Genomic DNA, 70556 nt, shown 5'->3' with positions numbered 1-70556 from the left:
AACAGGGTTCTTAAGTCTCCCAATATAGCAGTTAATTTATTATCTCAGTCTCAGACACAACATTAGAAGGTAATTTGGGATTATGCTTTGTGAAGGAGACAAGTACATCTTGTCCTTCCCCACCTGTATCTCCCTATAGCAGAAAATCAGTAAGGCAAAATGAGGCTTACTGGCTTCCAGTCTGCTTTGCCTTGTAAAGCTCTGCTCCTGAGAGCTGCTTGCCAAAATCTGCTTTGAAAGGGGATAAGTTCTCCCCTTAATTCTGTGCTGGTTAAACCATGACACTGGACTCTTCTCATTAACCTTAATGGGAGTCTGTCCCTTATCTGTATTAGTGCAGGTCAAAGTGCCTGGTAATGCATATGCATGGACTGAAACCCCGGGGCTCAATTGGTAACCCAAGCCCTAGCTCAGTGCCCTCGTCCTTTACTGCAGGTGTTCATGCTGAAGATACCAGCATCTGTGACAGCCCCTTTTGGCAGGTATCAAGAGGAAAATCAGGAGCTCACCCAGAGGATCAATGGCTGTTGATGTAACACTGAACACGGCGCTGCTCCCATGTATCCGCTTGAGGTGATGGTGACATGGCTCATAAGCAGCTTGACAGGGAGGCAGCAGTGTGTGACCCCAGCATTAACCATCAGCTTGCCTGATAGCAAACATCCTTTTAAAGCAGAGGAAGGCAAAGGGCAGCTGCAAGCGACTGCAGGAGACAGGCAGTTGGGATCTTGATATCCGCATGTCTCAGTCTTGAACGTTTCCCAGCTGCCAGAGCAGATCTGTGACCCAGGGAAGAAGGGGACCGGTGTGTTCTTGCTCTTGCTAAGCTCAGTGTACAGCTGCATTGCTCTTGTCAGCAGCACAGGTATTGCTCTGGGCTAATTGAAGTTCATCTCAGCTTTTTGCCCCTTGAACGGGGAGCAGAAAGGTCATTTCCCAGCTCTCTCATCAGCTTGTGACTTGCGTATGGCAGCAGCCATCCACAGAACTGCTTTGTGCAGCAGTCCCGTGCCAGGTTGCCTCTAGGCACGAAGCCAGTGTAAATGGTGAAGGAGACAGAAGGCAGAGGCTTCTCTGTTTACTTTACCCTGGTCAGAAACTTGGCACCCGAGGGCTCCTTGGCTCTGCATCTCATGTGCATGCAGGGAAGATGCGGCAGGGTCCGGTACCAGCGCTTCACCCCGCTTTGTGTTTCTCCTGTCTGGAAGTGCCTGAGAGGGAGGTTAAACTGTCCATAGCATTTCTCACCCAGTGTGTTGCAGAGAAGGTGAAGGTGGCCATCCTCTTTGGGTGCAAAGGGAAGCCAAGGGTGCTGAGAGCTGGGCCACATGGAGCTGTAAAAGGCAGGGGCAGATGTGTAATGGGGGGTCACTGATTTCCTGCTTCACTGGGAGAACAGGTGATAGTGATAATAGCATATAGTATCTTTATAGTAATGAGAGGATTGTGTGTGTATATATGAAAGAATACTTTCATAATATATGCAGATCCACAGTGAAAATGAATAGTGAAATTGTCTTAAAAATAAATTTCAAACTATACATTTTAAATTAATACCACTTCATATACAGTCTTGGCTATTGTCAGAAGGGGCATCCCATGTTAGGTCTTCTCCCCCATATATTTCCATGCCTTTCAGCGTCTTCACTATTATAGCTTTTAATATAATCCTTACAAGTGTTTATTTTCAGGGTAGTAACTATTGATGTAAATATGATGGGCACATGACAGAGGAGACTGGAAAGAAGTTAATCTAGGAGGAAGAGAGTCAATGTGTAAAGGTTTAATGAACGCACAGAGACTCATTTTGGGATTGTGCCTTTCACAGTGAGTGGGATCAGACTGTATGGGTGATGTAGAGCACTTTGGTAGGACCCCAGGCCCTGCACAGCGGGATAATGATGCTCAGTCCCTGCTCAGAGGGAAGTATTTAGATGGTAAACGTTGATTTCTATCTTGTAGACCTCACTGTCTGCTCTTAAGCTTTCTGGAGTGTATCTAGTACATGGACATCAGGGTTTTTGTGTGTTTGCAGAGCTAATGGTTGTTCATAATTAAGCTCTAATTAAAATATGGCTTGTAAATCCCATTAAGAATATTATTAATTAAATGAGCAGCTGCCTGGGGTTGCAGACAGCAATGCAATGAGTTACAGCAGAGATTCAACTGCAATGTAGGAGAAAGAACATGCAGTGTGTGTGTGAAATCCAGGATTTAGGAGATATCATTCAGAGTTAATTTACATCTGTATCTGCCTTTGTCTATAGAGCAGAGTATTTGACGGCAATTGATGGTTTAGCACTGGTGGGTTTCTTATTCCCCCCCTCTTCTGGGAGGAGGAGCTGCTGTTCTAGGGGTTTGAGAATAGCAAGTAGTTCAGGAAGGTCAGACTGTGACAACATGATGTCATTTGTCCTCTTGTTGTGAGGGACAAAGGCTGATGCCATCGTTTAGCTGGTGCATCGCCATCTCTGCATTGCTGAGATGGGCTGGGAGAAGTGCGCTAAGATGAGGAGTGTCTGAGGAAGAGCGAGATAAGATATGGCTTAATGAAAAGCTGAATCCATGCGAAGATACTGCAGTGACTTGAGGAGATTCCATTTAGAATTGAAGTGACCTCAATCTGCTTTCAAGGTTAGGACGTGGTGGGAAAGAGAGAACCAGTGAGCCCAAGGAAAAGGGTCCATGGGAAAGGATGAAAACTGAATTGTACTGTCCAGCAGTTCAGAGAACTGGGACAACATTTGCAATGTGCCTTGATTTACAGCTCGACCTACGTAATGCCCTTACCAGCTCTGTCAGAGGGTGAGGATAGGCGGGTATTTCCCAACTCATAGGCAAGGAAAAGCACATATAATTCAGAGAGTGGCTTGTTTCCAGTCACACACGCTGTTTGTGGTAGAGTAACGCAAGTTCCTGCATCCAGGCTCTGTTGTTTCAGGACCCAGGCTGAATGATGAGTCTGTGTGTTCTCTGCTTGGATGCACTGCTCATGGCACACAGGTACCCATTTAGTGGGGAAAGAAGATCCTGCTATCTAACAAGATGCCAGGAGGCAGTTACAGTGTGGAGGGAGCAATTCCTGACCAGTCATATGCTACAAGTTGTCTTTATGTAGTAATTGGCTTTTAAACTGTGGCTCGGTTGAAAGAGCTTGGCAGCAAAATCGCTTCCAGTGAAGCGGGTCTTTAAACTGGGAATGCTGGGTCACGTTTCCCTTTGTCAGCTGAGTGCCCACAGTGCAGAAAACACAGCAAATCCTATTGGGAAATCATCCTCATGTTTTTGTCTGTGCGATTCTGCCCCTGTCGCTGTGGGATCAAGTACCACGAGTGCTCTGGATGAAGCCGCGCGAGTGTGGTTCCGTTTAAGCCATCCATCACTTTTACCCTTGACCCAAAGTTCCTTGCTGCTGCTTTTCCCCCTTCCTCTGTTAGCTTTTCTTAATTGCTTGTCTTGGCAGCAGCACATTGCAGCCGTCCCGGTGTCAGTCCCAATCCCGCTGGGAATGGTTCAACAACGGTTTCTGCTGAGTCAGCCTTTCTGCAGACAAAGCAGATCCCGAGGCTCACAGCAGAGGAGCGATGCCTCCAGGTCACATTGTCACCTTGTTGGGTTTTGCTGCGTATGGGAAGGACGAGATTGCCTTGAAATCTTGTCTCTCCCTGGGTGCCTTGAGAACAAAATGATCTTGGATGGTGTTAAAGGGCTGCTTGGGTACCTGGCACCTGCTTTGTGTCTTGAGTTATAACACTTACGTGAAATAATCCCAGATTTCACCCTCAATCCTCAGTTATATGACAAGAAGAAACACTTCTGTCATATTTGTGGCCTATCCCTCTTTAATCCTGTCCAAAAGGTGAAACTGTGTTTAAGAGGGAGTTGGAGGGTGAATCACGTAACCCCTGAGCAGCACAAACCTCTTCAGCTCCGACACGTTACGTGGTAAATGGCAGGAAGATTAATTCTGTGGAATGAGGCAGCTGCCGTTGTCAGTGGTTTCCAGCACCTCCTGTGGAAGGGATCTCATCCATCACGGTAGTTTGAGACATTAATAAAGAGGTTTAAGGTAGGGGACGTTTCATCTCAGCCTGGAGCAGTCTGGGGGGTATGCTTGCCCCTGCTGCAGCAGGGATCTCATTAAAGGCAAACCTGATTGAGATTATAATATAGAACACAGCTCATTTGTGACTTGTAAGATAGCAGCAATTATTCCTTCTCCTCATTTCACTGAAGAACTGAGGATTAGCTCCGTTCTCTGTCCCCTTCAGCATCGCCTGCTTTGCCTAAGCTAAACTTGGTGTGCAGGATTTATTTAGACATCACTTTTCCTTCCACTGAGATTTGCAGCAAGGTGTTGCGGAGCGCAAGTGCTGCTTGGAGAATGGCCGTTTATTCTGAATAGTGAACGTGCCTGGAATTAAAGTGAGGAAGATCTGGAATGCTGCTTAGAGTTCCAACCCCTGTGTGTTGGCTGGGAATTGGCTTTTCCCTTGTCACTGTCGCGCTGCTGCCTTGAATTCGTTCCTGCCCCAGGAGACACAGGACTTGCCCACTGCACATGGCAAATCCAGGCTGGATAAGGTGATGGAGATAGTGGCTCCCACCGAACACTGTGTCGGACAAAGCTCTGTGCATTAGGTTCTGGGGAGGGAAGCTGTGGGATTCAGTGCCTTATGAAATGGAATGTGTTTTCCCAGTGTGACCCATCATGCTATGTGTGATAACGGAACGCTTTAGGAAGTTAAGGAATTCTCTGCAGTGAAGTGGTCCCTCGCTGTCCCCATGCACAGCTCCGCACAGGTTTCTAATTTACTGGGTTTAGTCTTTTCTCTCTGCATGACCTGATCTTTGGAGTATTTTTGGCTACAGCCTCCTTCGAGGACTGAGCCTCGATCTACACTGACCTTCTGTTTCTACAGCATCTGTTTGGAGCCTTTTCCTTCCTGCTGTGACTGATGTGTTATTTCTGTCCAAGTGGAAACATCTGCCAAGAGAGAGGTGTGAGGCTGCCTGTGAAACCTCTATTTTCAGGTGTCCCTGATAATAAGTGTCTAAGTGCTTTTTGCTGGAGCAGCCCACTTATCGCAGGCTTGTTCAGCTGCTCAAACTCTTTCTGACAATATCATCAGTGAAAAGGTGGAAGGAAGTTATAGCAAATTATGCAGTAAGGTTATGCCAGCTGGGAAGTAGATTCTGTAGTCAAGTGAGTCCTGTTATGCTAAATAAAGTTGGCGTGTGCAGCCCTGCGTTTGAATAACACCAGGAATTGTATTTGGTCGGCAGCATTCAGGAAGGATGCCGGCTGCATCCGTGTGAGCTGCTGCTGATCTCTGAGAGCATCTTCCAGTGAAGGGGGCCTACAAGAAACCTGGAGAGGGGCTTGGGACAAGGGCCTGTAGGGACAGGCCAAGGGGAATGGCTTTAACCTGCCCGAGGGGAGACTGAGATGAGCTCTGAGGCAGAAGCTTCCCTGTGAGGGTGCTGAGGCGCTGGCACGGGGTGCCCAGAGAAGCTGTGGCTGCCCCATCCCTGGCAGTGCTCAAGGGCAGGTTGGACACAGGGGCTTGGAGCACCCTGCTCCAGTGGAAGGCTGTTTGGAATGGTGGCTTGCTTAATGTTCAGTCTTACTTAGGCACCATCCACATGAGTGCTTCCTGCGTGCTGATGCCTTAAGGGCTCTCTGCAGTTCAGCCTCATTTCCCTGGCTATGGGAATGATGCACTCCACTGATTCATGGCACCAGCATGATGGACTGAGGTCTCCCGAGGCTCCCGTGTGAGGCAGTGCTGCCTCCTGGCCAGTGGTCCCATCAGCGTGACAAGCGGACTTGTGCAGAGCAAGAAGCTGTCCTGGGGATCTTGCAGCTTGTGTTTTCTTCCAGGCTGGGGTTAGATCGGGTGCTTTCAAAGAGCTGTTACCTTGTCTGTACCCGTGGCTTCGCAACTGAACAGAAGGCGCAGGGTTTAAAGCTGCACAGGGAAAACTGAGCATCTAAACGTAACATCTTAGAGCTGAGAGTCAGCCCGTGCCTAGGGCAGTTGGGAGGGGGTCACATTTCTCCTGAGCTCTCTCCTGTCTTTCCCCCTGTGCACACATTAGCAGTTATGCAGACGCGGGCCATTTGAAGCTGCAAGAAGTCAGCTTTTGGAGTCACCAAAGGGGTGTAGAAAATGAGCTTCACAATGTGGGGAGGAGTTCCTATTGCCTGAACGGCCTTAACCCCAGCCAGAGGGTTTCACATCAGCAGCATCCCTGCAGCCTTTACAATTGTCCCCCTGTATGGCCTGAAATTAGATGCTCCCAACATGAATACAGCCTAAACCAATGTGTCTTTGTTTTGAACGTCCTTTTGAGACCCCTTCTGAAGAGGGTTTTGGAATGTATTCCTTGTTTTCAGGAGTCTGGGCCCCTACCTTCTAGCGTGTTGAATCCAAATTCCCTGTGTGTGCCCTTGCAGATTACGTTATGCAGTCTGGGGTTGATGGACTTCTTAATAAAGCGAGTATGGGAGGCAGATTTGATAAAAGACATGCCACATCTAATGATGTCTAATGAAAATAAAAGCTTTTGGGGTTTGGTGTCCTGCCCATTAGCGTAAGTGTGATTATATTTATTGTCCGTCGGGCAGCTCCGACACGAGCTCAGTCACAAAATGGAATCTTAGTGATGCAGTAAAAATGGAAACGGGATCCATGCGCTGGCTGGGGGGGTGTGAAAGTCACATTAGATCCATAGGGATGCTGCCACTGATTTCAGCAGGGATCGCACTGGGTTGTAAATATTACTAGAGAAGAAACAAGGGTAACCCTGCAGTATTGCTGGTTCTAAACAGGGATAACCCTGCAGTATTGCTGGTTCTAAACAAGGATAACCCTGCAGTATTGCTGGTTCTAAACAAGGGTAACCCTGCAGTATTGCTGGTTCTAAACAAGGATAACCCTGCAGTATTGCTGGTTCTAAACAGGGATAACCCTGCAGTATTGCTGGTTCTAAACAGGGATAACCCTGCAGTATTGCTGGTTCTAAACAGGGATAACCCTGCAGTATTGCTGGTTCTAAACAGGGATAACCCTGCAGTATTGCTGGTTCTAAACAGGGATAACCCTGCAGTATTGCTGGTTCTAAACAAGGATAACCCTGCAGTGTTGCTGGTTCTAAACAAGGGTAACCCTGCAGTGTTGCTGGTTCTAAACAAGGGTAACCCTGCAGTATTGCTGGTCCTAAACAAGGGTAACCCTGCAGTATTGCTGGTCCTAAACAAGGATAACCCTGCAGTATTGCTGGTTCTAAACAAGGGTAACCCTGCAGTATTGCTGGTTCTAAACAAGGATAACCCTGCAGTATTGCTGGTTCTAAACAAGGATAACCCTGCAGTATTGCTGGTTCTAAACAAGGATAACCCTGCAGTGTTGCTGGTTCTAAACAGGGATAACCCTGCAGTATTGCTGGTTCTAAACAAGGATAACCCTGCAGTATTGCTGGTTCTAAACAAGGATAACCCTGCAGTGTTGCTGGTTCTAAACAAGGGTAACCCTGCAGTATTGCTGGTTCTAAACAGGGATAACCCTGCAGTATTGCTGGTTCTAAACAGGGATAACCCTGCAGTATTGCTGGTTCTAAACAAGGGTAACCCTGCAGTATTGCTGGTTCTAAACAAGGATAACCCTGCAGTATTGCTGGTCCTGGTTGAAGTCGTGTGTTTGCTGTGTAACCAGAGCCTTACGTTTTCCCTTGTGGTCATTCCCTTTTCTGGTGGCTAGTTCTGGATATACTGGTGTAAGACAAGCAAATAAAGGCAGAGAAGTGCACGCAATGGTGCTACAGAGAATGAGAAGGACTTCTTGTAGGTTCGAAGCATGTGCTTAAACCAAGGCCAGGTTGGACACAGGGGCTTGGAGCAACCTGGTCTAGTGGAAGGTGTCCCTGCCCGTGGCAGGGGATTGGAGCTGGATCATTTTGGGGAGGAGGGAACAGGTCTGATGTGCTCTTTGTCCTTCCTCCTCCTTTTCTTCTTTGTGTAACTGAAGTAATGAAAGCACTATAGACACTATAGACACTATAGACACTATAGACACTATAGACACTATAGACACTATAGACACTATAGACACTATAGACACTATAGACACTATAGACACTATAGACACTATAGACACTATAGACACTATAGACACTATAGACACTATAGACACTATAGACACTATAGACACTATAGACACTATAGACACTATAGACACTATAGACACTATAGACACTATAGACACTATAGACACTATAGACACACACCATGGAAAGGGAAATGGAGGAGCCTGGGAGATGGGGAATTGAACTGCTCTGCTTTTTCCCTTCAAACTAGAGAAAGTCTGCAGCAGTTTGAAAACACCTCAACAATCATGTTATAAAAGGGCGTTTGTTCCACTGCTAAAATGGAGTATTTCAAAACTACCACAAGATGAAGTAAGTTTTGTCCAGCTGAGCATAGGGAGCCAAAGCATCTGCATGGGGAAAATGAGACAAGAAAAATGGTCAGGAGGTTCTCTTTGAAGTGTAGCAATTACTCAGCTCCTCGGGTTCAGAAGTGATGAGAGCTTCTGGTTTGCAGAGGAATCAAATACAGAGTCATTTAAAATAAACCCTGTGGAAGGCTTTTTGTAAATGTCATTTACCAACCCAGGTCCCACTGGTCAGATTTCAAAGAGCTGGCTGGAAGAAATAGTAGCTGGCCATAAAGGAGGAATTAACAGCTTGAATAATACATGGGATAGAAAGAAATGAGGTTGACCCAAAACTGTAGCACTATAAACACATCCTGAACTGAAGATTTCCATGTTAAATTAAGTGTTTTCTAAATTATCATCATCTATATGTAGAGGTGGCATTAAATACCCAGTGGGCTGTACCTTCCACATGGTTTATATTGGATACAGCAGCTAGAGATGAGTATGTTATAGTTACCACATGCAGCAGCCTTTACCTTCATGTGCCAAAATATTCTAGGAGTGAGCACAGCGTGGTCTACACATACTCATACATAAATCTGAATGCGTATTTCACATGAATACACAAAGCACCTTTGAATCTTTCACGCCCTGGGGATACACAGCACTTTTGCAGAACAGAGTAATGCTTATAAATAAGAAGAGCAGTGCTTCTTGCTTTATTCCATGAGCAGAGGTAGCAGCGAGCACCTCTCGGTGCGTTCTTGCCCTTGGTGAGCTGAGCTGGTGTCTGGCTCGGGTACCACTGGCTGCGGGAGGGATGAGAGTCCCTGGTGGTACCCGGGAGGGCAAGGAGATGCTTTTATGGCTTCGTGGCAGGAAGATGAGTCAAACCAACGTCTTGGATTAGACCTGCTCCAAAACTGGGTGGATTTGCAATGCCAAGCCTGGCTGGAGGGGACGGGACGGGATGGGACGGGATGTGCCCTTAGTGCCAGCCCCAGCTCGCTGGAAAATGAGCAATGGCAGCGCTGCCGCCTGGGCTGGTTTCTGCTGAGCCTGGCGGTGGCAGGACTGCACCACCCACAGCTCACAGCAGGGTCAGGCACCAGCAGCTCTCACTTTATGGAGTCGGGGTGGTCCAGATCCCCAGCTTTTGCGAAGCCTCCCACTCCCTGCCTTCTACTGCAGCTCCCGAGATGCACTTTGCATAAATACAGTTTGCTGAGCCCGTCAGAATCCCTCCGAATGAACAGTGCCGTGCAGCTTGGAGACAGTTCCCTCTACCCAGGGTGATGTGCCTTGCCTAGCAAGGCATGATGCACAAGCTCAGCAGGCCAAATATTAGCACCTCTCTGCATTCTGAGTAACGCTTGCTAACAGGTTTATTTCTGGTGTAGAGAAGCAACTGCTGGCCCATGAATTATTTAAGCTAATATTGAAGCTTCTGTGCTACTCCCACATGCTGTGGGGTGCTCTGCAGATGCTCAGGAGATGCATATGGGTTTTTTTCTCCCCTTTCCTTTAGGCATAATATATTTATTTCACAAACATATATATCTGTATATTAAACAGACATATATTTCACACACATCTGTGCTGCTTGGCACGTTTTAAATAAGTAATGAGATGCCACCATTCTTCTGATTGCAGCATTCCTAATGATGGCAGTGATGAAGTAAATGTCTCTAACCCCATGTCAGGATGGCTTTTAAGGCAAGGAAATGGTGCCATGACTAAGGAATAGGTGTGAAATCAGTAAGGTGATCCTTCCAGGGAAACAAAACCTGTGCTGCTGGCATGAATTGGAGCTCTCCTTTCGGATGGAGGTTTTGTGTTTCCACTCTGGGTAAATGTACAGATTTGGGTCGGGTTTTATCAGGGGGAGAGGGAAGTCTGCCTGCTGTTTATAATGTCTAGACAGCCGCTGAGTTATCTCCATCAGCGCACAATGAGAGCTCCTTCTCCTTCCCCTACTCTATGGGCTTCGTGGCTTGCACTGCTCAGCCCCATGGTTGGGAAGGAGACTCCTTGGGGTGCTCATCCAGGCCAAGCCATGGCTGCAGCGACCACCAGGAAGGTTGCTCCTGGTAACTCGCCTGGGTGCTGGACAAAGAGGGAGCAGCTCCGTGGGGCTGAGGTTCCCTGCCCTCCTTGGCAGACCCTTCCTGCAGTGCCTCATGAATATTTCAGGTTGAGTTTTCCCATCCCGCTCCGTGCCTGCAGCCCATTCCAGCATGAAAAATTCCCAGCGAGTTACAGGGCCCGGCTCCCACTGCTGCTTCTGCCTCTTCTTCTCCCCTTGTTTGGGTGCTGGGTACTTGGACCTGGGCAGGGTCTGCTTTCAGCACAGGGCTTGTCATGTAGAGATCAATCCCAGCAGAGCGGTGTGCCAGTAACAGTGTGCCACACTGGTGGTGGCATCCAAGGTTTTTAGTACTGGCTTTAGTGTTGTTACTGCGAGTCATTCTTGCTGTTATAGCCTGAAAAAAGCCCACACAGGCCCCTTTGTGTGGGCTACCATCAGTGCACAAGAGTGGGGACCCAGAGAGGTACCTGCAGCGTGGAGGCTGGATAACTGGTCCCAATGGGCTCAGCCCCAAACTGTGGTTGAGCATCCCCTCTGCAGTGGAGGTGACTGAGAGCCTGTGGGTTTTGGGGAGATGGGGAGAGGCAAAAGGAGCCGGTGTCCTTGTTTTGAGCATACAAAGCTGAAGCACAAGGAACTTAAGGCTGGAATTGAGTTTCCATTGAGTGAGCTCAATGTACTGGGGGTGTGGAAGATGCTAAACTCTCCTGAAAAGCCAGCCCTTGGTTGCTGTGTGTTATGGGACCTGACCACTGCTGTGGGAGTCCTGTCCCTCGACTAGGAGACTAGGCTGCGTTTTCTTTGTTTTCTCCTCTGTTCAGCTCATCTCATGGGTTTTCTCCTGTTACGAAGCCTCCTCACAGGCTGGGGCTGGGGAGCAGGGATTTGTGGATGAGCTTATTTATAAAACATGCCTAGAAATTCACTGCAGCACTTTGACGGGATGCAGCCACTGATGGGACTCGGGGCCGTGTCTCTCAGTGATAGCTGCAGTAAGTAACATGGAAAATACATTACTCCGGTGCACTTCAGGACATGGAGAAGTAGCTTTAGTGTATGGCAGAGAGCTGCTCATCTCTTTGTCCATGCATGAACAGATGATGGGAGATCTGTATCTGCAGCACAGAGTGCGCCTGAGGTCTGTCCTTACCTGTACTGAGGCTCGCTGGGGAAGCCATCCAGCCTTTCACAATGGATTTTGACTTCAGAAGGGGGATGTCTCCCCTTCCAAAGTCCTGCCTCAGTCGTGCTATTCTTTGCATTCATCCTGTTGCCTGGTGCTGCGCGCTCACATCTGCTTTGTCGGGCTTGTGATGCTCTGGTCCTGGGTGCAGTGGCTTAGACCAATCCCATGGGCATTGCCTTCCCTTTTCTGATAGCTCTTGCAGACACATTATCAATATTTCAGCCTCTTCTTTTCCCCTGGACCTTCCGAAGGCCGGAGCCCGCATTAGGTGGGGTTATTTGTGGCTCTAATGTCACTAGCAGCCTCTTAATGTCTGTGCCACCTCTCTGAAGACTGCTTTAAGTGATGAGAGACCCAGGGTAGATGCTGGCACCCTGCACACCGCCCCTGTCCCTTTCCCAGGGCTCCAGCAATGCGGTGCTCCATAGGTTATAAATGAACTGGTGGCTAAAGCCTGGCACTTCTCAGTGCAAACCAGGGAGGAGCTGATGGCTGGGTTCGCGTTTCCTGATGCTATCAGAGGGTGGCAAAGGAAGAGCCATTTGTCTCCTGACACTGGAGAGCCATTAGGCCCAGTCGGGCGATAGACAGACGTGTCTAAACCCCTAGTGCCTGTCAGCTAGGAAATCTGCAGCATTGCCATGAGATTTCACTGATTTGCATAGAAGTGGATTCAGCCTGCAGCCTTTTATTCACTTATTTAAGACAGTGGTGATTTGTGTAGTAGGAGGAGGCTGTAGAGATCCTAGAATCATACAATAGTTAGGGTTGGAATTCAGGATCGTCTAGGTCCAGGCATAAGGAAGCAAAGAGGGAAGAAAACTCTTAATATCAAGTTACAAGTGATAAATACTCCTTTTGCTAAGGGCTGGTGGGACAGGAGTTTGTTTTGTGCTCACTAAAACCTGGATCAAGGAGGGCTGCTTCTTGCTGCAGGGCTTCAAGCGTGCCCTGCCTGCTGGTGTCACGTTTGAAGGGTTGGGTTTAGCCTCTTTATTAGTTGTCTGGTGCCTTTGTGTCTGAGAAGCTGAGTGTGCTCTCATGTCCCCACTCTTCCTGGCTGATGGCATCCTTGTTAATGTCTCCTGAATCTATAGCCCAAGGTCAGAGGATGCAGTAAATGCAGAATTGATTCGTTTGAGGCGATGGCAGGCATCCCATAGCAAGCAAGAGGAATTTCTTTCCCATACCCCATTGCCCTCTAATGGCCAGTGTTGAATTTGCACAGCGAAGTGGACGATTCAGAGCGCCAGATAGGGAACGACTGGGGAAACTGGTGTGTACTGGTGGTGCCTTACTTCCAATAACCCCCCTGAAACTGTTAACAGCAAAGACTGGTTTGGGGTGCAAAGGGCAAAAGGTTTGCTCCTTCTTGGTAGCACCATCCCTTGGAGATGGAGGGAGGGAAAAGAGGGGTGAAAGAGGGTGGTAAATTCAGAGGTTGGAAAGAAACAGGAAAAAAAGGCATTTTTGGGTTCCTGTGAGTAAGGGGAGATGGAGCAGTGCTCACTCATCCTAAAACAAGCACCCCACAAGCAGTGGTAAACTGCTTTGCTTCTGGGTTGGGAGCTACAGAAGGGTCCGTGTCGCTCCTGCATAGCAGATCCAAATTCGGTCCCTTCTGATTCTTACTATGGGATGCTGAGAGGGGGTTCGCTGCTCTGCTGCACCATGTGCCTGGCAAACCCTGCTGAGCAAGGAAACCTGAACCAGGAATAAGGGAGTAGCTGGCCCCACATCAGACGGTTGCCGTTGTGTGAGACTACAGAGGGAGGTGCATGTGGTGATGTACTCACCCTCTGGGGCTGTGCGCTGCCGGCTCCCGGCAACTGGAGCGCTCAGCCGGGTTCCAGTGTTCCTGGGTTCACGTTTCTCTTGCAGTAGAGGCTTTTTAACAGTAGATGTCACGTTTGCACAAGGGAACAAGAGATTGTCACCCCTCCTGTGGCCTGGCAGCCGCAGGACCTGCTCCAGAGCATGCTGTCGCCTGCCCTAGGGATGCTGGAGCCAAGAGAAGCTGTAAATCATAAACTATAGGTGCGTGTTCCTGTGTATTTCTCCGAGGTTGGTACCGCAGGTCACTGCTCAGAGCAGCACTCGCACTCTGCTTGGGTGCTGGGGTGCAGGTTTTACCTGCTGGAAGTGTTCAGGAGCTGGATGATCTTAAGGTTCTTTCCAGCCCAAACCATTCCATGGTTCTGTGACCCTTATAAATGTAACTCAGGTTTCCTGGCTTAACGTGCCAGGGATTGTGGATACCTGTGAATAACCCTTTCGGTCCGAATTTGGTGTTGTAGGGATGGCAACATTCTGAATGATCCCACTTTACACTGTTCTCATGTGTTCCATGTGCAAAATGATGATCTTGGAAAAACCAAGCCACCTACCTCCAGTGTAGATACAGTACTTTTAATACAGAAATCTTTGTAAATACATTCATTACAGTCCATAAAAAACAAGTCCTGAATCTTCACACCCATACAGATAGACTAAAATCCATTTCTGACTCAAATAAAGAAGCGTTTCTCTAATGGGGAAGAAAGCTATACTCTTCCAATACAATCTATCCTAAACCACAGAGACCCGCCTCGCTCTTCAAGCTGTAATTTCATCGCATCAGTGTTTTGCAGCACATAAAGTACTTGATTGGCAACCCCAAAGCAAGCCCAGAAGAAGAAATTGGGGGTTTTAATATGCATTTTGGTATCGGAGACGATGGATCTGCAGCGTGTGGCTGCAGGAGGGTCACTGTACAGGGCAAGGCTCTGCATTGGACACGTAACTGTGCAGTTGTGTGTTCAGCATCCGAACAAGGTGATGTGGATCAGGGTTTCAGCAGGTGAGAGCTGGGTTGTGAACCTGTAGAAGGTGTCAGGTCCTCCACGGACTGGGCTCTGGTAGACCCTGGTGAGAACCAGGCAGAGGTTGGGGTTGGTGTGCGCAGTGCTGGCCCAGGGCCCCAGCTCTGGTTTGGAAGCCAAAGTGATCTTCTCCAGCAAAGCCCCTGTGCCCAAGGGCTGGAAACTGCCTTCCTGAGCCACCCTCTAATTGGTTTGGATCCGTGTTTGGATTTTGATCCTGATCCAAACTCAAATCCAGTTCAAACTGGACTGTCTGTAAAATCTGGAGTGCTTTTGGTCCAGGGCAGTTTTGTTTCTCTCTTTTATTTCTTTTTCTTTATTTTCTGGTAAAATTTTTATTCCTTGAAACACACTTCTGTGTGCTTAAACTTGAAACTCTTGATGCCAACCACTGATGAATATCATCAGTGCCAAGGGTAACAATAGCATCAGTGCCAGCACCCTCGCAGCATCATTAGCATCAATGCCAACAGTATCATGCACATCTACGCCAGCAGACCAATAGTGTCAACAGTGCTGATGCCAACAGGCGTGAAGGAGTGAAGAACCCCTCAGACATAAACCATCACGCAACGCCTCATGCTGTGATGCTGTCCCATAATAACACCCCCCGTGCCCAGCCTGGTTCTCATTAGTGTCTTTACAATAACACCCGCTGGCGCAAGAGCAGTTAGATGAGAACACCAAGGTGTGTGTATCCTGGAAGGGAGAAATACTTGGATGTCTCTGGAGCCATGGGGCAAATGAACTCCGTGATGGAGTTTGTTGACTCTGCCTTTCTAAACCCTCCTGTCCAAGTGTGGTGGTGGCAGCTGGAGCTCTTCTTCACCCGGCACAGCTGGGAGCACTTGCAAGCAACAAGTGGTTTGGCTCCTGCACGCTTTGCTTTGGAGCACGTCTCCGGCTCTCCCTGCTCCACAGGGGAGTCTTCTGTCACAGGAAACCTATGGGATTAGTAAGAGAATTCGGTCCAAAAGGATCTTTCCAGACTCAGTGCGTTTCCAGTGCATAATCTCATTATTGCGAGGCAGGTTCAGGTTTGAGGACACAAACTGTTCTCCAGTGAGAGCAAGAAGGATTTTCCTGTTCCCAGAACTTGCACTCGAAGGACAAGGCCTGGTCTGATGGTGAAGAGGGGGCTGCAGAGATCCAGAAATGGAGTTCACAAGCCTGGATCTCTGCTTCCCCGAGGATCTCAGGTCTGTACCCAGGAAAGCTGTGTGGCTGCAGAGCATCCCAGTGCAGCCACCTCTTGCAGCGATGGCCTAGGAGTTAGGATGTGCTGAGCAGCTTTCACAGCTTACTCCCAGTCTACCCCTCAGTGCAAGCAGCGATTCTGCTTCTGTTTGCTTTTGGACAGTAGCTTGGTGTCATCACCAAAGAGTTCCTTGCCCTTTGCACACCAGGCCTGTTCTTTCCAAGCTGTCGGTTGTTCTTGTGTTAGAGCACAGGAAGGCATTCTTGGTTGTCTTTGCAGAAGTGGAGGAATCAAGGGGCAAACAACTTGTCCCTGAGGATTTCAGGTATCTCGATCAGCCCAGCTTCAGAAGCTTCATACCCTGGGGTTCATTGGAGGTTTTAAAGCCTACATGGGAAAGGAAGGAGTTAAATCACAGCGTGCTTGGTGCTCTTTCAATGAATTACATCCCGAAAGAGCTGCTGCTCACATTTGAGCTCAGGTTACCTTTGGTGGAGGTGGAGGTGGAGGTTTGCCTTTGGGGACTGGAAGATGAGCTGGCTTTCTCTCTGGTGCCTGAACAGAAATGAAGTTTTAATGTCATTAGGCTTCCCTGCCTGAGCAGCTGCAGAACCTCCCCAGACTTCAGCTGCTCCTACTCTTCTCATGTATTTCCTACAGCATTTTCCTAGTGGAAAAGCTATGGGTGGATTAGGTTAATCCATCCACGTGCAAGATGTCACCCATAATGCACAGTGGGTATGGGGCTCCTGTTTCAGAAGACCACGGAGCTGTTCTCAGTGTTTAGAGTCATCTGCATGGGAAGTTAAAGCTGGTTACGTGGTCAAGGTGCGTGCTGGGGAGAGCATCTCCAAAGACAGGGGGATTGAAATGTCTTCAGAATGCAGCTGATATGTGATGTTTAGTCCTGATCCATCGTTCTTTAGGCAGGCAGCAGCCTGCAGTTACGTTTCTGGTCTGAAGATGGTTTCTGTACCCTTGTGTCAGATGGGCATGGGGCTTAAATAACAAGATGGTAGATATTCGAGGGAGGAGTTTTCATTTAAATAGGATGCTTTGGGTTTATTAATGGCAAATGTTTGTATTCCAAGTATTTGTGAGAATTCAATATATATATATGTACATTGATGGAGATCCCCTCACAGGTGGCACCTTTAGAGAACAACTGCAAGACAGGGGCCGTTGCAGACATCTGCAGTAGCAAAGATGCTCATCATTTGCATCGTGTTTCCACCTGAGATCCCTGTTGGTTTGGACTCCATGCACTATTGCTTGTGAGATGTTCTGGTGCTGGGTTACAGGACCCCCTGGCAGGGATTAAGAGCCTCTTGTGCAGTTTAGGATTACGTGGCACAAAAGGGGGCTCCTACCCTAAAGGCTGTGTGGTTTGGATGTCTGTGAGTTATGGGGGTTTAATGAGAGTCAGAAGCTGAAAATCCCAATTGACACCGGATGGCCCTTTGCAGCTTGGTGGAAGGTGTGTGAAGGTACAGGGTTATACTCACAAAGGTCTCTTCTGTGTGAGAAGGGGCTGGCTTGGTAGAAGGAACAGGAGGTGGGGGCCCTCTTGGCCTTATGGCAGGCTGTGAAGACAGAGAATACAGGATATATTGACCCTATATACGTACTGTGAAGGTATGCATCTGCATGTTCTCATGGGAACGTGCAGGCTTGTGTTCTGTGTGAAAAGAGCATTAATAGGGATAAAAGGATGCATTCTTTTCGGAAGCAGGGATACTTTCTGCTATCTGGCCCTGGGAAAGCACTCAGGGCCTTACTGGCAGTGCAGGGATTTCTTTAGCCTTTGGGGCTGGGGTTCTCCACCATGGCACGACCTGGTGGGTGCTGCCTTCCCCAACCACGGTGTGGAAGCAAAGGCATGGCTGGGAAGGACTTACACTGTGGAGCTGTGGTTTGTTTTCCTGCAGCGGAGGTACAGGGAGGAGAAGTTTCTTGTCGTTCATCTGAAAACAGGGAACAGTTACACCTGATGGAGCCTTTGTCTGGTTCAAGAAGACAGGCTGAGAAAGTTGGGGCTGTTCAGCCTGGAGCAGCCTTCCAGTATCTGAAGGGGGGCTATAGGGATGCTGGGGAGGGACTCTTCATTAGTGACTGTAGTGACAGGACAAGGGGTAACGGGTTCAAACTGAAACAGGGGAAGTTTAGATTGGATCTAAGGAGGAAATTCTTTCCTGTTAGGGTGGTGAGGCACTGGAATGGGTTGCCCAGGGAGGTTGTGAATGCTCCATCCCTGGCAGTGTTCAAGGCCATGTTGGACAGAGCCTTGGGTGAGATGGTTCAGTGTGAGGTGTCCGTGCCCATGGCAGGGGGTTGGAACTGGATGATCTTTAGGTCCTGTCCAACCTGAACTATTCTGTGATTCTATGATTATCTTTGCTTTACTGCACACAGATTACTCTGGGACCTAGGGCCATGTGCTTTCCCCATGCTGGGATTCACAGCACTGCCCTCTCAGCCTCAGACAAGGGGTTTGAAACCCTGTTTGAAGTGTAGCACGCTTTGATTGATGATTTCTGATGTTCCAACCCCTCCATTACAATCCATAGGGACCAGAGCTGACCCAGCCCTTACCTTCTGGGCAGGTACTGGCAGGACAGGGTGTTCTCTGTGTCTTTGTTCTTGATCCACAAAGACTTGGTTCGTGGCTCCAGGTCCCCTTCTGGTCTGGCAGCTAGACAAAGATTCCATATAACTGTGAATCTTCACCGGACTGAAGCGAAAAGAACTTGAATGCCTGCCTTATTCCCAATGGTGTGTTATGGAGCCACGTCCTTTCTTCCCCTTACTTTGATTATTTAGGATTAATCTTGAGAGCTACAGTTTCAAGGCTTCAGTTCTCTCCCAGCTATGGGATTTCTGTCATGGACCAACTTCCTTGGCTTTCCAGTGCCCAATTCCCTCTACCCCCTTTGGAAAGCTTTGCTTAAAACCTGTCCAGGAGTTGCTTGGCTTTTTAGGTTTTGGCTGTGTGTGGGGGGGGTTTGACTCAATAGGGGTTAGCTTTTTACCTCTTCTTGAGCACTCGGGAGCGGATAAGGACCACTGCCACTGCTGCCGTGACAGCGAGGACAGCCAGCACGCCAGCGACTATAGCAAAGCCTGCCAGGGAGAGAAAACACAGGTTGCTGTTCCTTAAAGGATCCGCTATTGCTAAGAGTTTTCCCATCGCATTGGGTGGCAGAGTGATGTTCGTCACCAGGTCTGGGTCCCACTTCACTTACTGGTAACAGCTGAGGAGCTGCCGCAGGTTGGTGGTGCCCATCCCTCCTCGCACTGGCATTGCAGCTCGTGGTCACACACCTGGGGGAGCACAGATCACTTCAGGATGGGAGTATGAGTGAAGCTCTCAGTGGCTCCTGGTAGGGTTGTTGAAGCTAAGTCTGGCAACTCTCTCATTTTACTTGCACTAAGATTTAGCATAGAGAATAGTGGGTTTGTGCAGTAAAGGGCCGGCCTGGCTGGCTGCTACCTTGTGCCTTTTGCAGGTGTTTCTGCAGTAAAAGCTGCAGTGCAAGGCACAAAGCAGCAGTTGCACCTGTAGGTCTCTATATGTTCAAATGGGATGAGCACAGTTTTCTTCCTAAACCAGAAGATGACCTGCAAGAGAATAGCTGTGATTCTGTGGCTCAGAGGCAGGGCCAGGCACAGAATCTGTGTCCATCTCTTGTTATCAACTTAGCAAAAGCATTGATGCTCTATCGGATTAGATTTGCTTTCATAAGGATACAGAAAGCTTCTGACTCCACAACCTTTGCAAATCCCTATCCCAGTGATCTAAATACAGTCATCAGTAAGTTCTGTAGCTGATATGCTTGATTTTCTTGGGTATTCTAAGTTAATAGCAACAAACACTGGTATCTTACAGCATGTCCGGTACACTTGGCAGAGCAGTTGGTTGATCTAAAGACATCTTCAATATAGACACATTCTCCATTGCTGCACACCTGAAATGCACAGAGCAAATGGTAATGAAGTGATTTATGGCTTTCAGAACAGGCAGGGCTTGCACTTCATTGCGTAGAGTGATGGGGAGTAAAAGGAAGCATAGAAGCAGGTCTGCAAGTCACTAAAACCTACATTAGGAGTTTGAGATGTGAATGTGATTTTTCACTTGACCTTTGGGTCTTTTATAGCAAAGGGGAGTGACAAAGATGTCCAGATATCGCTGCTTTCCACTCCTCTTCCGTCCTTCACCCTGCCCTCCCCTCCCAGTAGAAATATATAGCAAAGGAAATGGGAATAGCCCTCGGTGATGCCTAGGACATCTATTATGGAAAGAATGAAAAGTATAATACAAGTATGATCTTTTAACCTTCGTAAAAGGGTTTGTTCCTGTTGCCATGTGTGTTTCTGTCAGTAATAAAGTAAGACGGCAGTCAAGCGTAAGGCAATGGGGAAGAGGCTGTTTGCTTTGCTGCTGGTTTCTGAGAGATGTAAGGCAGAAGATCTGGCAAATCGGATCAGCAGAAGTTTAGTGTCCACTTCAGTCTTCCCAGGTTAAAATCTCCCTTGTCTGGTAAGAGGGCTGAGGATGTAAGCAGCATTGAAAGAGGGGACACAGTGAGGAGAAAAGCTGGTTTCTACTGACCATCCCGTTCCCGCACTTGGTTCCATTGAGAACCATCCCTGGGTCTGCTCCTCCATTTCGAGGGAAACTTGCTTTGCAGGACTCAAAAGTCACCAGGCTCCCATCCTGGGGCATCTCGTTCCCCCCAGTGCAGAACAGCTTCCCACACATGATGTCTCTGGAAGGAGATCAAGAGCCGCTATGGAACAGCGGCACGGCACCGCAGGACTATTGGAGCTGGTCTCTCCCCCAGCCGGAATTTGTTGTGTGCTGGCACTCCCGAGAAAGGGATTTTGGTTTCGGGTGTTCCCAGGTTGGTTTGTGAGCAGAAGGTGGCAGGTTCCTGCTTCCTCTGGAGCTTATGAGGGAGCCCAAATGGGTTGCAGAAATGAGTATTTAACGGTCCTCAACTTCAGAGGTTCACCTGAGGTCCAGGTTCCCTGTCCAGAAATCCCTTCCCTGTACTTAACTGCACATGCATGCACACGCACGCAGGCTTGCACATCTGTATGTACTCATACATGTAGGATACATCCCTATAGGATACACATACATGTAGGATACATCCCTATAGGATACACATACATATGAGATATATTGCTATAGGATACACATACATAAGAGCTCTAGCTCTTTCTCAGGCTGATCTCATGATTTGGAAACCAATTTTCATAGGACTGGCTTTACCACGTCATTCAGACTGACCCAGAGGGGACACATGGGCGCTGCCTAAAGCTGCTTCCATCTCTTAACCGCAATGGGAACGGTCTCCTCCCGGATCCCAGCAGATTCCATAACACAGTGCTTACCTTTTTTCACACGGGACGTGACTGCCTTTTTCTTTCCTGCAGTATCCATAATATACCCCTTTCTCGTTCATCCGGTAACAGGAGGCTGCGCCTTCCGTGGCCTCTGTGATAGAGGAGAGTTCAGTGGGGTTAGTTTGGGTTCTCTGCCTGTGAGACCTCACAGCAGTCAGCTTCCTTTACCTGGGTAGGAAATAGCCTTTCCCAGTGACGGTACCCATGGGCCTAATGACCCTCTGGCCCTTCATGCATTAATTCTGCAGTGTTGCTGTATGCACCAAGCAGAACCTGTCCTGTGTGTTCTCCCTATGGACCAACAGACCTCTCCTACGAGAGGGGACGTAGTGAGGACTGGAGACGGTTTAGGACTGGGAAGGGGATAAGCCACCACACGCCTTCAGAAGCATCAAGGCATGCCGAATTTGGACTTTAAAATACAGGCGTTTCCTCTTCCTAACAAGCAAGAGCCAGCTCCACTCCGAAGTTCCCTTAAAAGCATTGTGTGAAAGAGGAATACACTTCCCACTTCCCATTTCTCTAGAAGCAGTTGGCATTGTACGCTCTGCACTCCTCAGTGGTTATAACCACTTAGGATTGCATATAAAAATAACAACTGAGTAGATGCTACAACCTAGAAATCATACACACAATATAAAGCATAAGTAACGTATATGCTCTATATAAAGCATAAAGATGCTTTGCAAAAGGCCTTTGGTTTGCCTGCAGACAAAGCCTTTCCCTTTATCCCTCCTTTGACCGATGCAGACGGATTTTCCCAGTCCCGGGTTGTACTCACGTGCTCCAAAAGCAGCTTTGCACTGGTTCTCCCGGGTGGGACAGTGTCCCATGTAGCAGTAGCCCTCGCCGTAGTTGCACGGATGCCCGTTCACGCGGAATCGATCCGCTGGGCAGTGCTCAGAGAAGCCAGTGCACATCTCCGCCAGGTCACAGTCGTGCTTAACTGCTCTGCACACAGCTCCTGACTGCTTGTACTGCAAGGAGGGGGAAGCAGTGCCGCACTTGAACACATGCTCCTGTGTGCTGTTTAAAGAGCCCACTGAACCAGAGGTTAAATTAGGGGAGACAAAGCTCAGCCTCGCTGCGCAAGGTGCACGAGGAGCCGGGTCTCATTTAAAGACGAGGTTTTTGCCTGGTTGTGCCCCGGCTTTTCTTTCCAGGAGTAATTGGGTAATGAAACCGCTCCTTTCTCCAGGATGCTGGGAGATGGGGTGAGTTGGTAGTTGTGGAGTGGTTTGGGATGGACAAAGTGCTCTTTGATTACAGGGCTGGGTCAGTAATCACAATTAAAGGGGCTTGGCTCTTTTAAGAGGTGCATTACTGCTTTCCCAGGGGGGAAAAGCGCTGTACCCTTGAAACTGGGGGAAGGTGGAGCTGGGGAGGAGCCTTACCTGGCAGTTTTCACAGCACTCTCCATGTGCACACGTGGAACCTGCAGTCAGTTTGCATGACTCGGGCTCGCAGCACTCATTGGTGCACTCCTGCGGCAGAATCAGCAGTCAGAGCACTGTGCTTCAGGGTTGGGTTCTCTCTGCACTGCATTCCCAATGGCCCACCCTGTGCTTGGTTACTGAGGGAGGGAGGGATGCATTGGGCTTGCCCTTGGCTTTCCTGGGAACCATGTTCACTGGAAGCCAAGCCAGTCGCTGTGGGCGAGCACATAAAGGATACCAAGTGCGCTGGGTTGTGCAAGTGCGGATGGAAGCTGTGCAGGGAACTTGCTTATTTCCACCCAGACAGTTTCGTATGTGTGGCTTTTCCTCACTCTCAGTTCCTCTCTTATAGAATCATGTAGGTTGGAAAAGACCTTTAAGATCCTCGAGTCCAACCGTTAACCCAGCACTGCCAGGCACCACATCCCCAGGTCTTAGGGATGGTGGCTCCATCACTGCCCTGGGCAGCCTGTTCCAATGCCTGACAGCCCTTTGGGTGAAGAAGCTTTCTCTAATATCCATGCTAAACTTCCCGTGGTGCAACTTGAGGCCGTTTACCCAATGCAGCACCACAAACCATGCTCTCACCTTCCCACTGTTTGGTACACACTGTATAGGGTGGCTGCATTGCAGATCAGCAATTTGATGCTCCACAACATTTCAGCCAGCTTTGAACTGGCTGCCTGAGAAAGTACCAGAAACCAGCTCCTAAACAGCCTGAATAAAGCTCTTTGCCCCTTCCAAGTATTGTTTTGTTCCCGTTTATGCAGATACCTCAGGAGTGCCACAGTCGCATTCCTCTCCCTTCTCCACAAAGCCATTCCCACAGGATGGAGGTGCTATGATGCTGTTTTTATCCGGGATGTCAGTTAAGCATTTGGGCATGTCACTCAGCATGTATTTCTCAAAACTTTGGAGGCTGCAAGAGCTGAATTTCTTGGGGATGATGGAACTGTATTGAGAAGGCAGAAGGGTTTATGTTAGGGTGGCTGTAGGCAAGGAGAAGCAATACTCTTTACAAGAGAAATTCAACAAGTGACCATCCCCTTTGAGTGCAACCATTTATATATATATATTGATAAGTACAATGGCTACCTTCTATGGGGAAAGAAAAGTGGGAACAAGCAGATCAGAAGTAGTTAATGTACTACATGTAAAGACTGCATGTTATAAGTGTAAAGATTTAAGCCTGGTCTATACAGACTGTGCGTGGATGCTTCGTGCATTAGGAGTTTTCCATTCGGACACCCAGCAGCGGCTCAGGATGTTCAACCAGAGGTGAAAATTGAGCTGAATTCCTCTCTAATGGGTGTTTATTGCAGGTACAAACACCTGATGTGGTTTTCCTAAGAGTCATCAGGGTCGAGAATGTAAAACATACTGTAGGTTAATCCTGGGGAAGCTGTGTCCCGAGATCCCACTGTTGGTATGTGCTGCCCTCATTGTAAGGGAGGAAGGGTGTATGGTTTGAGGTGAAGGCCTCCACCTCATGTGCAAAGCTAATGTCACCCAAAAGTGACTGAAGTTGGGTTTGGGTTGGGTTTGGGGTTTTTTGGAGGGCCTGTAATCTGCCTGCAATATCTTACAAGGGCCTGGAATGTCTTCATTTTTCTCTCCGTATAATTTGAATGGAATCATCCATTAACAATCAATAATTACCAGTCCATTTGGAACCTGGCAGCTTGTCCAGAGCCCGCCATGGACCACCCCATGTGTTGGCCCCTTCACCTTTCCATCCTGCCTCCTACCTGACAGTGTCTGTCATGATGCAAACTTCGGCGCTGCACGTGCAGGCTTTGGTGTCGTGGCTCATGCCGAGGTTGTGGCCCATCTCGTGGGCCATGGTAGCTGCAACTGCGATTTCATTTCTGTTGTGGTCCTGGAGAGACAAGAGCAAAGCATTGTTTCTGTGGGCGTTGTAGAGCAAGTAGGAGCATCTGAGCAGCCGTGTGGCTAAGAAAGAGGGCAATTCGAGTGCGGCTATACTTGCTGCTACGTAAGGATTGATGTGTTCAACCCATGAATGCCTCTACTCCACCCTTTATGCTCTACTATGTTGTAATAGCACTGAGATGATACCACTAACGAGCATGAGTAAATTGGTGTAATTAGTGTTTAAATTAACAGGAGGAAGTTAAGCTGCCAAGTAACAGTGTTAAGGGGAGGTGAACATCTGAAACCCTTCATCTTTCTGGATAGATGCCCCTGTGCTTACGGTAATTACGTGGGTGCGATATAATTATTACTCATTACACCAAGGTAACTATGGTGTACAGTGCTGTGCATGTAAGGTAAGGAAAGGCAGATGCCATGCTCCATCTTTGCTCTTAGCTTGGCATTTTGTGCCACTTGGAGGGAGGAAAGGAAAAGTCCTCCTCTTTTGAGTGAAATCCAGGCGTATAAACCCAGGTGACGGTGGAAATGCATAAAGCACACGACATTATCCTGGCCATACCTTTCCAGCGTAGCACTGCAAATCATTCTGCTCTCAGATGCATCCCTGCACCCTGAGAAGTGTTCTGGTTTTATGTTCATCCTATGGTTTCCTAATGGTGAGGGAAAGCTGGGATTTCTTGTGGGCAGTTCCTCTTAGCACCAGGCCCAGCCTCTGAAGCTGGGTACAGCAGTTGAGCTCCCAGTGCTGTTGGTAAAGTCTGGGATCCGTGTTCCTGTTTAGGCTGAAGTTCACATGCAGCAGTTCCGTCAGCTGAAATTCAGTGGCTAAACTGATGGTATTAAATACGACAGAACTGATTTCCCGTTTGAAACGGGGAACCTTAAGGTAGAGGCACAAATCCGCTTATTTCTGTCTTCTAACTCTAATGGAGCCGGGTACTCCAAATATAAGTGTGTACGATAGATGTTGGCATTTAGATAACACACCCACACTGTGCTTTGTGTGTGCTTCCTTTATCCTCTTTTGGATAAACGATTTCCTCCAAAATCCACCTAATTTCAGCTCAAATCTGACTGTGAATTTCTACAGTCTACTTAAACAATGGCACAGGCTGGAGGTGCTGCGCACCCCGCTGCCTGTGAGCATTCTTTGCTGGTTGAGCAGGAAAACCTTTAAGGATAATATAAACAAAAAGAAATCAGACCTGAATAATACCTGCAGAATATGTATCACTGCAGATGGATTTGAGAAAGGCTAATCCAATCGTTGTCCCCTCAAAGTCATAGCCTCTGTAAGGAAGAAGAAAGAGTGAAATGCAACGCTGTGAGCAGGGAGCAGCTCTGAAGTCAAGCTGGCTTCACTACAACCAGGCTGAAGGCTTTAAGCATATTCTCATTTCCAGCTCTGGTTTGCGTCCTGATTTAACACAATAGTTGAGGATGTGTTTAAAATCACTGCAAATCGAACAGAATGGAATACTCCTTTCATTTTAGTTCTTGAAGTATGCCACAGTTATCGGACTTAAGGCATCTCTTTGAGTGTAAAGAGCTTGATGAAGTGCTCTAGATGCAGCAAAGTGCTTGGATGAAGCAGGGCCACTGAACGTGAGCCAGGAGAGCCAAGTGAGTGCTGGTTTAGTTTGGCCATGTGCGTTTCCCCACTGCTAAACTCCATGTCATAGCTCTGGAGGTGTTAGACCACGCTGCAGTCTTCAGGGCACTTGGCTGTGCCAGAGCAGGGAGAAGGAGAGACTGAGGTGGAGCACAAGGGATTCACATAGAAAAGGGGGATTCTGTGTCCTAGCTGGTGGTTGTGCTCCGGGAGGTAAATAAAGGTAAGGAAAGGGAGCGTGCATTTCTTTCTTTTGCCTTGGGATTAGTACAGGCTGGTACTCTGTGGTTTGGGAATGCGAATGGGAAGCGGACCGAAACGCACGTGATCAGCTGAGCGTTGTCGTTCCTTTTCCTCTTCAGCAAGTCTGAGAGCCTCCACTTGGAGAAACTGTCCAGGGTGAACCCTGCAGCGTGGCTCAGGAGGCATTTGTCAGCGTCTGTCCAGATTTCCAGGCCAATTAAAGCCACGTAGATGTTAATGGCCTTATAAACCTGCCGCCGAGGAACAGCGAAGGATGAAGGATGTTACAAAGACCTCTGAAACAAACTGACCCTGGTACTTGGTTCCATTTCTCACTTGAAACAGAGTCCACTCCAGGCCCGGTTTCAGCTTTTCCATGCTTTAAAGTTGCAAAAAAACCCTCAAGAAACAGAACATGAAAACTTATTCCCTCCCCCCACCCCTTTAAAGCAACTACAAAAGTGGCTTTAAAATACTTGGGAATTCCAGCAATATTTTGGAAGAAATCAGAAATCACTTAATTCTTGATGGATTTCAATCCTTCTACACAAGGGTAAAGAAAATATGGTATAAATCTCTATCAAAATCTCGTATGTGAAGGCAAAGGGCAGGATGATGTGAACGTGTGTTAAATTTGTTTCAGAAACGATAATTTTCAGTTCAGTTTTCTTTCTTGTCTGTAATAATGGAAATTCAGGAGGCAAAAGCAAAGGAGCTCTTCAGTGACTTGGGTTTTAGTCTCATCTTGCTCTTACCGTGTTGATGTAATTGACCATTCCAAAGATCCTTTGCCTTATAGTTTTCACGTTTTTCTCATACTTCTCATACTGAAAAGAAATGGGAGTGTGTTAGGGAAAGGAGAGGTAAAAAATGATGACTCAGAATAGCCCACTGAAGGTTGCCTTGCAAACCCCCCCATGCCTGCTCTACTTGCTGCCATCTTTCCAGTGCAGGCTTCTATCAGGCAACGTGTTTTGAGATCAGGCCCTTTTTGAATGTGTGCCTATGAGTAGGATGCAGAAGAGGACAACTTGTTTCAGTACTCACCAAACTGTTGTCTGCAACTATGTAGACTTCCAGATACTTTTTTGCTTTCAGGTATGCTTTCATCTAGGGAAAAGAGACGTTTCGATGGCTTCTGAGACCTGTTGCAGTCTCAACCTTTGCCATTTCAAACCTTGAATCTTAGAACGGTCTGGGTTGGAAGGGACCTTACACATCACCTCGTTATGAGGGTATTTCTTTAGCCAGGCCATTTAGAATGGGACTGCTTTGTTTGGAAATGATGAAAGGTAGGCTGGGTATTAAAATGGTTAAGATTAGGGAAGATAGGCTAAAAAGATAGGCCTGTACCTATGGGACTGTTGCTCGACTCTAAGGACTTACTTCTGGGCTGTTGCTGGATTTGAAGATGTCACCAGTGGGGTCATTTGAGTCTTCTTCCCAGGTATTATTGACCAGACCACAGGTTTTGATGGACTCCTGTTTGAGTTTCTCATACTTGTAGACTGCGTGTTCATCACTGTCTGAGGCTCCCAGGGGTTCAATGAGGTACTTCTGACCGCGGGTCTCAAAATAGCCACTAAGAAAAGGAGTTAAAGCATCACCTTTTGAATCCATAGGGCTGAATCAAGACAGCAACGTTATCCCTAGCAGCATTTAGCACAGGCATAGGCACCACTGCCCACACTGCAATGGTTTGGCAGCGTGCAGACAGAGCATACAGCAGTTTAAAAGCAGAAATCAAAGCTGCTGAGTCAATTGGAAGATTTGGCTGCTCAGTGAATCTCTGAGACCATCAGTCAAAAATAAACCGGTTTAGCAATTAATTCCATTATGTCTGGGGCTTTTGTGCTTAGCAGACGTGACTGACAAGTGAATTTCACTTGAGTGGGGCATTCAAAGGTGAATTTCAATCTCAAACCAAAAGGAAAAGCTGCAGTATTGAAAGGTATTAAGAGTTCTGAATCATTTTGAGGAACAGATGTCAAAATGAGTGCTCTGTGTTCACACGTAAATGCCACAAGATAGGCAAGAATTGGTCAGAGACAGTCTGGGGTTTGGCCACGTGCCACTAACCACGGGGGAAACGTTCTGCTGCAGCTTCTCAGACTCGAGAGCCTTCCTCTTCCCTTTTTGTATTGCACGGCTGCGTCTTCGGGGATTAGAAAGGAGTGGATTCTTCTAACTGAGCTTTTCATACAAAAGCCTGAGCTTCCTCACCCTGTAACTGCTGTGGCACTGAAAATGATGTAGCCTTCTCTTGAGGTGTCAGTGGAGCATCTACAGCTCAGAAGCATCAACCCAAGTGTTAAGCGTGAGCATCACCGAGTGCTGTGCATCCTGATCTAATGTGGAATTTGTTATCTAAATGTATTGTTATAGATGTTTCTTCAGCTTCAAATTTAGAAACTCTGGAAGTTGAGAAAGGCAAATTTTTCTCCCTTTTCTCCTTATAAGCACCCCTTTCTTCCAGACATCCTCATCCTTTTTATATTGGAAAATTTATCTTCCTAGAGAATGCACATTCTGCCATTATTGGGAATTAAACCTCCATCTTACCTTAGGCCCTTGCAAGCACTGATGCTCGCTATGGACTCAGCATCATTCTGAATGTAACCTTCATAATAACAGTGATCCTGTTTAGAAGGAAAAGATAGATTGAAGTGATTTTTTTGGGCCAGTTCATTGCAGTCAGTGAGACACAGCCCACTTTGACAGATGCCAAACCACACTAGCTACAAGCTACAACAACTATGAATTGAGGTCCATGCAGAATAGGTGCTGTTTGCTTTTCACAGGATCCATTCAGGGGGTGAAAGTAATTGGAGCGATCAGATATGGCATCTTTTTCCCACCAAACCCCCCCGACCACCGTTCTTTATGCACATTTATTTCACTCAGGATCCTCCTGTTCCTGCTGATCACTCCGTGACAAAGAATACTGGGCTTTGTATTCCAAATCATGTGTTAAAACACGTTGGACATCATCGGACAAAGAGCTTCGGGTGAGAGCTTTGTTGAAGATCAGCCCCACGAGTGCACGGTAGGTTAAGACAGAACGAGTACAGTGGCTTCCTTTGTGTCTGCATCTGAATGCCTCATTTGTCATGGCTCAGAGAAAGCACCTGGGGTGACCTGCAGCGCGTTTGTGGGGAGCGTGGGTGCCAACAGGAACCATGAGGAGATGTCTTAATCGGGATCGATGGTCTCACTGAGGTTAGGGGGGGAAAGCAAGTCACGGAGCTGTGCAGAGTAAGCAGTCAGGAGGTGGGAAGCAGTGGAATGACCTTGGCTCCACTCCCTTTTCGGACAAAAGAGAGAGATTTGGCTCAACAAACGTGTTCATCGGCCGTTAAGTAAACGGTGGTTGACTTTCGAAAGTCAGACTGCGTGTCTGGTTGGCAACAGGTATAAGTCAGCGTAGCTCTGCTGGTCACACGTTGCCTCTCCCCTGTCCCTTCAGAGGCAGCCTGAATTGCAGTGCTTAAACCTTGCTTTAAAATCTTGTCTCATATCTGCTGTTACTGACCCGTTATTGTGGACCCATGGATCTCACCTTGACCTCCTCAAGACTTGCAAGTATGAGGGAAGGAAACCTTTATTATTACCTTCATCTGAGGGCTTGTGGTTATTTGTCGACCGTCATCAGAATAAACTGTTTCAGTATAGTCTCTAGCCAGTAGGTGCCTGCAAAGAGTCAAGTGCCATTATTACCCAAGAGGAATTGGAGTCGTCTAGAAATGAGGCAATTACATAGCACACAAAGTATGGAGGGAATGCAAATGATTACTCAGAGTATTATTAATAGTATTAGATTGAAAACTAGGGAAGCAAAGCTGCTGGGTGGGGAATTCTGCTGGCTCCTGATCCCTACTCAAACAAACAAAGGGACTGCTCTAAAATAAGAAGGTAATTAAAGCCTACTTACTCCATTGCTATAAACTTATCTCCTTGTAGATCTGAAAGTAAATGTATAATTACATAGGCAGTATTGATCCTTTTTTGGCCTTGGATTTGTGTAGGCTTTTCCAGCACTCCACGTGTGAAGTGGTGCTGCTCAGTTCACCCCTACTGATTCCAGATAGCAGAGGTCCAAGTGAAGGATGCTCTGTCTGAAGAAAGCTCTGTTTGTACCCATACGTGCTGCTGAACCATCAAATTGAAACGTGACTGCAGAATAAATGACTCTATTTCTACTGGGAGAGGTGCTTTGGGGTTCTTGTTAGCAGACCCCTTTGTGATTTGCCATGGCTTTCAGGCTCTTGTGCAGGACAGCACTAAGCAGATGCTTAACTTTAAGCCAGGTCTGTAGTCCTACTAAACCTACCAGCTAAGCAAGTCTCCATTCACTTTGGTTTGGGCACCTACCACACATTGCCCCCGTCCTGTTTCCTTTTAGAGTGGGATTTAGCACAATATAATTCCCCTCCCTCCCCACCCCAAATATTTAGATTAGATTAAACCAGGGCTAAACAGTTAATTATAGTCTCTATTTAACACGAACTGATTATAGTACTATTGTATTTACACAGCCATTTGAAAAGCAGGTTTGTTTGATCCCATGTTAAGTATTACGGTGGAGCCAGCAAGCAGAAAATCATGGCTGTGCATTCTATCAATGCCAGTGTACATCTGGCTACTCGAAGTCCAGCAGCAGCATCATTAGTGTTAATGTAGGCAGTGCTGGAAGCTGAGCTATTAAGGATTTTAATTTATTATTACTATTTCCCATTTTTGATGAGCATACAGAGCCAGCGCAGCCCCATGGCATGGATATCTTGTGCTTCTCTGGAGCTTCTCCCAGCAGAGAGCAAATAAATATAACCCATAGACGAGGAAAACATGTGAAATAGTATTGGAGCATTAAACATTCAGTGGATTTAGCCACTTAGGAAATAAATGAGAGAGCACAGTTAGCAATACAGACAGGTCATTCCATCATGGTTAACATCACGTGCGTGTGTAGTTGTTCACGTTATCAAAGCAGTGACATGATGCTTTCTCCCCCTGCTTCTTACTTTGGGGTTGAAAAGGTGCCTTGACCAAAATAGCTCTGCCTTACAGGAGCCAAAGTGCTGTTTCTTTATGTCCCCAGTGCCCTACAGAGCCATTGACAGTGAGGAATAATGCTCGGGGAAAACACTGAACTGAACCTACTTGTTCTTTTGTAGATGCAGTATGACTTCCTCTCCATTGGCTTTGATTCCATACTCCACTGTGTCATCGTATTTGGTCTGTAAACAGATTGAAGGGTTAGAATATGGGCTGCTATGAGTTCTGGCTGTTACCGAGTCGCCAACTGCCTCCTTTCCCTCCTCTTCCCACCAAAAATAAGTGTTCTGGCAGTTCCAGAACAAGCAGGAGGTCACTGGGCTTCGTGTTCTTTAATTAGAGGAACAAACTCAGCTTTGCAAATGCATTTCTACGTCATGAACACAGACCCAGCTTTACCCAACATGAGATCACTCTTCCAGCTCTCCCCTTTCGTTTCCTTTTGCAAGACCAAGTGTCCGGCTCCAAATCCTCTTACCCTTGAAAACCAAGGGCACTGTGACTGCAGAAAACCTTCCCCATCTCCCAGCAAGAAAAATGATGTCTCTTTTAATACCTCTTTGTTCCTCTCTACGTCTCTTCTGTGCACTGTATGCAGTTTCCGTGGATAAACTATTTCATATTGCTCAACTTCAGGTAGCTTCTTGCTCGTGCTCCCTAGGGAGAAAGAAATGCATATTTAGGCAAGCACAGGATTAACTTCTTAAACACTGTGTCCCATGTCTGCCAGCACTGATCCTTTTGGGCTCTATGGTCATTCATCTGTTGCACCACTTGTTTCTCATGTGTCCTCTGCACGTGCTCGTCTGCTCTGCTGAGCAGTCACCATGTAATGACATGGCCTTAAGGAGGGTTGTTGCAGTGTGGGTTTCAGATGTTGACATACCCGCCTGTTTCCATGCTTCAAAGCACTTTATGCAATGCACTTGGGTTTCTTTCCCCAGCATCAGTAATAGCTGGTGTACAGCAGTCGGGAAAACAGGGATGTGTTAGTCTCTGACAAGGCAGCAGCAGTTTTATCTGCCTCCTAAGCACTTTAATGTCCTACAAAAGGGCATTTCATCTGAGCTAGCAAATTCTTGAGCACTTGGCACTAAGCACAAGAGCCCGTAGTTATAAAAACCCCAAAGAAAGCACTAGGGACAAAGGGAGAGTGCACCTCCCGTTTTAATTGTCTGCCTCAAGGTCAGGTTTTCACAGGGCTGGGGCATCCAATTGCTGTGATTTCCTGTATCTGGAACAATAGGGCACATCCTCATGCAAATTGTGCCACGGAAATGAACAGATTAATTCTTCAAACTGGTTTATTTGCTAAGCCCTTTCCAAAAGTAATTGCAGAATTAAGTTGGTTGCATGCTGACAGAGCTGAGTGCTGGAGTATGATAGTTGGCATGATAGTATAATGGGAGTAAGTCCCAAGAAGTTGTCTTGTATCAGCTGAGCACAGTGCACAGTGACTATACATGTACAGTGCTCAGTGCACAGTGACTATACATGTACAGTACTCAGTGCTTAGTGATGACTATACATGTACAGTGCTCAGTGCACAGTGACTATACATGTACAGTACTCAGTGCACAGTGACTATACATGTACAGTACACAGTGCTTAGTGATGACTATACATGTACAGTGCTCAGTACACTGCTGTTACCAGTGTTAGCAAGCCCCAAGTGCAAGTTTGTTACTGTGATTTACAGTGGTATATTTTATAATTTAAGCATTTATTTTTACATATAAAAGCCTCTTTTGCTTTGCAGACTTAGCCTTTCCATGAGCTTAAAGCACATCCTTATGTAGCGATCCCAACGCTTTATTGTCTTTGTCCAGCTTCAGGCATTGTCTTGAGTCAGTGGCTTTAAAGAGGAGAGAAATCCCTTGGGCTTTGTACAACAGGTGGGAAAATGCTCACAAGGAACAAATCAGTTTGGCCTTTTCCAAGAGCCTCAACCGGGAAGAAAAATCAGTGAGGATTTCCCTGATAATGAAGGTTTGGGTTTGTCAAGAAACAAGCTCTGTAACACCCCAAGCTTTCCTCCTGTGCCCATCTTCAGATGTTCTGTGCATCTCATGAGATCCTAAAGGTACAGGAATGCCAGGGCTCCCTATAGCTATGGAACCCATGCGTGCCAAGCTCTGCAAAGCTCTGTTCCCTGTTGACATGAGCTGGAAGGAACAATGCACGTGGAAACAACAGCGCGGGCTGTTAAGGGTAAGGCAGGTGAATACACACAACCTGAAGTACCACAGAGCTGATAAGGGTACTAAGTGTTTGGATTCAGGGAATGTCATTAACCAAATTCAGACAGAAGTCTTTTGCCTCTGTAATGTATATACAATGCAAATGTCTATACAAATACTAAGTGCTGCCAGTGTAGTAAGTTGTTCCAATCGGATAAATCGTCCAGTCGCTCACAGAGGAGGTTATTTCCTAACTGGCTCACAAAACTAACCGGTTCTGGGTCTTTAGGCAACCCGTGGCCAGTTTTTCCCCTAGTAAATACTTCCCTAACTAAAGAATTCTAGGTAATTGCTTTGAATAGAAAGAGAGAAAAAAGCAACCATCCCGACCTGCAGCAGGACCGCTCTTCCCATGGCTTTAATCCACTGTTGTTCTGCGTTATCTATGTGTTAATCATTATGAATTCATAAAAGCTGTGCAAACATCCATAGCAACCACCGGTAAAGGGTTTCAAAGCATCAAATCCATACCTTGTTGGAGCAAAGGTAGCAAAAGAGCAGCAAGAAATGGTGTGAGAGTCATCTCGGGTGTGCTTGGCCAGCGATGGTCGCGGTGGAGGGCAGCGCCGGGTCCCCAGGCTGTGAGCAGTCCTCCCTTGTGCCCTGAATGAGAGCAGAGGGAGCGAGTTGTTCAGCTTGATTCTTGTTCCTATATGAGGAAGTGTTTACTGAAGGTGTTGCACAACTTTCAAGTCACAGACTGTTACAGCAAGCGGAAGTTCCTGCTGGTTAGTGCATGTCACACGAGTGGTGATGGATTGATTACTCCTTTCAAATAGGTTCCCTGAAAGTCTCCAGCGCAATAAATAAAGAGGGAGTTGGAGGGGTCCTAAAGTTCCCTTTTTCTACCCTGCCTGGTAAAAAGCTGTGGTAGAAACAGTGGGTGCCAAGCGAGGAATGGGAAGGTTTTCAAGAGGTTCGGGGTAAAACAGGTACATAGGGTTTGTGTTCAAGATGTGTTTCAGTTCTCGCTGTTGACCCTTTAATCTGTGTCTGTGAGTCATACTTGCAGTGTAAACACTGAGTAGGTGCTTCTCTACCTTTTCTATATTAGTAATGTTTGCTCGAGGTCCATGTGATAACATCTCACTAAAAGGGGATGCAGACAAGTGAGCAATCAAGGTGGTATCTGACAAATAATGCTCTGAAAATCTGTGTTAGAAAGTTACCTCATGGACGTAGCCTGTTGTAATGAAATAGCAGTGTGCTTCTTAGGGCACAGCTTTCAATGCAGAGCCATTTTATAGTTTAACTTCTTAGATGTTAGAGCGGGTATTACAGAGTACATGGCACTAGAATGGATCATGCTGTATACTTCAGTATGTGAATATAAATCTGCTTTGGCAGCACACGTGCCAGCTTTATATATTCATTTATTATAGCCATGTCTAAATAAGTAACTCTTGAAGTGAGCCTTCCCGGGACAGAGCTGCAGCCTAACCCTCCTGGGACTGGAATGTGGCTTTGGTAGCAGCTCCATTGGGACACTTTAGCTTGGAGACAGAGCGAGCTTGCATTCTGTAAGAAAAGTCACATACCATAGGAACCCGTGATGCATCCCGGGTTAGGAAAGAGCACTTCAGGCACAGAACTCATGAAGCATCCTTGTGAAGAGGTTGGACATCGCCCTGCCAAGGTGTTTGTTTCATCAGAGAGGAGCTGGGTCATCTCTGTCGGTGTCTTTTTAGTTCTGATGTGATGAAGCTGAGTCTAAAGGTCGACAATTTGGTATTAGAAACATTCCATGGATGGAAATGAGCAGTGCAGCCTTGGACTAAATCTGAGAAAGATAATTAAGATAACTGATCTTTGGAAGTGAGTGGCTGCTCCCCAGGCATCCAGCTCAGCTCATTCTCTCTGCATGACGCACTGGAAAACCATGTGCCGACCCTACCAATCTCCTAAACTAATGTTCTTATGAAGCCGTGCTTTCATACAGTGTAGAAAGGAGAGTTACTTTATGAATAGACACCGCGTACCAACAGAGAGCTGGCAGTAAGAAGAGGATGGGATGTGGTGAAGGTCTTGGGTAGACCCAGAAGGGAACTGGGTGTAATTCCCGTCTGCGAGTCGAGCGGCATTTGGTGTTCCTGCCCTTGATTCCATAACAATCCAATGGTGGCTTCTTCCCGCAGAGGTGGAGAGGGGGGTACCTGACAGGAAAACTGCTTCTGTCTCCTTGAAACCCCTTTACCATTGTGCCTTGTCTCACCTGAGCTGTTTGGATGCTTGCTGCAGGGTAAAACTGGGTGGCAAGATTGCCTCAGCATTCAGTAACTGGGATATCAGTGGGTTTGACTCGAGTGGGGTCTGCTCAATGGAAAGAAGGAAGCAGTAAGGGGTGGAATTCACCCCTGCACTGAGGTTCTGACCAAACGCTTAGGTTAAGCTGAGTGTTAGAAGTGAAACGGTGGTTGTGTGCTGGGCAGTAGGCTGAGCTCAGGATTTGAAGCCCTTCTCTGCTTCTGCCTTGTCCTAAGGTTCACTTTGAACCGGGTTTACAAAGGTGTTAATGCACTCAAGAGGGATTTTCGGGAGTGGTAAACACCACATGCGTTTCCCCTCTGCTTCATTAGGTACATGCAAGGACACCCATAGAACCACTACAGACAGAGATAAGCAGCTGAGAGAGATAACTCAGTCCTTCTGTCTATCTCTGCTTGTTCCCTTCTGCATTCCCCCCATCTGACCCTGGGACAAACAGCTCAGCAGCTCTGCCTCTTAGCTCAGCATCCACATCCTCTTCCTCCTGGGAGCAGGCTCAGGGGCTGCCACCAGGCCAAGCGTGGGGCTCTTGGTTCAGCTCCCACAGTAACCTGCCCTCCGCCCTCCTTCGTTTGCTTCTCCCAAGCTTCCACCCAAGCCAACCTCCAGGTTGTTTTTCTCCGATGCACAAACAGAACCATGGGGCTTTGGCACCTCCAGCCCTGCGCTCCTCGTTGCTTCCTCCATCTCTTCGCGGCTGCGTTCCAGTCTCCCCACAACCTGCCTCTCCGTGCCAGCCCCAGCCCTTCCCCTCCATCTCCATTGCTGATCCAAACCCCATTGAAGTCAACAGAAGACCTTCTATTGCCTTCCAGGGCCCTTGGACCAGCTCTGCAATTCCTCTTTAAAACCTCCTTCTCGCATAAAGTTTTTTCTTGTGCTTGCCTCTGTTGTCTCACCCATTCCCAAAGTTAATGCTCCTGCTTTTCCTCAGCTACCAATCTCCAGTGGTTTGTCCTTATTTTCTGGGTTCCTGTTGAAGGCTATCATCAGATCACTGCTTTAGACCTATTTGGAGCACTTGGAAAAGTTATTTCCCTTCTACCTATTACTTGCCTGCTCCTCAGCAGCCCTTGGCTACACTTAATACAGGGTTTAATGCAAAGTGAAAAGCTTTCACCTCAGCTGTGGTTGAAACTCACTCAGCAAGCACCAGCCAAGTTATTTTTGGTGTGGTTCTAGGCAGCTCACCGACAGTCATCTGAGTTTGACTAATGAAATCATCACAAACTTCGCATGTCTGTCGCCCTTTCTGGCCTCCGAGAGCATTGTAGGCATGTATGGGTTGTTACAAGCGTGTTCTTCCTTCCCTTTTCTTCCAAATGTAACACAAGAAATGGTTGCTTCATCCTCTTTCTGTATCGGCCTTTGTTAGCTGCATTTTGCTCCATTCTCCTGCACCAATGTCCTGCAGTACATAGAGTAGCGATGCCATGCAGGCTGCAGGTGCTGGAAGGTCCCGTGGGTGCTTGTAGGTACTGAAGGCACAGACCTTTGACATATTTCTTAACAACTTCTCATCGTTTCCCAACGTGATGAAGGTGGATTTTTGAGGGTTCACGCTTCTCAGAAACCACGTTTCTGGCTGTGCCATGCGTTGTGCAATTGTGTGCACACGTAGGGGCTGTTTGATGTTCTCCATCTGCACAGCAGGGCTGACAATGCACATCATTGTGAATTGAGGACCGTGGGCATAGTTCCCCTTTCGAAGTGTTGCTTCGTGTATTGTTTGCACTTGTGGCATGTGAGGTCTGGCTTGCTTTTCCCAAGGGACCAGGGCATCCTGAGTGCTGTGGCGTGGTGTCTGGCACGATTCTCTGCTGGCTGGCATCCATCCGGGGCTCTGCTTGCTGTGGATGAGGGCAAAGAGTGGCTCAGTTCTTAAAGCAGGGCTCTAGGAGGGAGAAGGCTGTGGGGACACCCACTTAGAGCTGTGCAAGGCAGTGTGTGTGCAGTGGATCCACACCTCAGACCTCCCTGAACTGAGCCCCGGCTCTGCCCATCCTCTCCCTCCTTCACCCCTGCATTGTCCATGGAAGGCCCTGCACCTGCCTGCTCTGCTGCCGTCCTGCCAGCTCTGCCACAGCCCGGCCTTCAGCTCAAATCCCTTCCCTTTGGAGACAGCTGGCAAGGCCTCCAGCATCCAGGCAAGAAGAAGCAGGACTATTTAACCTGGATGACCTGTCCTAGTGCCTCCAGCCTGATGGACTCCGGCTGCTCCCCGCACACAGAGAGAACGTTTCATTGAGTCATCTTGCTCCGTGCTTGAGGCAAGAACACGAACAAAGGAGCAACTGTCCAGCCTGAGCTCCCTCTGCAGCAGGAGGTTTTTCCTGGCATAGGGAACTTGATGTGGTTACTGACAAAGAGCTCCCAGTGTGGACAGGGCTACCCACCAGCCAAGCTGTGCTTTGGACCAGCGGGGTGAAGTTGCCTTCCTCCCCTAAACAAGCCCGATGGGTACAGGTGTGGTTGTGCCTGTGTCAGGATGCCATGTCTACCACATCCTTGTGTGGTACCCAGCACACACTGTAAATATGCTGGGCTTTTACATCAAATGCAGCTTCTCTGTCTGTTGCCCAAGCCTGTAAAGGGTGGTTTTTCATGCTGTTGTGATGTGAGCAAGTGTAATGAAAGTGGAAAAGGGAAAAAAACCAACAACCACTGATGAGCTGGAGCATTTGTGGATCCTTTGGCTATAGGGGATTGCAGCACTTGAATGTGTTTCATTGCCTCTAGTGTTATCTTCATTAAATAGACCTTGAAAGTGCTTATTTGACAACAAGCAACCCCTGGTCAGTGTAATAGGATGGATCAAGGGGTTGAACTGCACTGTTTCCTGAAAGATGGGCATCTCTGATTGGAATCATCTCATTTTACTTGTCCAAGCTGCTGTGCATGCTCCAGCTGCTCTCAGGCAGTCCCTGAGCCTTTTCTTGGGTGCCAACATGTACGTGATGTATTCGAAATGCTGGGCTGAGGTAAGGATTTGGGGTTCTTTTGCTTTCCTAGTGGGCTGCGTGGAGGGTGTTGCTTCCAGTGCTGGTACTCAAGGGTCCAGTGTGTCTTTCAATGCCGTTCCTGATGGGATGATTCCAAGGAACTTCTAAACAGCTCTGTTTACTGGGACCTCGTCCTGGTAGACAGGAGGCACAGAGGGCTTGCCAACTCACATGGTTTTATGAGGAGTCTCAGTCCCTTTATTGCTTTCCCTGCAGCCTTGACCCCAGGGATCATGTGAACAGTTGGCGGTCTCAGCTTTCAGTTGTTATTCTTGTTATTGTACTGCAAAAAAAAGCAGTTTTCTAGGTCTTGGGGATCTTGAAAATCCAAACCTGAGCACTGCAGACTGAGAGAGCAAATAAAAAGGACTCAAACACATCATTTACTGCTGTTAATCTCCTGCTCTCTTTGCTATTTGTTTAGGCCTGGCTGATGGTTTTGAATGCTTGGGGTTGGCAGTCGTGAGTCCTCACCTGAGCCTTTCCCTTTCACCAAGAAGCTTCAAGCTGCCGCAGGACAAAAGGTGAATTAAAGCATCCATTTAATCCTGCTTTGCAGATGGGGGAGAGTTTGGGATTAAGGATTCAAGGTCTCACAGGAGGTCTCTGGTGACATAAAGAAACAGATCCTCTAAGCAAAGTAACCTAGAACCTCCACTGGTGATGCTGCGTTGCTTCTGAGCAGCTCAGAGAAAGCTATTTCTAATGTTTATATATATAGATATAAAAAACAGAAATATGTATATTAGGGTTAGATGTCTATTTTATATCTATATTTGAAGGACTATAAGGTATATAATGGATATATATAGTAGACATATGGGTATAAATGAGAGCTGCAGTGATTTGTTCATGGAGGCGTCAGTTCTAAAAGCATCATTCCTGGACCCAAAATACCTTTCTTTGAGAAGTGCCCGCTCCTCCTGGGATCAGGAGCTCATGTGGTGTGGAGCGTGCTCCTCCTGCCACCCTGCACATGCCCTGGGAGGAGGACAGGCACTGAGCCTAGGAGAGAAGGAACAAAGGCAAGGCCCAGCGGGGCTGTTTGCTCACGCCATGCGCTGTTGTCTTTCATCAGATAAGGCTGTGGCCACGAGGTGGAATATTCCCAGATCCAAGCCAGGCAGAAGCAATGCGAGGCTGTGGGACAAACTCCAACCGCTTGGGTTTCATCTGCCCCAGGTACGTACCTGCCCCTCGAGTCATATGATAGGGAGCTGGCTGGGATTCCCATGCAGAGAGAGCCTTCTAGTTCCATCCTGCTCTAAGGCGTGCCTCGTGCTGCAGGTGGCTTTTACCCACTGAGTAAGGACATCGGGGGAATGAAGGGATCTGGTGTCAGGAGTAAGTGGTATATAGTAGGTAGGTTGTTGCTTAAGACATAAGACACAGGAGGGCTGTAAGAGACAGGAACCAACCATGTGGATGACACCGCTGGTGGCTGGGGACGGGCAGGTTGGCAAACCCTTGTGTTCGCTCCCCATAACTGCATCTTCAGACAGGAGCACCAGCTTAGTCCATCGGCCTGCCCTGTCCTCGCTCAGTGTGTAAACCTCAGCTGATTCGGAATGTACCGACTTGCATTTATTTGCCTTTCTAAGCTGGAGCGAAGCCAGGCTTTAATTGATGTAACCCAGCCAAAACTGATTTACCACCTCTTCCTGCTTGCCCTGTGACTTTTGGCCTGCTGGGGTATTTTAATTGGAGGCAAAGTAAAGACGTGCTTCGAAATTACACTTGTATGGGGGATGTTTGGAACCGTCCTGTTTGAAGAGCACATCTGCTGAGGGCCAAGCCAAACGCACACAGGGCCGGTCCATAGAAAAGGCCCTTTCAAATGATTACCTGCAGAAGGTAAAAGGAAGTCACATAAAACACAAAATTCCAAAGGCATTTAATTGAAAATCAGCATTACAGAATACTCTGTGTTTATTGCCCGAGTGGTTTTGAGCTGCTAATCCACACTTTCCTCTATTATTGCTGGTTTGATCCTGAGAAAACAATGAAAACCTGTTTTAAAGAATAGGCTTAGTAACATATGCCATAGAGAAGACAGCAAAGAGCAGCACTTAGATAGCAAAGAATTATCTTAGATAATTCTAAGATATGTATTTTAATATATATATTCTATATAAAATATAGATAGATATATTCTAAGATGTATATCTTAGATAGCAAAGAAGATGGCACTCCAGTTTAGCACTCCAGCTTAGGTCTGCACAATGGCAGGAGTCCCAAGGTTGATGCTGACAGGCAGCTCCTCGTGGAGTGACTCTGGTCGTTGTGATCTTCCCTTGTAGTATTGCAGCTCTTGGCTTCGGGTGACTTTTCCAAGCCACCACTCCTGCTCACCTCATTTAGTTGAGGTCCTGACAGCCCTGATAGTATCAGTAAAGATTCCCTGGATCCCTGCGCTGTATTAATGTGCTGGGAGCAATTACTTAGCTTAGTAAATAGTGGCAGAGATACTGAAGTGCTTGCTAATACCGTTCAAACACAGGCAGAAAAGCATTAGTATAAATGAGAGGTAAGACCTCAGTGACTCCTTTGCTACTGCCTCAACTCCGTTCCATAGGGTGATGGGCGATGGCTTTAAATCTGTGCCACTTTAAACAAGCCATGGCAGAGCGACTCGTGCATTTTGTACAGTTTTACCTGTTCCCTGTGTCCCTAAACCGAGCTGTGTCATGGAATCACAGAGTGGTTTGGGTGAAGGGACCTTAAAGTTACCCCGTTCCAAAGCCCCTCTCCAGGTTTCTTGTAGAACTGTAGAGCTCATGTACAGGAAGAAACATTAAACCAACCCCAAATTCTGCTGTGGATTTGAACGTGTGGCCCCTCACCTGGGTCTTCATTTATTCGGGATTTAGAGGCTTGGTTTGTGGTCTGCCTGTAGGTAAGGGAGGAGGAGAACACGCATGGGCACTGAGATTACAAAGCCTTTGGGTAAATACCCCCTGAAATCAGTGCTTTTGTGTGGGGGGCAATGTCTCCAGTGGGTTTAGTTGGACGTTCCCAAGCTCCTTCCTTCACATAAGTCTGATGTGGATTTTTGAGCCCTGATCTGATGCTTGGGAAAACGAAGGCGGCTTTTTTCCTCCCTCTCTTTTTGTTTTCAATCATGAAAGTTTGGGAAGGGCCCGGATAACCTTGGATTCCGGCTAAAATAATAATGGGGAGCCAGGGTTTTGGGGTGTGTTTTTGAAGTTTCATTCAACTTTGGGGAAATATTGACCAAAAATAAAGTGGTTTCTTCTGAGCATCCTGGCCTGGGTGAGCTCAGTGCAAAAAGTGCCAGAATGCCCCAGGAAAGGTGGATTTTGCAGCATTTCCAAGCTCACCGGTGCCATGGGTAGTAAAACAGAGAGAGAAATGTTACAAGACTGGAGGAATAATGTGTTTGGGGATACAATTGCCCAGTATTCTACTAAATGAACTCTGTCATGTTTAAGGGGGTTTGTCAGCTATAGAGCAGAGCACATAACTGAATAAAAACCCTTTATATTCATGCTAAAGTCACAAAATTGATGGGAGATTTTAGGATGAGCCCTACAGGGAGATGAGTAAAAGTGGAAACAAAGCTGCTCTAAGGTCTTCCTGGAACCGTGTCTGCTCCAGGCTGAGCAAGCCCAGCTCTCTCAGCCTGGCTCCATAGGAAAGCTGCTCCATCCCTGTGATCATCCTCACGGCCTCCTCGGGACTTGCTCTAACAGCATGCCTCTTGTGTCGGGGCTGTTTCAAGAGCTCTTAGCCCCATTGCAGTCCAGTTACCACTGGATCCAGAGGAGCTGGAGGGGCTCGTGGGAAGGACAGGGTCTTCCCCAGGTAGTTTATATCCATACTTTTTAAAGTCCCCAACCTCCTACTTCTTTATGTGGAAGCCAGGTACGCAGTTCCCATGTGGCTCTCTGTAGGTCTCTGGTTTGTACCTTATGGAGGTTTCCTGCTTTTTGCTAAGAGCAGTGCGGTGTGGTTGACAGCTCCTGCAGCACCCGATGTCTGTCTGGTTCAGACCGGAGCTCACAGCTCATTGCTGCTCCATGGCAGTGTTTCCAGGTTGAATTAAGAGTTGTTCTATGCCTTTGTTCTTTGACCATGCAAGAGCAGAGGGGAAGAGCCTAAGGCTAGGCACCTACTTCTAAGCTCACATAATATGCTTTTTGTTGGTGCCACTGTCTAATTCTATATAATCTTGTACTCTGGCAGCCCACCTTTGTCCTGAGGAAAGGATAGTGCTCTTCTGAGAAGAATGGGTAGTAATGAACAAAGCAAAACGCTGCCTGTGTTAAATACACCCATTGATAGCTGCAAGCTGTGAAACAGAAGCTTTTCTGTGACGTGTGTGAGAAAACCTGGTGCTTGTGGTGACTTTTGGATAAGAAACATATGGCAGTTTACCCCCTAAATGAAGCAGGAACATCCCTGCAGTGAGGTTCTCTGCTCCTTGTACTTTTTACGTTGGTTAGGGCAGAAATACCTGCAGATCATGGCTTGGTTTTCACTCCGTCCCCATTACGTTTTGTTCAGTATATCCCATGGCAAACTAGTGGGTTATCACCCGTTTTCCATCTGTGGAGCTGGAACTGGCATCCCAGGGGATGCTGCAGCGCAACCTCTCTGACCCGCAGGGCCCACGGGCACGCCGTGTGTCGGCAGGCACAGTTACACATCCCTCAGGAGCTGTCTGAAGGTGGCAGTGGGCAGTGGACATGGAGCTCCCCAGGCCTGAAGCTCTTCTGGGGACCTCTCTTTCCATGCAGGGTAGGTTTTGCTGTCAATTCTCATTGACACAAACCCCTTGGACCAGCAGCCAGCTTCTGATGGGAGGAAGAAGGCGAGAGCCAGGTCCCAAAGACATCTGCCAAGATGACAGCTTATCCAAACAGGTCTGTTTATCCTGCAATTTGTTCAGTAAATGGCCCTGTCTAAATGGAATTTGATGGGAAGTTATTCCGGGCACTGAACATAGTTTACAGTATGTGCACAGCTTCCATGCATCTCCCTATTTGAATGAGAGCAAGCCTCATCCTTAGAAGGTATTATTGTTGAAATCTGCCTTATTGATCAATGCCATGAAAGCAAATTTCTATAATATCAGCATTTGCCAAAGATTTAGGCCAGGAAATCTCTGCTACATCATTGCTATTTGCATTCATTAGCATCTCATTAGATTCACATAGTCTTCAAAAGGTTCTGGTATGAATTGAAGTCTTGCCATAGAGGTCAACACAATGAATCTGTCATTCTTTCTATTAAACTCTTAAACTTGAATCCCCAGTGCTGTCCCCTGTTTAAAGCGAACCTGGTCACTTTATACTTCCAAAGCTTCGGATAGTCCCAGACTTTGATAACAGGGGGAATAAGGGTACAGGGTGAAGCCATAAAAGAGCTTTTTGTTAGAGCTTGGTAGCCTGGTCTTGCTGACTTGTCTTCCTAAATACTGCCCAGAGACCCACCTGCCTGTATGGCGGCAGCAGCTCCTCTGCAAACAAGGCACCTTTGCCCTTTGGAATCCATTTTGGGCTGGGATGCATTTCCTGAGCGTTTCCTTCCAGCTTCTTGCTCCAACACAGCGCAGGCATACATGAGCACGTGGTCCCTCACCCATCCCTGCAGTGCTCCACTTCTTGGGCAGGCTGAGCCTTTCTGCACCACTCTGTAAGTGGCCATGGACTGGAGTCACCTCTTCCTTAGCTCTGCATTGCAAACAGGCACTGCTCGCCTGGGTTGTAGGAGATGCAGTGTAAGTGAGCTGAGGAGCCAGCGGGGAAAGCCACATGTAGGTACCCAGAGACAAGGAGGTTTCTGTGCAAAGAATCATGGGTTGGAAGGGACCTTCAAGCTCTTCTAGTTCCAACCCCCTGCTCACGCTGCTGGTGATGCAGCCCAAGGGCATGGGTGGTTTCTGGGCTGCATGTATACACAGAGGAGGTGTTCAGTATCTTGATAGAGGAAGTTCTGATTTCTGGGACAAAAAAGACTAAATAGGGCTTTTCTTACCTTTAGGAATGTATGTTTTATCCCTTGTCCTATGATAATTTTCTGAACTTCTCACTCATGCGACCAGGTAGCATTGAGGTCTCTTAACTGCTCAACCACCTCAGTAAGGCTTTTAGGCTCAGGCTTTTCAAAGAGTCCATGGGAATACAATGCCTGAATGCCAAGGAAGTGCAAGCTAAGCTGTAATGACTGGGGAGAAGAGAGGAGGGACAGTTAGGAGTGATTTAGAGGCCACCTCATCCTTCTCTTTCTCCATAGTGAAAGTAGGATTTTAGGCTTCTCATCATAGCGCACTATTAGAAACGTTACCCTCAGAAACTGCTGTTATTTGGGAATGTCAGTGATACTCGAGCAGGTCAGAGAAGACCAGCTGTGCAAAACTGAAGTTTACCCTCTCAAACATTGGGAGCCTTTCCAAAGGTGCTCCAGGCTGCGATTTCCCTTTATAGACAGGGTTTTGTTCAGTATATCCCATGACAGAGTAAAGCAGGGGAAGCGGAGGGTAAGATGCAGAAGTGATTAAGGAGTGTGAACAAAGGCAGTCCCTGCTCTCCAAAGCATTAAACGTTGTAAAGAAGTACTTAAGATAAGGATTTATTGCTGAACAGCCTCTCGGCTGTGCCTTGCCAGGTTTCACATCACTGACTGAACAAGCCAGTGACTGCAGATTTGCGTCATCAAAGCCCAAAGCAGTGTGTAGGAATTCAGGTGTGAAGGATTCAGCAGGAAGGCTTATGGAAGGGAAAGCCTTTCCTTTTCCTAAACTTTTCCAAGTGGAATCTGGCTATTCCCATTCTCTTACCTGTAGAGGCAAACCCACCAATATCCAGGTAGTCTGGGCAGGATTACTTGCACTGACACGGAGAAAAAGAGATGCCATCTACTGCATCCCCATTACATCTGCTGTGTTCCTCTGGAATGGTGACAGGGAACTGGGGTTTTAATCGGTCTTTTAATACCCTTTTGAAGCCAGCAGTCATTATGGCAAGGAGAAGCTTGTTTACTTCACCTTCCCTCCATCATAGGCATTTATTTGCTCATTTTGGCTATCTTACAGCAGCCGCCTGTTTTCCTGCTAGGAAAGAGGTAGGAGAAACGAGGTGTGATTTATACAATTCTCTTTGCCCATCCTCCTGAAGCACAGGTCTTCATCTGTGCTGTGCCCTTGATGCAGCGAATACTGTCCTTGGTGTTGGCCAGCGTAACTGCACTCAGCTCTATCCTTGGGTGCCAGTTGTTAAATGGTTGCTTATGGCTTCTTGTGGTGCTTTCACAGAACCACATCTACATTCCCACCTCACTGTCACCTACGGCGTGGTACCTATTGCAAGGCTGCAAGGGTGAAAAGGGAGCACCAGGAAATGCTCTGGAACTCCTAAAAATAGACTAGTCGGAAGAGAGGAAGGATGTGGGAGGAGAGGGAAGATGCAAGAGAGCCTCTCGGAGCTTTTTGTCAGACTTAGGAGCATTAAAAGCAAGAGATGAGAGCACCTACTCGGGTCTGCAGCATCATTTCCGTGTGTTCCAGTGTGAGTCACTCTGTGCCCTCAGCTTTAGGGACAAGTGAATCAGTGCTGCTAAAAAGCCCCACAACACAAATAGCCTGGGCCCTACTCAGTGCGACAGCTTGGAACCAGCTGCCTTTGGGAACCCAGCAAGTCCAACTGATGTTAGATAAGTTTCTTCTCAACTTCTCGGAGTGCTTCTGGGTTTCACGTTACTGAGGAAGATTTAAAGCGCTCCTAAAAGGTCAGTTCTCATTCAGATAGTTCAGGCAAGGAGAGCTGGAGTCATTTGCTAAGGGCAAACCTTTGACCACTGCATAAAAGCAGAACTGAAATAGCTTTGTGGAGCGTGAGTTTCGCCTTCAAGCAGCCTGGGCGTATCAGAGAGATTTGATATAAACTTTATCCCAGGGTAACAGAGTTTATCCTTATTGGAGCCGTTCCTGTTGTTCCATTCCTTACTCAGGCTTTATTGGCTGGCGGTGGTGACCAGAGCTAGATGGAAATCTGCTGATGGCTCATAGGAGCCGTCCCAGAACCAGCTGTTGAACTGTGCTTGAAAACCGTGTGTGGAAAGCACATTTAAAAGTCAAATTATAGATTAGTCACAGTTGGCTCAACTGCCTTGAGGACCAGAGGGCAGTAAAGCAGAGCAAGTAGCTGTGTGATTGTAGTGCAAGCACGTTAGTTCTGTTTGGTAGGTTGAGGACAGGCGATGTGGTTGGAAGATGGAACTTGGAGCTTGTGCTGTTAGAGTGTCCTGTCCCTACATCCCTTGTCCCAAGCCCCTCTCCAGGTTTCCTGCAGCCCCTTCAGGCACTGGAGCTGCTCTGAGGTCTCCCCTTAAGGAGCCTTCTCTTCTCCAGGCTGGACCAGCCCGATGCTAGGGGGTGGTTCAGGAAGTTTCAAGCCCATCAGGGACTGCAGAGGCAAGGTGAAGCTGTTGCCTTCAGTTGGGCTCATGCTGGGGTCCTGTCTTGGTCCTCCTTGGTCCTCCTCAGCACTGGGTCCAATGCTTCTGTGTTGTGTGCTGCTGCCATCCAGAGCCCACTGGGGTGAGGTGCATTTGAAGAAGATGCTTCTACACACGGAAGGTGAAGGCAATAAATAATAAATGCCATGAATTAAGAATGATGCTCCAAAATAGCTTCAGTTTCCAGCGAGAACCGCAAGCTACATCTGGAACAAATCTCTTTTCATTTCACGTTTACTCTTCCCTAGACATGGGCTTCAACGAGAGCAGGGTCTCTTCAAAAGAACCTGCAGGACACCGTTGTTCATAGGTCAGCGTTTCTGTAAGCTTATTCAGTTAGTCTTAAATGACTCTTGATAGTTCTGTAAAAGGAGGTGTCATTCTGGCTCTGGCTCTTACGGTGATCTACCTCACACGTGAGGACAAGCACAGGTCTACCATTGTTACATGAAGCCTTGTTTCGAGGAGGACCGAGATGATGGGAGCTATATCCCTGGGGATTGCTGTGGGGTTAGACATGGGTGCTTGGAACTAAGGGTGTAGCACTGTGGCCCTCATTTCAGACATCAGCAGTTATCTGAGACACGGCTGTGTTGTCAAGACACAGCAAGGAAAGAGGCCAAGGGAAAGCATCCCAGGGAGGTTTGGGGTAGGTGAACTGCTTGTGCCGTGGGGCATCTTCGTGAGCTCCAGCTTTGGAATGAACCAGCTTCTTGTCAGCAGTGGGTGCTCAGGAGGTGTTTTCTTTCCTGCTTATATTTCAAGTGCTGGTTTTAAGTCAATCGAGGGGAGGTCGTGCCCTGACCAGTCATGTTCTGCTCTGCTGCTCCTCCCCACCCCATCCCCATGGGAGAAGGGGCACATCCTTGGCTGGCATCGGGCAGCACAAGTCTGTTGAAATCAGTGCCAGTGACCCAAGGGTATTGCCTGGAGTGTTTGCTGTGGCATTACCAGGTTCTACCCGCACAAAGAGGCACTTGTGGCCCACTTGCTGGTTAATCTTAAAGCTCCTGCTTTGGAGTAAGAGAAAGCTCAGCTGCATTAGCAGAGAGCAGGACTGGGTGGTGAGAGCGTGCGTGGGGAATGGGGAGCAGAGGCAAACAAATACCAAGCCAGTGAGTCATGGCTCTTTACTTGAAAGCTCCACGCTGCCCCTGGAGCGATGTTCCAGCTCACATCCAGGCTGCAGATCACTACCTGTGTGAACTCGTGCATTACTCACCCGTCATGTGTCCGGCCAAGTCGTGCCAGGCTCCGTTGTCTGGAGTGTTTGTTAACCCCCGAGCCCAGGCTGGAGCCGGACTCCACTTGGACACAAGGGAACTGCACGGGAAGCCTTGGCCTTCAGGTAGTCTGGGAAGAGCCAGAAGGTCACTGGCTGTGTTGTAGCTGTGCAGGAGGTGCCTTTGGACGGACAGGTCCATCACTCACAGCTCAAGGGGCTGATGAATCGGCAGCGCTTTGCCGACTGAGGTGATGTAACTGGAGATGATCTGGTTTTCTGCTTCACTTGCACTTCTGTACGGATCAGGACTGTCTCATCTCGTTTCCATTTCAGTTCGAGGGGATGCAATAGGAGGAACTGACTGGGTGTCATAAGGAGCAGGCAGATCCCACCTTGTCTGGGAGATTCGGGTTCACTCCACATCTTATTCCCTGAGCTGCCCGAGTTCAAAGAGGGATGTAGAGCTGTGTGGAGCAGCACATGGGCACTTCAATGTGGTAGGTCAGCCATGGAGACACAAGGCTTTACTGTTAGGCAAGATCAGAGGTTCAGAGGACCTGCTTCCTTCCCATCTGTGAAGGTGTGAGGCAGAAGCAGGTCACCCTTCCACCCTCATAAAGTGACAGGGATCAGACAAGGCTGTTGTGTTAGAACTGGGGTGATGCAGGTGTGGGTGATGGCATTGATAACCCCAGAGGCTGAACCAGATGCACTCAGGCTTGTTTTGCAGTGAAGGAATGGGAGAGGGCAGCAGCAATATCAGTGTCCTGGACCAAGGTCCCCATCCCCAGCCTGTCCCACTTGTGGGGTACCAGGACCCCTCAGCCGTGCTGTTCACCTGCACTTGGTCTTTCCCCACATCTCGGAGATGCATCCATGAATCCGGAGCTGGGCACACTTGTTCTCCTATAAAAACTTACTGACATAGAAGAAAAGGGATGAGGGTTGGAGGAAACTCTCCAGAGAAGCCTGAGGGAGAGCTATGGAGAGTGCTGCTCACCTGCACACTCATCAGTTCTGTGCTGGCTGGCAGCTAAACCAGCTCAAGCAGCTAATCCTGGGGAAAATGAGCGTTTTTGAGGATTAAGCAATACAGAGACTGTATTAAGGTGGTGTTTTTGATGGTCTGAATGAGGGTTCAGCCTCGCAGTGGCCTGGAGCTTCTGCTTTGTGGGATGTTGTTGGAGGCAGAACAGGAAACAGCAGTTTCTAGGTGTGGGGAGAGGAGCCGGGGTTGGTTTGGACCCACCCTGGGAATATCCAGGCTGAGAGCTGAAGAACTTGCAGATATTCCTGGGGTTTGAGGATTTAGTAAGGGCAGCAACCAAAGGGAGGTAGAACTTCCCCAGCTGATTCCACTTGGTGGTTGGATCCTGAACAGGAAATAATCCTGGAAGGTACCAGGTTGAACTCCCACGGAGAGGGGATAGAAAATGACATGGTAACACTGGACACCAGTGAACTGCTTCCACGCAGGCAACATGGCATACACTGCTATTGAGACCAGAGGGATCTACGTGCTTGGGTTCACCCCTGCACAGTTCTCTTGGTTTGGAAGCGCCCTGATCCATTTTGCGCATCCCTGTGGCATTGCTGGGAATGCTCAAGCTTAGGAAAATTGCTGTTGGCCAAGTCAGCCCAGGGCTGTGCGAGGGGATTGAGCAGAGCATGAGCTGCTGAGATCGCCTTGCTGCGATCGGATGCTCTGGGAGATGAGCAACGCCGGTGCCCACAGGAGGGAGCCAAATACATTGCTCTCGAGAAGGACAAACCGCACCTTTGTCTTTGTGCTCATCAGATGGGAAAAGGCAGAAAGGGCAACGGCCACCCCCAAATGCACCAGTGCAGCTTCATAAACCACCTAAAAGGGAGCTCAGGCTTCTCCGGGAGGGTGCTGAAGGTGTTCAGGGGTAAAAGCATCGTGCTGGGGTACAGCCCAAAGCTGTGGTACCCACTCCTCGTGGTGGAGCGCGCCCAGGAGAAGGCTTCTCTCTGCCCTAAGCAGCAGTATCAGGATGGAAAGAAACCTCCACTGCACATCTGCTGTGCTCTCACTGTGGTGGGAAGGGCTGAGCCCCTGTGCCTGTGTGCAGCCGGGGTGGGCCTGTTCCCTGCACCCCTTATCCCAGAGCCTGGGCGCTGGGGAGGCAGCTGGGATGCTGAGGAGCAAAGAAAACCCTCCTTAAGGGTGGCTGTGCTGGAGGCAGTGCCCTTGGCCTGAGATCCATGAGCATCCTGTGGCATGGTTTTGGTTTTCCTCGGTATGTGACCTGCTGCTGAATGAGGAAAATAGAGGGAAAAGCTTTGGGCTTCCTAAAAATAGACAGTGTTTTTATGGCTCTGCTGGCCAATTTCTCTGAAGGATGGGATTTCTTAATCTTCAGCTGCGTTAGAGACGCTGGGGGTAACTTTTCCATATTAAAAGGAATAAATTGTTATTGGGTTTTGGGGGGGTATTTGCTGGATTCCGGGAGTGTTTGAGCTGTTTGCTGACATCTGACATTGTTTTGTGATTGCTCTTGGAGATGAGGTAGCACACACATTTGCTTTTGCTTTGGGATGGAGTGACCTTCTGCAGCTCACTGAGGGCTGCAGCCTGCTTCCTTTCATCTGCATCCCGAAAGGATAACACCAGCGGAGAAGCCAACCCACAACAGGCATACAAGCACCGAGCTGTTGCTGTTTGTTGTCACCCTAACAGAGGTGGTTGGAGTTGAGCACTGGACTCTGGACGATCTGGAGGGCGATGAGGGTTTATAATGTCTCTGCTGCCTGTGCCACGCTGGTAGGAGCTGATGCAACGTGCCATTTCCCCTTCAGTTGAATGAGAAATGTGTCTGTGGCTATTGGGTGGATGATGCTGGTTACAGCAGAACCCTATCGCTGAGCTCTCGCTGATGGGGTAGCGGTAGGACAGGAACACAACGCTACCATGGGATCCTGGAGAGACAAAACAAATGGTGGTTCCTACAGTTACATGATCAGCGATAAGGGAAGAATTCAGAGCAGCCGAATATACCCACACACAAAAAGGCACCAGAACAAACAATGGCTAAATCTGCTGTATGTAATTCATAACAGCTCCAGGACTGAAGGGAAAATAGACATGTCATGAGCAATGTTTTTTCATATGTTAAAAGAATACATTCCTTTCCCCTGTGCTGTAGTTATGAATTTGTCAGGGTTCACGTTTTTCCTCTTATTTCTCATTGTTAAAGGTCATTGGACTTTCAAAATATGGATGGCTTGCGTCGTTGCTCTAATCCATCTAATGCACTGTATCCAAAGATCAAATCCCTGACAGAACAGTGCCAGATCAGTCCTGGAGACACTGCACAGGGTGCCATGGGGAGCTGGGGCTGCCCCATCCTTGGCAGTGTTCAAGGCCAGGTTGGACAGGGCACGATTCTCCTCCACCCCCAAGTTCTGTGCCAGTGGCAGGATGGATTCTGGTGGCAACAGGGCCAAGACGGGATGAAGTCACTTCACTGTTCACAGCGGTTGATTGTGAGAGCTGCAGGGCACAGAAGTGTTGGCTTAGCTCTTTGTTGCTATCTTTGACAAGATAGCAGAGACCCAAACAGCAGCCCCAAGCTGGAAGCTGAAGCTTCCAAGCAGGACCCTGTAGCTGCAGCTGCCTAAACCACAGTTCTCTCTGGTGGCAGTAGGTGGCTTCATAGGAAAGGCCATGAACTACGTGGTACCACTTCAGTGGTGGCCGATGCTGGCTCTCTTTCCCCGTGCTGACCTGCTGTAGATGATGTACCTTCAGTCTGCAAGGCCCCGTCCTGTCCGCAGCCATCGCAACCCCACGGAGCATCATCAGCCAGGAGCTCTTGTCAGGGTCATGTCAGTGGTGGCTTTGCCTTGGAGCTGCTTCTCCACTGTTCATATGCCAGTCTGACGCCAGCACTCTTCCACTGGTCTTTGTAACGGTCCCACTGGGGTTAAGACAGTGGGGTTTGGGATATAATGCAGGTCCTTTGGAGCATCTCAAGGAGGGACTGACGTTCCAACATGCTCAGGTCCCACTGGGTACACTTTATACTGTTTGCAACCTTAACCTGGAGTAACTGTTTAGTAAATCTCTTGTGGCTGACTTGACACCCTCCCCTCTGCCATGAGGAGGACTTCTGCATGGTTTGGTTGGACATCTTTGTTATCCTAAGTCAGTGTAAGCATTTATTTTGCTCTCAGGTAGCATCTCCCTATACAAAGCTCTTCTGTGCTGTGTTTGATGCCACAAAAGGACTGGTTAGGGTTGGTCACCAGGTACTTTCTAGCCTGGGGACATCTACACCAGGGTCCATTCCGGTGCTCACTGCAGGCAAACGTTGCTCTGGTTTGAGCCGAGCTTGCCTGTGGCGGTGGAGGGGGATGCTGCATTCTCCAGCATGGTCTGAATAAGCCCTCGGGGACGCTGGCATTTTCCTCTGTTTGCTCAGTGGAGTCTGCCTAATGAAATCTGTGCTGTGCTGTCCTTCACTTGTTATTAATAAGCTGTCTGACTCAGCTGGTAACTTTGGGTCTTTACTATGACAACAGATAAAGGGACAAGCTTGAAAAGAAAGAGCTTGTGTAAGAGGAGGAGGGATCTGGGAACCTTTTGGCCAGGCTGCTCATTGATTTGTCCAAGCAGCTCTTTTGTAGCAGGCAAATGGTGCCTTCTGGCCCATGCCCCTTATAGCAGGTTGGTTATGTACAGCTCCCTCAGCAAGGGCCAGTGCCGAGCTCTTATCTTCAGTGATGGAGTAGCTGGATGCGGGTTTCATTGCACGTCTGCAGGTCCAGGAGTCTCCATCTTGTTATGATTTACATAGCAGGGAAATACTTGCAAACTTGGAGAGGGAATCGTGTTCATCCGAACGGGGTCATGTTTGTTGTTTGAAGCTGGCTGAAGTATGCTCCAGTTCATTTGATTTATTGTTCTGGGGTTGCTTTGCCTTATTTTTGTTACCCCTCCCCAAGAAAAAGCCAACACTTGCACTGCTGGGTATGGAAACGAGAACGTCCTGTCCCCCGCAGGCATAAATATGACCAAGATTCATTGTGTTCTAACTCCGTAGAGCCACGGTCCCACAAGACATGTTGGGTTGGGAGGCACGCTGTAGACACACAGGCTGTTTAGCCAAGGTGTGGCCCAGCCTGAAATAACTGCTCTATTGCAGCTCTGAAACTGCAATCTTCCATGGGCTGGAGCAGTGCATGGGCTCAGTCCCCTCTTTGCTTTGGGACTGGGTACTGTCCCAGTGGATGAGCTGTAGGAGTGGTCCAGGCACGGATCATAGGATCATACAGTCACAGACTGGTTTGTGTTGGAAGGGAGCTTAAAGCTCATCCAGCTCCAAGCCCCTGTGTCCAGCCTGGCCTTGAACGCTGCCAGGGATGGGGCAGCCCCAGCTTCCTTTAGGTACTTTAGTGCAGTGAACTGGGGTCTTGTGCGCTCTCATACGGCTGCTCTGTGCTTCCCGGGCACCACACAGCACCACGTGAAGCATTCCCCAGCCAAAGCTGCTTCCCTGCTTTGGCCCTCATCATAAACCCTTGCACGAAGGGGGTAGGAATTGCTCCATTGTCTGCTACAGGTAGAGATAGCTTTGGGACAGCTGAAGTAAAACCCTGTGCTTGCTTCTAAGCTGCCCCATCCCCTTTAATGCCCCACAGGGAGAGCACCTGGCTCACCTTTCACATAAACTGCTAATTCCTCATTTAATATCCCCAGTGGAAGCTGTATGGATGGTAGAGAATGTTGAAGCCAACTTTTGGTCGATGGCAGACTGCCCGTAGTCTTCACTAGCTCAAGAATTGGCCCTAAACCGGTCGCAGCTGAAGAAGAGATTTGGGTTTCAGTTGCAACAGGAAAGCAACTGGCTGAATCTCAGTGGCAGCATTCATGGGGCTGGCAGAGCTGCTGCAAACACGCTTCAGACCTGGGGATGCTTTCATGTGTGGAGAGGGGTAGGATGCTCTTGGGAAGGTCAGCTGTTCACGGGTTCTCTCTCTTGTGTCTCAAGATGCGCTGTCATTTGCTAGGGTCAGGGTAATGCATCCCATCATATGCTGCCCACTCCTAAGCTACACCTGCTAATAGAGGGGACTGACAAGGACAAAGCGTTCCCATTCCCAACACCTTGGAGCACAGGGAAGATTAACCAAAGTCACTGGGATGTTTTTTCCCCTTCAGATGCTGGTTTGAAACTGGTAGAGCTCTTAAGAAGTTTCTCTTCTGCTTTAGAAGTTGGGATTGGGAAGGAGTGAAAAATGGGAAGTAAATGAGGAGAGGAATCTAAATCCCCCACTATAGTTTTTATACTTCTCTATGGGTTTTAAGTGCGTAGTTAAACAAAAAGCTTTTATACTGGAGGCCATAATGTAAGATACAGAGATGATCCAGAGCATAAAATAAGAGGATGGATTAAATGGAGGGAAAAAAAGGGAAATAATTGAAGAACTTTTGTGGTTAAGTGCTAGGAGCTGTGGAAAATAATGCTCAAATTGGAAGCATGTGCTCTAGAAGGTTACAACATAGGTATTGCAAAAAATGCATTCTTCCCAGAGGATGGGGAGGGATTAGGATTCAGCATGAAGAAATGGCCCGGGGGAGCAAAATGGCATAGGGAAACAAAATGTGGATGTAGATCAAACACAGGTTACACAGGGAGCTGTCAATCAGAATGCATGAAGGAAGAGTACTTGTGGAGCTCCAGAGGGTAATGTGGTATTCACTTCCATCAAATAGGAAAGGACTGGAAAGAGGTGGTCTGGACTTCAGGATTCGAGGGAGCAATCCCTTGGCTAATTAGATTCACACAGTTTAGAGGTTAAGAGGCAATCCTGACTCCATGGGCTGGGAAGATGTCCTGCTGAAGGTGGGAGTGGGCACAAGTGGAGTGGAGGTGGTTGTGGGACCTCCTGTGGTTATTCCTTTGGTCGAATGTGTTCAGTAAACTTCCTGCGTGCGGATGGAGGATGTACATTAACAGGGGAAGAGAGAGTTGATGGCTCGTGGATGCGGCGGTCCCGTGTCTGGGACGGGGGCCCTCTTCCTACTTGTCAAAGAAGGGCCAAAACCATCAGATCTAGATCCGGGACAAATCCTTTGCCGAGATTTGCAGTGAGCTGCAGTGATTTCCCAGGTGGAGAATTAAGGAAGGAGAAGAGAATTCAGAGCTGGAGCCTGGAGCTTCAAAGCATTCGTTAGAAACTTCTGCATGTGGCTACCTCATCCCTGCCCCTATCTGTGGAGCTGAAACAGATGCAAAAGCTTATTCCTGTGTCTCTGTCCAGCACTGCTCTCACAGACAGATATTCTTGCTGTGCTTTAACAACCAAGCCTCTGTGATACTTTATGTTGTTAACTGGTCCGATCCTGCACTCTGAAGCCTTCAGCAACTCACCCATCCTGCAGTATATAACCTTGGAGTGTAATCTCTCTGCCCAGAGGATGATGCACTTTCCAACTGGCTCATCTGCAAGAGGCACAGCACAGAAGGGAGACAAGCACTATTCCCAACCTGAAGGAGCCAGCTGGGTTCAAATGAATAAGGAAGGTTGAAAGCACCCTGGCCAGGTTGGCTGGATAAATATACACTTAAATATATACAGACAGGTCATCAGCTCGTGTAAGTCATCCTCACTGCAGCGAAACCAGCAAAACCAGATTTACACCAGCTGAAAACCAGGCCATGGGGGTCTCATGTAAACCAACAGTCTGGAAAATGCAGGTGATGGAGGTTTGTTAAGGAAGTGACAGAGAGGAAGATGGAAAGGGATATCCTGTACAGACAGTAGGAAAGGGGGAAAAAGAACAAAGGAAACAGGCAGAATCCAAAGTAAAAGGGGGAAAAGGCTGGGAAATGCTCAGAGTATGACTCTAGCTTCATAGTGTTATAACTGTCCTTCATTGCAGCAGTCCTCCACTCTTTCAGTGGAGCTGATGCCCTGAAAAAGCAGAGTAAAGTAGTTTGCCCGGTTTCTGACTGCACAGTGTTAATGTCAGTCACAATCAGGAGCAGTGGCTGGGTAAGCTGTTCATTGTGTTTGTGCAGCCAAAGCTGTTCTTGCAACGGAGTGAATTATGCACACAGCCGTGGCCACGCAGGCTCCATCAGCACTGGGGCTGCCACTCAGGTATTGCTCTTACAACCATCTAAGTGTTTCCAGCTTCAGAAATGAGATCTGTGATGCAACCTGTGGGTCCTGGAGGAAGAAAAGCCCTAGGGGATTGCTGTGGTTCCAGTTCTATGAAGGCTGTTACCGGCTTCACTATGTACGAGTCCTAGGCTGCATATAGGTCTTTCTAATTTTATCCCTGTGGAATTCCTAGAAGCCAGACAAAATTGACTTTCACACAAGAATCTCCATTGTTTACTCAGATCAGTCAACAAAACATGGTTTTTATTAGATTTCCCTTGGAATAAAAAAAGAGAGACATTTTAAATGAAGGGAAAAAATGTTTGTTTTGGGGTTTTTGGTGAAGTTTGGGGGTGGGATGCTGGTGAGCAGAGGATGCTCATGCGAGACCAAACCGGGTTATTTTACCATTCACAGGTTATCAAGTGGTCCAGGGCATCCTCAGCTGAGCATCACTGCGTGGCTCAGGTGAGAAGGGACCCGGGCAGGTCTCTAGTGCCACACTGTGCACGGAGAAGGACCAGCTGCAGTTAGGCAGGTGGAGGTTCAAACTTTGCATTTCCCTTGGGTTTGGGTGTGACTGGTGTGATTTGTGCTGTAGCTTTGACTCATAGCGGGGTCACTATCACCTAGCTAACGTACCCATGTCTGTTTAAAGCCCTATTGCACAGCAGAGCATTCTTGTGGTTGTTTGCAGGTGTTTAAAAAGGGAGGCTAGGAGAGAATGTGCAAGGATGTGCCTGGCTCTATAAACCAGCACCAAGTGAATAATGGGGAACTGCATTTGAATCCTGTTACACGGGGGTGAATGAGCCCAGAAGACAGAAAGCAATAGGGGGGGAAATCCATTAGTCCCATGCGGAGCAAGACAAGGGGAAAAAGAGTAATGATCCCATGAGGTTATGACTGCATATATATCCTGGCCTGATACTGGAATTAGTGTTGTTATTCCTAGGGTATGGATTTGCTGCTGGCGGCTTCTCCCGTGGAAGCACGATGAACTCGGACACTGCTGTGCTGGAACTGGAAGCAAAGCAGCAAATGAAGTGTCTGGGTGGAAGGAAATAAATGGAATAATAGTACTCTAGAAGCAGATTTAACATCTAGATAAAGCAAATGCAGTTAGCTTTAAATACCTACCTTGGTGATCCCTATCTGCCAGGTGGGAGGGTCAAAAACGTCACTGCTCTGGCATTAGAACCCAGGCAACTAAAGATCCATTACCTGTGTGTATGTCTCATTGCAGGGGTGATAGTGAGCTCTGTGCTTTGATTTGCCACCAGGCTGTTCTTTTGGCCTCTCCCTCTTTTCCCCCTTTCATTTGGATTCCTGTTAGCAAAATACCAAGGTTAAACTCAAAATAACGCTGCCCATCAGGTTTAGATTAGGGCTAGAGCAGGCACAGATTTACTGTAAATGTGTATGTAAGGTGCCAGGAAATCGCTGCATGCAGGCATCTGAGGAAATAGATTAATGTTCCTTAACATAAACTGAAGTTCGTGTTGATGGCCAGGTGGTAACTGCTGTTAGTATCTGTGTGCATCCACCTTCCTTCATGCGAGATGAGGATACATAGATTTCCTCTCCTGAAACGGAGGGGGTTTGGAAGCTTGCACCATGCCCGTTGGAAGTATTCTGGGGAAAGCAGCTGAATCCCAGCACCCTTCAAATCAGCACTTACCAAACCGCTTTGTGCTCACAAGGTGTCTGTCTCTGGCTGTGAACAGCAGTTACCTAACGCAGTCTTACAGTTATGCCACATTTGGGGGGTTAAAAGCCTGGCTGATGTGTTTGCACAGGAGGCCATGTAAGGAGGTGTTCGTCCTCCCTCTTCCAAAAAGCAGAGGTTTCAAGGAAGGTGTTACAATGCGTGGTCCCACGCTGTCATTAGAACCAGCTCTAATGATGGAATCGGATTCTCCTTCAAAGCCCTATTGCCCCGGAAGGCTGAAGTCTGTGGGAAGTAGTCTGTTTCTGTTGTGCCTTCAAAGGGCTCAAGGTCCAAAGTGTGAGATCAGTTTTGATCGCTGTGGCCGAGATCAAATCCGTGCCTTGCTTTCCCTGTCATTTGAAAGGGTTGAGTGAGATCACAATGAAGTCAGAATTGCCTTTTCCTCCTCAGTTTATCCATTGACCACGTTGTGGTCGTCTTGATAGCTGTAACTTTAACACACTCCTTCTGTTGTAATGGCATAGAGTGAAGTGGATCTATGTAGGATCTTGGTGCTCTACTGAGATGTATTTTGGGCAGCATGACTCCACCATTTAACACCGTGTTAACACTCAAAACCACCAGCCCTATGCATTAGCTTGAATTAAGCAATATTCCCATGACACACTGTGTATGTTCTGCTCTCCAGACAGCCACAGCATTGATTTCCCTAAAACTAGCAGTATACTCAGGGGACAAATCAGCCTCTGAACAGATGTTGACTCTTCAGGCTTGAGTGGGATAGAGCATCGTTGATGCTGGAGTGTTTTGGCTTAGTATCTTAAATTAAAAGAGCTTTTCATGGTCTGGCTTGCTCCAAGCAGTAGCTCGAGGCTGTGATTTATGAGCAGCAACAGCTTGCCTTGGAGCAGTGGTGTGGGTCTTTCTTCTGCCTGTCCATGAGTATTCCTACTTCACATATGGATGTGTCGACTCCCTGCATTGCTGCTACTGAATGGCCAGCTTGGCACAAGGGCAGTGCTCCTTCTCCCCCCTTTTGCTCCTTGCTCATAAACCAGCTGAGCACCCGAGCTGTACTGGAAGCACATCTGTAACCAGCCTTCAGCTCGAGCAGTTCTTTAATTGGAGCCATGTGAAGGAAGCACCACCGTTTGACCATCACTGCTCCCGTGGCTGGTTTACTACCTGAGTGCCAGTCCATGTCTTCTCCATCATTAATGGATGCAGCAACTGAAGATACGTCAGGTGTGTTCTTCCCAAGCTATGAGAATGCAGTGTTGCTGCAGCTACTGGTACAGATGGGTGAGTCACCATGTACCTGAGAAAAATCACTGTTCTCACTCCCAGTTGTAGCCTCTACTCACTAAAAGTTACCACAGACCTTAAAGACAGTAAAATTTGGTCATCATTTATTACTGTGGCTATAAAACATCAATCTTGCTTGTAATGGCGTTGGCTAATAACAGCGGATATTTCGGATAGAGACGTGTAGCTGGAGCAGACAGTCTGGGAGATGTTCTCTGCCTTGTTTATTTTAGCAGTCTTTGCTTTCTTCACTGTAGGTGGTGGAGTATTTTTACTCCCACTTGCAAAAGGATGCGAGTATTTAGATTTTTCCCACTGTAATGGGGCCATGTGTAAATTTGTGAACTGATTTCTTAATCCTGAGTGCGCCACAGACTGCAGTATCTTAAATCCCTATCCTAATCTCCTCTCCAGAACTGCCTGACCTTCTCTGGGGATCGGTGGCTTCTTCCTTCTGTAATTGGTCCTGGGTTGGCTGATGGTGTGTCCTTCGTCTGCTCTGACTGACCAGTGGCACTTGTTGCTTTAGGGTGGTGCTTGATGGTGGTACTCTGATGGTACCTGATTGCATCCCCTGTGCTGCATCTCCTTTGTGTCTTCCCCAGCCACAGTCATTAGAGGTGGTATCACAGCTATGCTATTCTGAGTTACCAAAAAGCAATAATCCATGTGGTACCTCTGTAGTCTGGATGCTTACAGTGCATATTCATCATCATCTTGGTAAAGCTGAATATTGAGGTTATACCTACACAGGGCTTATAGATTTAAAGGCACGCTAACAACTGACCAACTACTGTTAGTGCTGGAAGGCAATTAATCACCTCAGCCTACTGGCGAGACCTGTACAATGTGTGTGTGTCATTAATAACATCTTCAAGGGACATGTTCTTAGCGTGTGATGCACGTCGCCGTCTTTAGTGGGTTCACCTTCAGTCGTTGTCCTTTTGCAAGGCACTTCTACACGCAACTGTGCTATTAAAACACGGCTGAAAGAGTGCGCGGTCAGCATCACCTCCTGCAGTGTGTCCTAGGGCGAGCTGAAATACCCTGCTCCGTCAGAGGGCTTTTAAAGAATTCCCCACTTCCTTTGGCTTTGAGGAGGGGAAGTTGTAAATATGAGTTTGGAGTTGTTCAGCTCGGGAGCTTTTTAAACCTTTCCTTAAGGTTAATCACAGTTCCAGTGGAGCGCTATTGTGATTGCTTTTGCATGCACTTGGGTGCTTCTTCCTTAGGAGGGTGGAATGAGGGGTGGCGAAGATCCATCATAAAATGAATTCATGTTTTCAAAGCTCTTCTCCTGTAATGAAAAGTGGAGCGTTAACAAAAGGCCCCTCAAAAGCATCTGCCAAGGAAAAAGCTTTCCATTCGTGCAGGCTTCAGCATATGCTTTTTCATTTGCTGGCCCCAACAGCTGACTCTATCTCTTAGCTAATTACTTAGTGACATTTAATTGAGACCTAAAAAAAGCCCGAGGGGCTAAAAATACTCCCAGACCAAAAGTGCACACGCCACTTGTGTGACGTTAACACGGAGCAACGGGGCGATTCCTAACATACACTGATGGTAACAGCGGAGGCTTGGGATCTCATAGGTGGCAAATACCTCCCTGCCTTTCCAGGAGCATCTTTTTTGGGGGTACCTTGGGCTCAGTCATGTAAGGCCCGTAAGTGTTCGGGATCATCCTTGGGACCAGGCTTCCAGTGCAGAGCGTGAATTCAGTGCGCTATGTACGTCATGAGCATAAATCAAGGCAGCGGCCTCCACGCCAGGGAGATTAACTGCAACAATGGGTGGCAGATGGATGCAAGCAGACAGAAAACCACAAGGAAACAATTGTGCATGGTGCTCGGTCTCATGGCCAGTGGTCTCAGCCCAACCGCTGCCTGGCTGGCTCTAGGGGAAGAGCTACTTGCGTGCTTCTGTACCCACAAGATCAAGGGCTGCCTTCTCAAGGGAAGCTTTCACTCCCACCAGCCCTGCAAAGCCAACTCCGCTTGAGAGAGGACCCCTCAAGGCCGTTCTGGTCCATGCCTCCCTGACAAAGAGCGTCAGCAAAGTTCCACCATCGCAGGCTCTCATTTAGTAACAATAGAGATGGAAAGATGCCGCTCTGCTTGGGCAACGCTTGCTCTGACGGGGAGGATGTGATGAAATTGCTGCCTGATTTGTAAACTAACCCTAGGAGAGCTGGAATTACGGAAGAAGAAGAAGTATGAATGCCCCTGAACCCTGCCACTTGGCTGAATATAACCAGACCTGGAGCTGTTGTGCTGAGATCCTCCTTCCAGATTCTTATCTGCATAGACAGGGCACATCAGGAAATAGAGCTGGGGAGGAAATAGCTTTCCTGTTCTGCAGAATGGAGATTTCAACCTTTTTCTCTTTCACAACAGGATGAAACTGAGGCATTTTGAAATATTTCATGGAAAAAACTGAGAGGGATTCCAGATGAAATAATAGCTCAGGGACGAGATCACCTGGGATGTAGAAATCCCACAGCCCGCTTTTGCCTGGGATACACGAGGAACCTGAACCTACCCTGTGCATGTGAGTTGAAAACTCAGACTCCTCACCTGCATAACCCACCGGGCACCCTCTTGCCTTGAGCCTTCTTGATCTGTAGCAATGAAGGAATGTCCGTAGCGTGTTGCTTGTCAGCTGCTGATCTTTGCAGTCACCATGGATTAACTGCAACTGAAAGGTTCCTGCTGAAATGGGGGAGATTATCCAATGTCCGACTGGAGCATCCACCTTGAATGTTCAAACAATGGCCACGCTTTGCCTCTGAGTCCTGTCCTTTGACGCATGTCCTGCCACCAACCTCCTGTAATCCAGTACCATTTAAAATGAAGAGTTCTTCTGTGCTTAGGGCTGCCTAAGTATGGATGTTATGGATGTACCTAAGGCAAACCAGTGGGTCCTGCTACGGGAGAAGAATGTGGAAGCTTACAGGTATCCTTTGGGCACAGAATCTTGTACTTCTGCTTTCCCATCCAGTCTGATTATAGGTGAACTCTTCCTTATTGCTCAGGGCAAGAGTGTGCAGCAGGATGCAGTAGTGGGCATGAGGTCATCCAGGATAACCAATGACCCTTGACTGCTCACCTCATGGCCTGAGCTCCCTTTGAAGTGCAGAGAAGGGTTCTAAGTGAAAGCCAGCTTTTCTGGCCAGCATTCCTCGTGTGTGTGTCTGTGGTTTGTGCTCGGGACAGTGTGTGAGCCCTTCACAAGCATGGTCAGCCCAAGGGGAACATCGTGGCGTTCATCAGTCCCGCAGAGCTCACCGCTTCAAACGGACAGTGACTGCGGCCAGGAAAGGGCTGAGGCTTCAGATCCTTCAGACAGTGCTCTCGGATGATTTGCCCACTCGCCTGGCCTGAGGATTAAAGGGACCTTCCTCCCTGCTCAGCTTCAGCTCTGCAAAAGGCACCGTTCTCTTTACAGATAGGACGTCGTGGACAGAGGTCCGGTTTGAGCTATTTCCTTTCATGCAGTATCACTGACTTTATAGTTTGCTCTGAAAGCAATGTGCTTTTTAACTTGATCCACAAGACAGCTAATGAGCTATAGGCATGCAACCCAAGCTGGCCTGAATATGAAAACCAGACACCCCAGCAGAAAGCTCCCAGGGCTCCAAGCCTGCAGAACCTATTTAATCCTCTGAAACTTCTATTTACACTTCTTCTGCCCTTCACCCATCCCCTCTGCAACTGAAGGAGATGTAAGGGCTGCGTGTTAGGAGTTAGATGTGTTTTCAGCCATTTCTGGACCTCTGCAAAGATAATGATTGCATCCATAGAGCATAATTTGCTCTAATGGTAGTTAATGGATGAGGCTTGGGCCATTTCTATAGCTAGCCTTGGGTTTAATCCTTGTTCAGTCTCTGAGTCTGGTCTGAGACTTCAAGTTCTTTCTGACTTTCCCCATTGCCTGCTCAACAGAGAACAGCATCATCTAGGATGATGGGACAGTGTTGGTTAAATTCCCCAGTCTTGATGCGGAATATGTTATCAATAGGAGGAGGGAAAAGAAACCACTGTGCTGTCTGGACCAAAGAGCCTGTCTGTTGTTTAAACATGGAGCTTGGAAAGGCTCCGTTTTGACTCAGAACCTCCAATGCAAATAAATGGCAGCTTATTTCTGGCGAGCTTCAAGTTCCTGCATTCCCAAGCAGAGCATCCTCTTCTCCGTCCCGAAATGCTTCACTGCAGGTTTGAATTCAATATACAAAGAATTCCATCTTGGCCACATCAAAAGGGCTATGAGCTCCCCTTTCCATTGCAGACAGAGGAATTGTTGGGCCAAAGTTTTAGGGATACAAGGAGTTACCTGAATTCTGCCAAGCTTCTTTTGTATTACTGGATACAGGGTAAGAAAATGGGTGTCCATTTTAATGACTCCACAGGCCCCAGTGTATTAAAGAGTAGGATGAGTGCAGTGGAGCACCAGGCATGTGCCTTCCAAAGCAGGTCAGCCAGTTCTGGGTCATTTTAACCTACATCCTTTGTTAATTGTCTGTTGCTTTCCGTTTGCCTGTTTCTGTGTGGGTTGTGAGAATGGCTGGCATCTCCAGCCCATTTCAGTCCCTGCCGCTCTCTAGCCAACAATCCAGCTGGTTTTTACCATAAGCATTTTATAAAAGCCTAAAGCAAATACACACGTGGCCCTACCCCTTCACCTCTCTTAGGATTCACTACTCCCAGGGTGTTACTGGTGCTAATGCACGTTTTCCTCTCTCAAACAGCAGCCTCAGTGAACGGCAAACTCACCCAGATGCCACTGCAGGCTTGCACATACCAGTGCTTGAGGATCAGGGGTGTAACACAGCCTCTCTCTCCCACTGGGACCCTGCCCCAGTGTGTGTCTCACAGCTGATGTAAGGGGCCAGTGTGTCAGCATGGAAACGGCTGTGCCGGAGCCCTCGGCCAGGCTGGATGTGCAGCACATCCAGTAAACAATCCTCTCCCTCCCCTGCATCCCCTTCCCACCAGCGCTTCCAGACGGGATGATTTGTAGCTGCATCAGTGGAACTTTAAGCCAATCATTTCCCTGGCAGAACCCTTTGAAATACCAAGTGGTTTTATAATGGGAAGAATTAACCAAGAGCTCTTCCATGGCTGTTGTTGTTTATAATCAGGGCCGACAGAAACGTCATCTTGTAATACTTCGCCCACTTATCTTGCCGCACGCTTATTCGTACCAGAAGTGGGGATGGGAGGAAAAGAGGCTTCTGTGATTGTTGTTTTCTGACCTCTTTCTATTTTTAAAAGGAATAGCATCCGCAAAGCGAGCGGGATGGGTTTCACTCAGCCCAACGTCACCTCGTTCCCTCTGTTAGCTCTCCCAGGTTTTGTGTCTACAGTTAAAATAGCCTTGGAGCTGGGATCCTAGGGACTAATGGTGCAGAGCTTGGCCAGGCTTGCAGCATTGTGCTGCCCTCTCCGGCCAGACTGTGCTGGGAAGGGACTGGGCTGCTCTCCATCTTTTTCCCAGTGGGGAATTGCTTTGTACCAGCTCAGCCTAAAGCTCCCGGTCTGATCCTAGATCATCCCAAGCCTGATGGGTTCAGTTATAGGGGCAAGGCTAGGAAATGCGAAGAGTCCTTTTCTATGATGGGTTAGAGAGTAACAGAAATGAAGGAGGAGATGAAGGCAACTCTTGTAGTCATGAGTGCAGCCATGTGAGCAGAGTTATCTGCTCCTACAAAGAAGAAGGGGAATGATTTGCTGTCGTGGCCTAACAGCCCACCCCAGGGGTGACCTTTAGGCTTGGAAACTTAGAACCTGATTCCTCCATACATTGCTCTGATGCAGCCCAAATTCCCATCTCGTTTTCCAAGGAATCCTGCACCAACCGGTCACTTGAGGGCTGTGGAACCCTGTTTCTGAGCTGCACAAGATGGTAGACAGAGAGGCAAGACTCCTGACACCACAAACATGGGCTATGCTAATGGTGAATCAAGTCCTCATGCTTCATCTATTTTGCTCTGGGTCTCATCTACAACAACCAACCAGGGTCCTCATTAGTGCCAATGGAAAGAAAGCTTCAGTGCCCACTGAAGCACAGGAATAGGTTGAGCTTTCCCAAAGAAATGCAAGGGAAGCCAGGGAGTATAAATCAGTTGTTGGAACGTTTAGCCAAGTGCAGTGGGAGCTGCTTTGAAGTCAGGCTGTACAAACAAACATATATACATCATTATTTACCACCTCCGGAATGGCGATGGAAGGGAACACCAAGCTATTCAAAACACATTTCTTCCACTTTATTCTTGTTTATAAATACCTCCTCGAGTTCCCAGGCAAGCGAAAAGCCCAGCCCAGCAGGGATCATGGAACTACATAGAGGGGGTACTCTGCTTCAGGAGATAGGTATAACATGGGAGAGGAGAGAGTATGAAACCAAGTCACACACTTAATCAGCTGCAGACTCATTAACGCAGCTCATTCCCATTAGTGTCTTGCCATTGAGAAATTCTTCTTGTGGCTGCATTTACAGGCACGGGCAGCCTTCAAGCTTCGGCCTCTTGGCTTCCATCACTTAGTAAAGGCGATGGTTTTGCTGAGCCAGCGGTCCTCGAGAGGTCAAGGAGAAGAATTAGGCTGTGTGCTTTGATATCTCCCCTTGAGGGACAGGGGTGGGACTGTTCCCAGAACTTTGAGGGGGGTTGCATTGCCTCTGAACACTGAATAACCTCGGGTTTACTGTGCTGTGAGGGTCATTTCAATGGGGCCGACTGCTTTATGCATCCCGGCTTACGCCTCTGCGCCTCTTGCGAGCAGACGGTCCCCACACGAGTTCCTCATCAGTGGTTCTTGCTCCAGGCAACTCCGTGGCTCTGCAGTCCTTATACACCTGGTAATTCTCAACAGCAGCATCCGGCTATCTGCAGTGGGGTTTAATGTCTCGTGTATAAATGCAGTCTTAAATTACACCAACCATCCGCCCTCCAATGAGAAACAAGACCAGTGCGTTATCTGTGTCCTGTGCAAAGGATGGAGTGTAATGTCTGCAGTGATACAGAACAGCCATGGTTCTGTCGTGCTGCTGCACCAGACAGATGGGATTGGGGCATCATTACTGGACAAGCAAGAAGGCAGAAAAAGGTAATTAAGGGAATCTGGAATGAATTCTCCCCATAGGACTGATGATGTGATGGTGACTTAGGCCAGCAGAAAAGCTCAGCTAAGATTTGGGGGTTATTAAGTTAAAATCTATTAAAGGTGTATTTTCACCTCCAGCTGATAAGGAGATGGCTGCTCCGACTATAATTGTCCTGACTGAAGCGCTTGTTTGGAATAAATAGATGAGCTTTCATGAATCTGGAGTTACATGTGATAGGACCGACACCGGGGCACTTGGAACATTGTGTTTGGGGCATTTTAAAGTATCTTGCTTTGATTTTAAAGGAAATGTTGTAGTGAAAATTAACATTTCTTCAGTACTTCAGTTCTGGGGGGGAGAAAAAGGGAAATTTATGTTCAGTTTGGAAAACTGAAAAGAGAAAATTCAGAAATTGCGTTTTTTTTCAGACAAAGAATTAAAATTCAGATTTGAAACCAGAAATGTATTGAAAATGTTCTCCATTAGGTTTGCATATGTGCTGAAAGCCAAACTGCCTAAGTTTTAAACCTGAAGGGGACTTGGTGAACGCAGACTGTCCCAGGCAGGCTGTTATATGAATCTGTAATTATCAAATGGAAATCCACAGTAGCCTGGATTCTGCGAAAGGAAAGGATGCTGCCTCGCAAGCAGGGCATGGTTGTCCATTGGAGAGAAGCAGATAACTGAAAGACCTCCAGCAAAAGACAAAAGACACTTATTAGGATTTTACACATAATAGGAACCATTGCACGTTTTTTAACAGGTTGTGGCTTAATGAGAAAGACCTTTGGGTTTGTGAGGAGGCACATTTAAGTGAGACATGGAGAGAGGATTCCTCCAATCTTATGGACATTGTGACCTGCGGAGTCAACGCCAAGCTCCTCTTGGAGGTGTGCTGCTCCCTTCCTGTTTTCCAGTTAACCTGCATCTGATAAATAATAGAATCTGGAATGGGTTGGGATGAAGGGAGCTTAAAGCTCCTCCAGCTCCAACCCCAACACCTTCCACTGGAGCAGCTTGCTCCAAGCCCCTGTGTCCAACCTGGCCTTGAACACTGCCAGGGATGGGGCAGCCACAGCTTCTCTGGGCCCCCTGTGCCAGTGTTATCTGAGCCCCAGGTAACTGTGAATAAGTTGCCACATGTGTTTATTGCTGCTCCCAAACACCTCCACCCTTGTAATTCTAAGTAATAACTAAAACTGTGGCTTCCACCAATGCTCTAGATGCTGGTGTCAGAACCAGCGCTCTGTAGACCTCTTCAGGCTTGTATTGCGTTTACTGAAGCTCCTGTGTTTTTCCAGCAGTGGAGATGGACTTGGCTTTTCAACTGTTCAGCTTTTAACAGTAGCACCAACGCTTTTCGTCCAGGGCAAGACCCTGGTGTTCCCATTCAATGGTGCTATGTGTAAATAGACAGTTTTGCCTTGGTTTGCATTGTGGAGTTAAACAGCCTCACCAGACAAACTGGAACTGTTTCTCATTTTCATTTCTGCCAGGAATCACAACCATCTCTCTGAACGTTCAGCCTGAAGGAAGCTGGAGGGATCCCACATTGTGAACTAAACCACCAGGACGATATCCATCATGCATGCTCTGAAAGGTAATGTGAAGATGCAGCTTAAAGCACTGTCAGCAAATGGCTTTTGCAATGTACAGCTTTCATCAGGTCTACAAAACATGGGGTTTGATGCTTCTATCACTCTAAGCTAGACAATAGCAAGTTAAGTGCTGTAAAACTGCAGTGCTCTGCTTTTACTCCTTCTCTTTCAACTTTCCTCTGTGTTGTCACCACCCAGGGGAAAGAAACACCTAAATTTAACTTGTCATCTCCTAAAGTGATTGCCAAGACTGGAAAAGGGGACTGCAATAACTACCACCAGAATAACCTTTTCAGGACAAGAAATGCTCTAGCCTTCTTTCCAAGGGTTTCCAAGTGATACCCAACTGGTGCCTTGCTTGGGAGGGACGTCGGGTTCATTGGTTCTCTCTTTCCTTTGTGTTCTTCATGCTGAAGGTAGATCTGATGCCTGAGTGAGCAACTGCTCATGGAACTTCTTCAGTTCAGAAGGATGAGTTAATTGTTTCTTCCCAGTGCTACTTCATGCATCATATGACAAGGCACATCTGTTCAGTGACTAATAGAAAGAGAATATCCCATGCGTGTAAGCGGCACAAGGCTGCCTCACACTCAACCCTTCTGAGCCTTTTTCGAGGGCTGGTTATGCAATAAATAAAAGGGGACAAATTCATCCCAGGGAAGAACTCTTTTAGTTCAGCTTTGAAAGCAGTAATTTGCCTTGGAAAAATAGCCAACATCAAAATAATAATGAGTGCATGTTACTGCTGACAGTCCTGGAGACAAGAATTCTCCATGCATCCAGAGCCAGCTTCTCAAGTCTTCGTATCTTAGCTCTTACACATGGAAAGCCCTCAGCAGAGGAGGTGGAGAAGGGGAGTGGGAAGGCTTTGTAGCACTAAATGCCTCAAGAGCTGGCTTTCAGTGAACAGGCATGCCAAGCCTTGATAACCAGCAATGAGGACATTGATGGCACCCTTTGCTGTGTGCTCCAGTGCTGAGCCCAAGGGATCCCATATGGAAAGATCAGGGCAGGGAAGAGGGGCCATCAACATCTTCATGCTGGCTCGGGTGCCAACAGAACACCAGTCATTTGCCTTTTGCAATCCATATGCAGGCTGTATAGGACCTCCCTGTAGGGGGTGAGGTGAATGGCATTTGGTCTGTGCCGTCTGGGGTTGTCAGTTTAATGATGTAGGACTCAGGGAACAGTTTAATACAGAAATCTAGCCGGTAGCCTCATTAGTCCTTGGAGCTTTGCAGTGCTTTGCAACCGGTGTGCAATAAAGGGGAAAATAAGAACATATTGTAAAGGAGTATTTCATCAGCTGGAGGCTGGGGAATAAATCAGAGAGAAGCATGCATTGAAAGTAATGTATCTGCAGGATCTGGCTGGACTTTGGGATTTGTTTTCCGTCTTTTTTCTAGTCACAAATTGTTCACTGGGAAATTGCAGCTTCAGATGGGGTAGAGCTACATCGTGCTGTTAGTTTATGAACCAGTGTCACCAGTGGAGCTCGGTTACTTCCACCAGCTGAAGTGTTGGCCTTCTCTATGTTTTTATGACCTTTCTCATTGTTCTTGATTGCTTGATGAAGACAATATATTCCTTCCTTTGTGTAAGTGACCTGTGATGTCTTTTGTTCTCCTTTTTAACAAGTTAAAATCCAGAACAGAAGTCATCACTGGCATAGCAGCTCTCTTGGGATAAGGGAGGGGAGTACTCCAGGGAGAGAGAACAGTTATGGAATCACAGAGTCACAGGGTTGTTTCGGTTAGAAAACACCTTTAAGGTCATTGAGTCCAACCATTAACCCAGCACTGCCAACCTCACCTCTAAACCCTGTCCCTAAGCAGCACAGACAGGCTCAGAGCTCATCACTGGATGTTCTGCACATGAATCCCCATGCACTGCCTGAGGAACTGGATCTATGGAGTCCATCTCCACCATCTCACCCTCTGTACCACTGGGAACTCAGTGGGCATCTGGGCAGCAATGGCAAAAGCAGAAGAGAGTATTTCCTAACACTCTGCAGTCAGCTCTAATGATTATCAGCCACAAGCTTTAGCTTAAGCAACTGCCATTCTTGTCTTAGCCTTAAACTGAAGCTGTAGCTCAGTATTTGCTGATCA

General features: G+C 47.8%; 1 protein-coding gene and 1 long non-coding RNA gene across 2 annotated transcripts; one reads left to right on the top strand and one right to left on the bottom strand.

The window, feature by feature from the left end:
* Nucleotides 1–16011: 16011 nt before the first annotated feature.
* LOC133279065 (zinc metalloproteinase-disintegrin-like NaMP) lies at nucleotides 16012–34257 on the bottom strand. The gene is made up of 24 exons (XM_061472420.1): nucleotides 34138–34257; nucleotides 31983–32083; nucleotides 31532–31608; nucleotides 29983–30061; nucleotides 28934–29010; nucleotides 27758–27953; nucleotides 27419–27481; nucleotides 27127–27198; nucleotides 26453–26622; nucleotides 25722–25806; nucleotides 24369–24499; nucleotides 23395–23572; nucleotides 22579–22668; nucleotides 21966–22161; nucleotides 21173–21275; nucleotides 20385–20541; nucleotides 19660–19740; nucleotides 19018–19096; nucleotides 18805–18895; nucleotides 18368–18467; nucleotides 17674–17739; nucleotides 17281–17358; nucleotides 16262–16330; nucleotides 16012–16162 (listed from the first exon to the last, which is right to left on the bottom strand). The coding sequence occupies exons 1-24, from the start codon at nucleotides 34187–34189 to the stop codon at nucleotides 16130–16132; spliced, it is 2424 nt and encodes an 807-aa protein (XP_061328404.1). The 5' UTR covers nucleotides 34190–34257; the 3' UTR covers nucleotides 16012–16129.
* Nucleotides 34258–40094: 5837 nt separating this feature from the next.
* Nucleotides 40095–70166, top strand: LOC133279150 (uncharacterized). The gene is made up of 4 exons (XR_009746792.1): nucleotides 40095–40115; nucleotides 43694–43819; nucleotides 68344–68447; nucleotides 69852–70166. It is a non-coding gene; the product is annotated as an uncharacterized LOC133279150 (long non-coding RNA).
* The last annotated feature ends 390 nt before the right edge of the window (nucleotides 70167–70556 follow it).

The sequence above is a fragment of the Pezoporus flaviventris genome, unplaced genomic scaffold, assembly GCF_033815535.1.
Source record: "Pezoporus flaviventris isolate CSIRO_AGI_PZ_B2104156 unplaced genomic scaffold, CSIRO_AGI_Pfla_v1 ptg000071l, whole genome shotgun sequence".
Lineage (NCBI taxonomy): Eukaryota > Metazoa > Chordata > Aves > Psittaciformes > Psittacidae > Pezoporus > Pezoporus flaviventris.
The sequence above is the reverse complement of the archived record's forward strand: the minus strand, read 5'-3'. Positions and strand labels throughout refer to the sequence as shown.

Coding starts and splice junctions, on each gene's coding strand:
- LOC133279065 (XM_061472420.1), bottom strand. CDS start 34,189: ATGACTCTCACACCATTTCTTGCTGCTCTTTTGCTACCTTTGCTCCAA. Junction 26,623..27,126: donor TGGTCAATTACATCAACACG/GTAAGAGCAAGA, acceptor CCTCGGCGGCAG/GTTTATAAGGCCATTAACAT. Junction 16,331..17,280: donor CTCACACAGAAGAGACCTTT/GTGAGTATAACC, acceptor ATTTCTGTTCAG/GCACCAGAGAGAAAGCCAGC.